Source organism: Rhinolophus ferrumequinum, chromosome 27 (genome assembly GCF_004115265.2).
Source record: "Rhinolophus ferrumequinum isolate MPI-CBG mRhiFer1 chromosome 27, mRhiFer1_v1.p, whole genome shotgun sequence".
NCBI classification, from domain to species: domain Eukaryota; kingdom Metazoa; phylum Chordata; class Mammalia; order Chiroptera; family Rhinolophidae; genus Rhinolophus; species Rhinolophus ferrumequinum.
In genome coordinates, this window is record NC_046310.1 from 2233942 (window position 1) to 2294889 (window position 60948).

Consider the following 60948-nt stretch of genomic DNA (forward strand, 5'->3'; position numbering starts at 1 on the left):
AACCAGGAACAATGAGACGGAGGGGGGGAAGCAAGGGAATTAAAAATAAGGGGGAGGGCTCTCTATAAACAGCTTTTATTGCTCCTTAATTTCATGACCACTGAACCAACCACCAAAAGAAATTCTGCCACTTTCTTTTTACAGTTACCATGCTTGTGTACGTTATAGCCTTTCAAAAATTCTCAAATTGACCACATTCCGTTTAGAATTGTTCTTCAAGTCTTACACCTTGTATCCCATCAGGTGACGTGGGGAGTAGGTTTCTGTGCTGGTTTAATGCCATCTGCCCCTTGGTGGTAAGCATCACGAGAGTGTATACCGTACACATCACATTATGATGACCTCACGCAGGATGGAAAGTGGAAGGGAGAAGGAAACGTCCTCTAATGTTATCGTACACCTATCCAGTTTATTCCAGTCACTTTTTAAAGCTCCGTCTCTTCCTTTTTCACCATATCTTGAAACAATTCATGTCAAAGAAGCATCTTGGCACAGCAAATGAGTACTTGTTGCTGTAGACCCTCCTGTAGGAGCTACAGACGTACCTCTGACCATATGCGATATCTAACAATCCTGGTTGTTCTGTGTAGAAACCATCCATGCATACCATTTCCCATCGAATAGGGTCCAGACTCCTTACCACGGTGGTGAAAATTCATCGTATTCTGAGCTCAGGATCTTAGCGTCTTCAAACATCCTCTCTGTCTCTGACCTTGACTTCCAGCCATGCCTGTCTAATACGTGTGTACTATTTCCCTAACACGTGGATGGTTATGTCCCATTACCTTCTCTTAAACACCCTGTCTCCTTGGAATGCCTCTGTCCATTTTTCTTCATAGATAATTTCTACTCATCTTTGTAACGCACAATAATTATTCAAAGCTTTCCAGAGTATTTTCAGCGACTTAGAAGTTAGAGAAAAGAGACAATTCAAATGAAAAAGAATGGAAGGATTATCTAGCCCAACGTTTTCATGTTTTGGTTAAGGAAACTGAGGCACAGAGAGAAGACATGGCCCAAGACCAATTACCCATCTCTTGCCAATCTCTCCAGTGGTGATCACTGCAATTCAGACAATTCTAGAATGAACCTTGGGAAATGTGTTAACCCTTCTGAGTCTAAATATAAAATTGGGAATAAATGTAGGTAATCCAGCAGAGTTCCTGTCTTTCTGTCTTTTCATAATCTTTTCTGATTTCTGGATCAGCCCTTTAGTCAACACGCCATTTGTTCTTACTTTCAGAGAGAACTGGAAGATTCTATAGCTGCAGAAGTTGTGCTTAGAACAGGGCTGTGGGCTTAGGTTTCCATCATTTCAGACCTTCTGTCCACCACTTCTGCTTACCTGGGTATTTTGGGCAGGTTACTTACCTGCTGTGCCTCAATTTCCTCATTTGGAAACTGAGAGTTGTTATTTGGTTCACTCAACCATGCTTAGTCAGAGCTTTCTCTTCTAGGCTGTGGGGATTTATCAGTGAACCAGATAAAATTCCTGCTCTAATGGAGGTTCCATTCCAGTGGAAGAGGGCAGATAACCAACTGATAAGTTACACCTGGCCTACCCATCCTCCAACCCATAGTGAGTACTCTTTCTTCTTTCTGGAATTTTCTTCCTATAGATGTCTAAAGGGATAGCCCCTTCCCGGCACTCAGCTTCTTATTTCAAAGTCACCTTCACTTGTTACCTACTTACTTTACGTTTCAATCCCATGCTTGTCACAGTTCATATTCCCTTTCCTGCTCTATTTTAAAAAATCTTTTGTCTTTATGACCGACTAACATACCATATTCTTTTACTTGTTTGTTTATGTTGCATCTTCCTCACTAAAATGTAATCTCCATGAAGGAAAGGACATTTGTCTATTTGTTCTCTACTCCATCTTACAACCCTAGAATATGCCTGTCATCTACCAGGTGTTCATTATGTATTTATTGAATGACTACATTAACGTCTAATATAATGTCCTATAGTAATACTTATTAAGCAAACTAAAATAGAGTAAGTGGTTAGAGAGTGTAACCAGGGTACCATTTTAGATAGCGTGGTGAGAAAGCCCTCTCTAAGAAGGTAACCTTTGACTAGAGATGAATGAAGTGAGGAAAATGAACCATGGAGCTCACGGAACATTCCAGACAGGAGACAGCATATGCAAAGGCCCTGAGGCTCATTCGTATTTGGCATGTTCTGTTATTGATGAGGAGGCACATATGGCTGGAGCAGTGAGAGAGGGGACTAGAAGTGAGAGACAAAGCGAGAGACAACATTCAGCCCATCTGTGTAAACCCTGGAGACGACAGTGGATTTGACAATGAGTGTCTACCAAATTGAGCTGCAGAGAGGTGCTGAGAGAATAAAAGCTCTTAGCAGAGGATTTGACGGCTACATGGTATTCAACTCAAGCTAGTTATCATCTACCATGGTCTGAATCACAGTTCTATGTCATAAATGAAGGCAGTGAAAAGAAACACAGAAATGAACGCTCAATTTTATTCCTAATCTATATTCTTTTTTTTCTTTTTTTTTTATTAGTTTCAGGTGCACAAGACAAAGTAATACTTAGACGTTTATCATTTATATCCCCCATCCCCCTATCCACTATCCCTCTGACATCGCACAGAGCCATTACATTTCCACTGTCTCTATTCCTAACGCTGTACTCCGTTTCTTGTAAGTATATACATACATATATATACATATACACATATATATACATATATATATAAAAATTATAGTTGGCATTCATTACTGTTCAGCTTCAGGTGTACAGTGCAGTGGTCAGGTATCTACATCTTCCCTGAGGTGGTCTCCCAAATGGGACACGTGTCCATTGGATACCCTACAAAATCTTTACAACATTATTGATTACGTTCCCCAGATTAATTTTCAAAACCCCGTGGCCATCTTGTGGTTACTGACTGTTTTCTAATCCCCTCACCTTCCCCCTTACCCCTACCCCCCCTGCCTGTCTAGCAACCCTCAGTTTTTCCTCTTTGTCTCCAAAACTGTTTCTGATTAGTTCATTCACTTATTCTTTTCTTTAGATTCCACATATAAGTGAGATCATATGGTATTTGTCTTTCTCTGTCTGACTTATTTCACTTAACATAATGATCTCTAGGTCCATCCATGTTGTTGCAAATGGTAAGATTTCTTTCTTCTTTATGGCTGCGTAATACTCCATTGTATAAATGTACCACAGTTTCTTAATCCAGTCATCTACCAATGGGCATTTTGGTTGTTTCCATGTCTTAGCTATTGTGTATAGTGCTGCAATAAACATAGGAGTGCATAAAGATTTTTGAATTAGAGTTCTGGATTTCTCCGGATAGATACCTAGGAGTGGAATTGCTGGATCATAAGGTAGTTCCATTTTCAGATTTTTGAGATACAGACATACTGTTTTCCATAGTGGCTGCACCAATCTGCAATCCCACCAACAGTGAACAAGGAATCCCTTTTCTCCACATCTGCGCCAGCACTTGTTGTTCGTTGATTTATTGATGATAGCCATTTTGACTGGGTTGAGGTGGTATCTCATTGTGGTTTTTATTTGCATTTCTCTGATGGTTAGTGAGGTTGAGCATTTCTTCATATGTCTGTTTGCCATCTGTATGTCCTTTTTAGAAAAATGTCTCTTCATGTCCTCTGCCCACTTTTTAATTGGGTTGTTTGTTTTTTCGGAGTTGAGTTGAGTGAGTTTTTTTTAAATTTGTGAGATTTTTATAAATTTATAACCCCTTGTCAGATATATCATTGGCAAATATCTTTTCCCATTCAGTAGGATCCCTTTTTTGTTTTATTGATGGTTTCCTTTGCTGTAAAAAAACTTTTTAGTTTGATGTAATCCCACATGTTTATTTTTTCTCTTACTTCCCTCACGTAAGGGGATATATCAGTAAAAATCTTACTCTGGGTGATGTCTGTGAAGTTTCTTCCTATATTTTCTTCTAGGAATTTTATGGTTTCAGATCTTACATTTAAGTCTTTAAGCCATTTTGAATTTATTTTTGTATATGGTGTAAGGAGGTGGTCCAGCTTCATTTTTTTGCATGTGTCTGTCCAGGTTTCCCAGCACCATTTATTGAATAGACTGTCTTTACCCCATCGTACACTCTTGCTTCCATTGTCGTAGATTAAATGGCCATATAGTCATGGATTTATTTTTGGACTCTCTATTCTGTTCCATTGATCTATCTGTCTGTTTTTATGTCAGTACCATGCTGTCTTGATTACTGTAGCATTGTAGTATAATTTGATGTCAGGTATTGTTGTACCTCCCACTTTGTTCTTATTTCTCAAGATTGCTGAGGCTATCCGGGATCTTTTATGGTCCCATATAAATTTTAGGATTATATGTTCTATTTCTGTGAAAAATGTCATTGGTAGTTTGATAGGAATTGCGTTGAATATGTATATTGCCTTAGGCAGTATGGACATTTTAACTATATTAATTCTTCCTATCCATAAACATGGTATGTGTTTCCATCTATTTGTATCTTCTTTCATTTCTTTCTTCAGTGTCTTATAATTTTCTGAGTACAGACATTTTACTTCTTTGGTTAAATTTATTCCCAGGTATTTTATAGTCTTTGGAGCAATTGTAAATGGGATTGTTTTTTTTTAATTTCTCCTTCTGATGTTTTATTATTGGTATATACAAACACAACTGCTAATCTATATTCTTTATCACAACAGCTGGCACACAGAAGGCAAGTTAGGGTAGGAAAGGATATGTGGAAAGTTACGCTTAAGAACATGTACGAAGACTGACAAAAAAAGAGGGGCTATGGCCTTATTTTTAAAAAGGCATATCCCATGGAGCAGTCACACCTGTAGAACCTGAAACATTTTAGTCCTACTGTGTGTTACGGAGTTTCCTGTACTGATAATATACAGCTGTACTTGATCAAATAATCAGTCAATGGAATGACAACAGTTTCCAGTCACAGGATATGTTTGTTCTGAACTACTATTTGATCTCACAAACACACCAGAATATAACCTGCCGGACTGTTTACATCTCTTTACAAGTTTCCCCTTTTGGAGGAAATCATTTTTTATTATTATTAATAACATCAATCCAAATCCTGTATAGGTGTATATTCATCCAAAGCAAGAGAGTACAGGGTGAACTTAAAAGACTGCCTTATTATCTAACCTATCGATCAAGATTTTCTATTAAGTATTTTCTACAGTCAGCACATGGTCCAGAATTTTAAATACATATGTTGGCATTTCTGAAGAGAAAACTTGCAAATCATTTAGTAATTCATTGTCAAAGTGGCACCATAGCTGCTCGTCCCACTTCTCCCGAGAAAGAGGACACTACTTTCTCGAAAGACTCAAATAGGAGTCTTGGGGGGACGAGGAGGGGGTTAAAACCGAGGGTCATGTTTATACTTTATAGTGGGGTCCAGTTCTTCGTATAACAGTGAGCACCTAATACTTTTAGCAAATCTTATTTGTCAAGTTCAGAAAGCACATACCCTATTTAGTTCCAAAAGGGTTCTAGGAATTGGTTGAGAAAATTCACTTAGAGTCGTAGACGGCAGGCTTTCAATTATTTTACTCGTCCAAAGGGCATGGCCATTGGGCAGACTGCCTACTATACGTGATAAATTCGTCCCATTTGTCCTGAAAACTCGTTCATGTTTCCAGTACTTTGAATTTTGGCTGCCCTAATTAATTGCTATTTTATAATTCCGACACTTCAACCTCTGCAGGATTGCATTTTTCCGGCCTGTGATCACACCCTCAGCAGACAGCCAAGTTGCAGAAAAGGGCACCAACCCGCTCCCTGCTGTCCCTCAGCTCCGTGGGGACAGTCTGTCTAATTCACGTGCTGGGTCCCCCTGGACAGGAATGCCTGGGGCGAGGACGCCCAGTCCTTAGTCAGGGGTGCTTGGTCCTTGGTTTTTGGTCCCTGGCCCTGTGAAAGCTGTCCCTTGATTCCTGGCAGAGAGCTAAGAGGCCCTTTAATTTCAAATATTGGCAAGTAAGTGAGCTGCGTTTGAAAAAGAAGAGGGAGAGGAGGGTTGGTAATGTACCCAGGGGTTTAAGAATGATATAAAAAGTTTTATTTATTACAAACCAGAAAACGTTTGACTCCTCATCCCAGGGGAAAATAATGCAGGAAAAACCCACGAAGCATCTTTGCCCTTCAGAACTAAAAACGAGTGGAGGCTTATGTGTTATGACATTTTGAGATCAAATGTATTTGCCTGTGGCTGTTGGGGAGATGGCGGGAAGGGCTGGCTGGAGCGGCTGGCCGTCGGTGTGGCACCAGTGTGGTGACAGTGGTCGGAAGGCACTGCCACGTTCTAGGATCTTAGATGCACTTTTTAAAAAGCAAAAAATAAAAGAGACAAACAATTCGAATAGGGAATAAATGATGTTGGAGTTAAGTATTATAAAACTCTACGTGTTACCTTTTAACTGAAACAAAACCAAAAAATAAACTCATAAGATGAAACAAAAATTGAATAAGGGCTGGAACAATGATGACGGTCCTGAAAGTTGGGAAGAGATGTTTAGCTTGACCACCAACTTCTCTGAGCCCCTAAGAGAAGAAGAGATGATTATGTCAAATGGCCCCCCAATCAGGAAATGACTTCTGGCTTTGTCCCTATATATTTATGGGCAATTAAGGCAACTCACTTACACTTTCCATTTTCTTCTTTTGTGAATAAAGTGATTTGGTTATCCGAGGTGAGTGAAAAAAATCTAAAGAATTGGAAATTTAAGTACTAGTCTATTTTGATAGGAAGTGTAATTTTAGTATATTCTTTATAGTAAAAGAAATAGATTGTGCTTGGATAATTTGTCAGAATTACTTTATCAAATCACTATTCATTTTAGAGTTACTTCTTAAGATTTCTTTTTATAAGAGTATATATTTATGCTTTTAACTAAATGGGAAATAATCCAAATTTATACTCTCTAGTACTCTATAATCAAAGAAGTAGTACATACCTGTTTACTTCTGGCATAATAATATGTGCTCTATTTGGTATCAACTCCTCATTTTGATATTCTCTGAAATGAAACCAAAGACTTTCATAACTTTAAATTTCATGAAGGAAAACAAAGAGAAAGCAATTTTAAAAGGTTTTTTGTTTGTTTGTTTTCCATTTTCTTAAGGTAAAACTGCTGTTAGGATGATATCAGACCCATTTAGAAATCTTTCTTTTTTCCTTCTTTCTTCCCTCCCTCCTTTTCTTTTATTACTAAGAAAAACATTTAAGTAAGCGTAGCTTTTGGTGGAAAAACACACTTTATTTGTTTGGATTTGGGGCTCTGATCTGCACTTGCTAAGTCAGTAGGCAAAGTGGAGGGTTGGTTTTCCGTTTGCTTGTAAACCTGGGAACAAATGGATCGTGTCTGTTTGGGACGTTGAACTTCAGGTTCCTGAAGACTCCTGACACTTCCAAGGTTTTGTAACTACCTGAGCACACCTAACTGGGAATTCCAAAGCAAACTATAAATGCGTCAAGTTAGAGCATTAACACAACGTCCAGATTCAGCCTGTTCTTGTTGAACGATATTGAAAACAGCTCTGGTGTATATTGTTAAGGACAAAACTCAGAAATCAAGGAAGGGGTGCTGAGCAAATAATATCTAGGACATGTACAAAAGCACGGAAATAAGCTTAATGCAAATTATCGATCTCCATTCACTCAAACATTTCATCAAAAAGAAACATTCTGTCACACTTTGAACAATTATAAAGATTCAGTCTTAAGCAGTTTCACGAAATGCAGAAATTGGAATAAAATATGTTCCCCATCTCCCACCCCCACCACCCCATGGACACACAAAAACTGTCCTAAAGAAGAAATGCCATGTTTTGGAAAAATATACTATTTACAAGCACATAAATATACTGAATTTTAGCAGACATCTGTTTTGTATTTCTCGGTATGCTTTGTATATTTTTATTCCATTATTTCTCTCAAAGTATTCCAAATTTGTGATAATGGATGTACATCTAATTTTAAAATTTTACTGTCCTTTCCAATAAGATATCTTTAGCAACCATAGAGGCTTGCAAAAATTGCACTGTCAATATAATATTAGTTTTAACTAAAGTAAAAAGTTATATTTAAAAGCAGTAGGAAAATCGAGCCTCTTACCATTCCTTCTGCCATATACATGCCTCAGGCTACCTCCTGTACGTAATAGAAAGGAAAGCTTCTTTGTTGATATCTTTTGTCTCCAATAGACATTTTTAACTTTTTAATACTATTTTTTTTAAATCCCAAAGAAATGATAATATTTATCTGGATTGCCCTCAAATAAATGTCTCCAGTAGACTGTGGGAAAATATGGCAGCTCAAGGGCTCATTGAAAGATGCGTCATGGAGCCAGCCTTGTTTATCAGCGTTGTAGCCTTGTACTTTGGGTCCAGAGAATTATGTGCTTTCACGGTCGCTTTTAAATCAGTACAGTCAGCAAAACTGTGTGTCACTCAGATGATCTGACAAACTTAGGCAGAGTGTAGAATTGAGAATGTGAAAGAATTCAAATGAACTTTTAGGTGAACATGAAGATTTAGGTCAAATTTAAATGACTATTGAGGTAAAAAAAAAAAACTCCACTTAGTAAACTATTTTTCATATCCTAAAACAACATAAGGAATCGAGGGGATTTTTTTGACAAGTTATTGGCAAAAATTTTTTTTTTTTCTTTTTTGGCCAGAAAATAAAAGCTGAAAATAGACCGAAGCATGATGTATTTTTATAGCTCTCCCTCCAGGATGACAGAATTTCTCTGTAAATCTCATTATGTAAACTCTGCCTTCTCTGTGGCAAGGATGAGGTGTGGAGAGAGACTGATTGGGTTGCTCGAGTCAGTCAGTATGCTGGAAACTATTTTGAAGATGCTCAGCCTTTTAGGTAAACTATGTAATTTGTTGTTTTCTGGTCAGACGTTCCTCTTTGGAGCAATAAGCACAATCTAACGTTGTAAGAAAGGCAGTGTTAGATACAAAATGATGAGTATCTTTAGACAGGCATTCAGAGAGAAAGCTGTAGATAAAAACTGAAAGATAAAATAAGAGTGCTAACATGACCGTGCAATGATTAGCAACTGTTTAGGCATTGATAGGAACTGAATTTAATTAAAGCAAAATAAGTGTTGGGAAAAGAGGACTCTAGAATATGTTATGATATTTCTAACAGTATATTTTTTTGGGGGGGAATATCTTCTAAGATTATTTTAATTAAACAACAACAAAAAAAAAATCCAAGAAAGCCACACTTTCCCGTAAGAACATTGTAAGTGACAGCATCTGAACTATTAGTAAAAATGCCTCTGTGCTTCTTTAGATTGGCTGTGGAACAAAATTTCCACTTGCTGAGATTTCTGTAAACATCAATATTTATGTTAAAGTGGCTGATTTTGGGATGACATCTCCGTGTGTCTACAGCTGACTCCATGGCCCCTCAGAATTAATCACTTTGGAAGAGAGCTCCATCAGCCAGGGCCTCTGCCTGCCACCCATCACGGCTTTTTTGGAATTGTCTTTAAATCCAACCCCACGCACTTTTTAACCCTACTTTTTAAAGATGCTGAAAGATGACAATGCCCCTTCTTTGAGGATGGTTCAATCTTTAAGAAATTGAAAAACGCTTAACGTTACCAAGTTTGGTGCAAAAAGCAGTTGATCAGATTGGTTCACAAAGACCAGAATTTAAAAAAAAAAAAATCTAAGACAATTTTCATCTGTGCTTAGTGAAATACTTCTGAAGGTCATTTCAGTGAACAGGATCAGATTAGCTGGATATCTGTTCTGAATACCCATCATGAGGGGATGCTAAAAAAATAATGAGATAGGAAAACAATTTCAAAACAAATCACCCTTTCTCTGCTGGCCCCCTCATACAGCCTTTCCCTATATAAGACTTAAAACAGTTAAAGAAATAATGTTTTGAATGGGTCCCAAATTATTGTATTTTCCATAGTACCCACATGTCCTGATCAATGGAAAGAATATAGAAATAGTTTCAAAACTGGAAATATTATGAGAAGTATACAGTCTTACAAACAGTATTTTCAGGGTTAGAAATATGTCCATGGCTGTGTTTTTAAAATGTGATATCTGTGCACATCGTTAGAAGAGCATAAACTTCTAACGTTTAAGCTCTGTCGCACAGAGCATAAACTTCCTAATTTAATGAGACACTGCATTAAAGAACGAGGAAGATTATTTGCCTGAAACCTGGCCTTTTGCATTGCTCTATACCCGTAATTCTGCTGGGTCCCTGAGCTCTGAAGAGCACGTGTGAACATTTCCGTGTCGCAGCCTTGAGGATCATAGACTGTTGATTCAGACCTTAGACTCTAGCACATCCGGACACGTGGGACCCCAACTTGGAAGTTTGCTGCTTTCCCACGCTTCTATATAAGGTCAGGTAAACGAGGGATGGAGGGGACGCAGAGGGTACCTGGTTGTATGCCAGAGATTCATGGGGAAGGCGACAAACTGAACACCTGCTGTGTTCAGGAAATACCTTAAGTGCTCGGTCTGTCCACGACCCAGAAAACAGTTCCTGACCTCAAGGTCTCACTGCTCAGCAGGATAAGTAACAAGGAGGAGCCCAGCACGTCCGTGAGTATCGGTGTATCTGGTTTTCATTTTTTTAAATGAATTGGTGTATCACATATTCATTTTTAAAGGACATTGCACATAGAAGGACATTTCACATTTCACAATAGTGAAGCTAGGCGTCCACGGCCTCTTGCTGTTCATGTCCCAAATCCACTTCACCCTCTGTTCTCCCCTCATGTGAAAACTCAACAGGAAATGTCAGGTGGGCTTCCCTCTCAGAGTACATCACGGGCCACCCTTTATGTTGTCTTTATATTGTGTGATTTTAATAATCTGTGAAGCTAATCATTTGATGACAAAAGGTAAAACAGAAGCTGATAAATTTCATCCACGGGATGATAAAAAGGCGCTGGGGTGGGGAAGAGCCATAGAGTTACCTCCGTCTGACGGCTTGGTCCCAATTATTCAGTGTGTTTTGAGTCTCTGTGTCAATTGAGTATGTCATTTAATACTTTTAGAGAATAAATATTGGTCTTCATCCTGTGGCTGTATGATACCTTTGTTTATTTGTACAATAATCACCATCTTTTCTACAAAGTGTTCAAGGTACTTCTGGGCATAGCTATAGTCTGATGTGTGAAATGCTTTCACATCATGATTTTTTCGAAATCTATGCATTTATAGACCCTTTTCTAGAGGAAATTTCACAGGGTGTGCGTTTGGGTGATTCACTCATCGCTGGAAAGCACAAGCTTCATGGTTGGCGTTTAGCAGCTGCTTAACAGCCCCCAGGTAACACTCAAACTGAGATTTAAGACAGGAAACTGGGAAGAGTAACGCACTTCCTGGGACCCTCAGAGGGGATATAAAGAAAAGCACCTAAATTGACTTTGTTCCAAGATTATCTGGGTAATACTCCCACTGACTAAAAATTATAACCTAGAAAGTCATTTGATAATGATAAACAACAAATTGTTCAAAGTTCTACAAATGTGTCATTGTGTCAGTTTCCCTCTAATGTAATCTCCACTAATCATGTATGACGAATACAGGAGAGAGGATGCTTGTAAATTAAGTCCACAAGGAATAATTCTGAAAAATGTAGTACAATTATATCATATCTTTGCTAGAAAGTAGGTGTGTTCTAGCTGGATGAATAGGGGCAGGCGTGTCCTTTCAGGGATGTAAATAATAAATTCATAAAGAGCACTTAAATCTAACCATAATTTTCTACGTTTACCTAATAATGTTAAAGATGGTTTATCTCCTTTTCTGGTAGACTCATTTTTCACTCCGTACGTTTTGAAAATTTAAGCCATTTGATTTTCTACAAATATGTAAATATGAAAGGACAGCAGCGCAAGAGTGAAGATCACATTTGGATGGAAGAAAACTTTCTTTTTTACTGTGAAGCCATTTTCTCATCTCTCTCTCTCTCTCTCTCTCTCTCTCTCTCTCTCTCTCTCTCTCTCTCTCTGTATTTTAACATATAATCATTTCTGTGTGACTTTTTTTTGGAAGAGAAATAGTTACAAAGAATAACTGAGTAGTTCAACATTGTTAAAGTATCTGGATTATTGTTACACATTTAGTAAGGAACATTCTTATGTTGGTACAAACATAATGTCTCAATGAAGTCTTTTGTCCTTTTTCTCCCCAGTTATGATTTCAGTGAATCAAGTTGCCACATGGTCCTATTGTTTGAGAAACAAGCTGATCTATTAATATTTCTTAAAAGAAAAAAGTACTGTGAATTGTTAACTAAATATGAGGTATTGGCCTGTTTGTTCGTTTAAAATGTAGAATGGAGGAAATATTAACTAAGCCCTATAGAATTATTCTTTTTGGTTAAAGAAAATAAAAATAGAATAAAAACTTAAAAAAAAAAATCTCAGAATCTCAGGTCTAGAAGAAGCCATTAATCAGAGCTCAAAATCAATGCATAAATCCTTTAGAAAATTAATCCACACGTATCGTATGGCATATGTTTGATGAGTAACTTATGCTAAGGTATTTCATTTTCATAAGATTTATTGAGCAATATGATATGTAACTGTAATGGACTCTCTTGGCTGGAATCCTTTCTCAGCCCACAAGCCACCCGTGGAGAGGATGCAGTGACCTGCTGGCTATATTAGGTAAGGTTCTTGCCTGGCCAAGTGTGCTCTAGATTGTTCGTTCCCAAAGGATAAATCCTTATCAAGGTGATTTGGACGGAGTAAACCAAAATCCATGTAATGAGGATCACAATTCGGTATCAAAAATTTCTATCAGCTTTCATATTCTCCAAATATAGTACTTTATATAATATTGAAGCCATAAGAAATAAGCTTTTTAGTAGAAATGCAGTTTTGTACCTAAAAATTGTTAAGTTCTGCTAATCTCATTAATTTTACATTTCTATGTAAAATAGAAACCTAGAAAGGTATCATAACTATATTTGTATCATAAATCCTTTTTTTTAATTCCCACAGACTGTACTTTGTAACACATTTTATTTACTATTTTTCATCCCCCTTCCACCATCCTAATCATTCAAACTTTTTTTTATTATTATTACAAAGCCAGTGTTTGCTCATGGGAAATAAAATTGTATTGTATACATTGTTTCACACAGGTTGATGCAAAAACCATTTGGTATCCTGTTGATTGAAAGAACAGATGCTTGTATAATTTATGAAGCCAGAAATGCATTCACAGTATCTTCCAAAAATAGTAAGGTATGCAAATAACATCGTTAGTAGGGAATGAAGTCAAAAAGCTTGGGAAACTAGGTTGTGGACTGAATTTTGAATGGAGCATAGAAAATTTGAAAGATGCTATCAATATTCTAAAAATATGATTGTAACACTCAGCTTATAATGGAACATGATATAATCATAAAGTAATATTTGATTGTTTTACGTGAAAAATAGAAAACCCTAGCAAGTGTTTTTTTTTGATTATGCATATCTGGTCTCTTACACTGACGAATTTTAAACAATCTGTATAAGCAAGAGGTCGGCCATCTTTACAAAAACTGATAGGCTTTTCCTAGAAAAATACTTATTTTCTATTATACACATGTTAGTCTTAATTTTCCAAGATTAATTTACATGATTAATAATAACAGTAGAATAAGACAAGTTGTGTTACTGACATGGTAATATTTCCTGGGGGGTAATTTTAAAATTATTTGAGTTTTAGTCAACATGTCTGTCTTTTCCAAACTGAGGGATTAATCAACCGTTCCTGAAAGTCTTAGATCAAAGGCAACGACATTTCTTTGCTAAAAATAAACAGTGCTGAGCATGTTATTGGCACTGTTTGTGGAAGTCACCGTGGTTGTGCTATTGAAGTAATGGTTCTTCATTATGAAAAGAAATCCTAGCTTCAAGTTTTATGTGAGTTTTTCATTGTATTTGGTTCACCCAACTTGACACTATCCTTGGGGCCTGTTCTATAAAAAAGAGGTTTTATTCTATTAAAAAAAGATATTTTCTTGTAAATTGGTTCTTTCAATGTTTAATTGTTCACAAAGGAAGGAAGAGTTTTGATAGTCCAATAGAATTTAACTTCAAAACAAGCTCCATGGGTTTTGGAGAAATGTAGTAATGTATATATTTTCGTTCTTTCCTTTTCTTCTTCAGGAAGAACTTTAAATAGCAGAGCAAAGAAACACTGGAATATTTTTCTAGTACATAAACCTTGAAACATAAAAGTATAAATATTTGATAAATGTTTAAAGTACAATAATATTTAAACACTAGTCTAATTCTGTGTAGAGCTAATGACAGATGTATTTGATTTAAAATACTGTGTGGCATAAGCTCAAGGACAAGAAACTATTTTGAAGGTGATCAGGAAAAGTCATCCTGAGAACACTCTAGTTCCTCACGCTGCATTGGTGCATTAGGTGAATCAAGGGTTCCTAAGTTGAGGCGAGTTTAAAATTAATTGTAACTTGTAAGGAGACATCAATCCTCTCTAGAACTGTCTGTCTTCCTGGAGGGCTCCCTGCCTGTCAGTCAGTACCACCTGCCAGGTAAGAAAGCTACACAGTTGAGTGCTGATCTTACCGGGGGTGTTATGCTGGTGAGAGTGAGAGAGAGACAGAGAGAGAAGGGGGAGGGAGAGAGAGATTTCCAGGCCATGCAGAAAAGAGTCTAACATTTCTCTCTATCTCTATCTCTATCATCTCTCTCCATCATCTATCTGTCATCTTAGAAGTGAGTAAACAGCTATGTTTGAAGGGAAAAGGCATTAGAATTTTAGGAGACCTAGATTTAAGCCCCTTGAATAATAGGAGTACCATGCTATCCTTTGTAGAATATCTATTACAAAGGATTATTTAGGGGAAAAAATGAACCAGCGTATGAGAGGACGATTTGGTTATCCAGCTGCTATCTGGGAAGTTAAGGCTCGGACAGGTTCCGTAAGCCAACCAGTGCGGGGCGCGTCCCCACCCCCTGACTCAGTGACTTGGCTGTTTGTTCAGTTCTTGTTTCACACAGCCCAGGAAAGCCCACCTTTAAAATCGCTGCAAGTTACCTGCATAGAAAACCTTTGTCCGTGTACACATAAGTATACATTCTCTACTAAAGAAAAGTCTTAATCTAGCTTGTGATAATAGTTAATATGAGGAAAGTAAGGTAAGCAAAAAATATGGACAATTCTAGGCTTTTATTAAAAGTGATGCTCATATTGGAACTATAGTACTTGTTCTTTTAAAAACGTTCTCTATTCGATTAAACTCTGTAAATATTTGAGGTAGTACAGTTTTTCAACAAACAACGCCCAAATGTTGATGGCAGTGAAGACTTCCAAAAACAAACAACATAAAGATGGCGGCAGCGGAGATTTCCAAATCTTTCCAGAAAATACAATTTTCTTATAAGGGCTCTACCGGTGCCAATTGGATGGCTTTGTCTGTGAAAAATACTTTTAAAGCACTCACAGTGTATTTTGGAACATGTGCACGGTATGGGTTTTTTTATGTAGAAATCTAGTTAATAGGTATATTAAAAATCCGTCCATGTCTTCTCGATTGCTAATAACTTGGCCAAATAGTACAAAGGTTGTGCAGAGAATGCTCTCCCTCTCCAGAGCCAATCCATGAGACATCGTACGATGTGAGTAGTGTGGAATTGTTTCCACGGTGTCCAAGGGGAGGGGGACCCAGACATCTCAGTCCTTTGGTATCAATAGCAGTGCGGTGATCAGTGCTTAAGAAGCCGTTGTGAGCAGAATTATGGGCCCCGCCACGGAGTCTGTCTCTCAGGAGTAGAGCAGGTGGAATCTGAGCCTGGCCTGGGTGTGACCTGGCTGCATCATTCTGCTTTCTCCGTGAAGAACGGTGTCCTCTCCTTCACCGGGGCGCTCTCTGCGGCTAGTCAATTTCTGCCCTGTGATGCTTTCGCTCTTTCCACTGTACTAACCACAAGTCCCAATAACCACCCAGAATGAGCATTTCTGTCATAGGCACTTTGTATAATTGGTAAGGTGAGCATTCTGGTGCTAGAACATGGCATGAGATTTCGTGTCCTGAAGAGAGGAAGAAATCCTCCGAGAAAATGGCAATGGACGTGGGAGAAAGGTCTTGGCAGCCCACAATGCCAGTGAAGCACACATCTCTGAAACCCACTTACTAACCGGTTTCAGAGATGGTGTGATTTCCTTTGAGGGTGGGAATTGCAGAGGGAGGACAGTGGCTGTCTTTCTAATGCAACATTTTCCACTTGTGACGTTTTCAACAGATTCATCTCTATGAACGGATTAATCTATAAATCTGTTTGCAGCTGTGTGCCACGCCGAAAATGTTCAGACTAGCTAGAAGTCAGAATGCAACTCACGTGGTAGCTGATCGTCATTCCCTTCCGTGTGTCCAGATTGATGCCCCTGACTTAGTTTAGGGCAAGGCGTCAGGCAGAGGAAAGGACTGGAGACTGACATTGAGATGCTCTATTTCACACGCTTGCCCTCTGGAAGGACTGGCAGAGGCAGTCACTTAAATTACACACAGGTCATCAGACAAGATATATAATCTATTCCTAACACTGACAGCTTCGGCCTCCCAAGTCCCTGTGGCCCTTCCTGAGTCACGCCACACTCCTTCTCCGTGGTCCTCTGTCAGTTCATGTTAGGGTTTGCCGTGTTTGGAAGTGGTACTTCATGTATTCTGTGATCCTCTTGCTCCCAGCACAGAAATTGCTTTGGATTATTTATGACCTACTAACCTTAAGCAAAACTGAAATGCTTAACGTTCTCACAAGCCAAGGGAGGAGCAATAAAAGCTAAAATAAATCTGGCCTTGATGCAACTTGGCTTTATCCTGCCCACACAACCCTCCAAAATTACGGGGAGGGGCCTATAGGAAGCTCTTTATCCATAGATGGCCTATTGCTTGTGAGTCTTCTCATGCACGGGAAACTATGCAAGAAGGAAAACGGCTGCCATCAACTTGGAATTCTCGAATTACAAACAGTGTGCTCTAAAAAAAAATGGTACGGCGCATTTTCTTACAGAAAATGTACAGTCTCGGTACTGTTGAATCTCAATGTTAAGCTAAATGTCTTCCAGGCAGGGAGTAAGTCATGAAAATAAAGATGTGGAAGGCATAGGATTGGAATATATACCTTGTGATCGAAAGTGCATATGCATTAGCAGAAAACTAAGTGGAACCAGTAAGGAGAATAATTTTTCCATATGGAACAAAAGTAATTTAGAATATAGGGCCCTAAAGTTTATTCTCTTTTCTGACACTAGGGACCTGCAAGCAGGAACGCGGAGGTCATATTTCCAGTCGTGGAAAATGTAAGCTGCTTGGATTGAAGCTGTACCTATGCGATGCATGCAGCCACTTTTGTCCAAGGAAGAAGGGCGTTCATGACTGTATGTACCCCTGCTAGTGCATGTGTACGCTGAGAAGACACTGAATCTAATTTCTTCTTGCTGTAAGTGGATCATTTTATATTTCAGAATTTTAAGTTGAGTGTATTCTGCAAACGACTTCTAGCAAAGTATTTTGGGAAGCAAGTAACAACATGGCGACGCACTGCAGTTAGTGAAAACCGCCCCAGGGCTCTGCTTATTCTTTGGCTAAATGAGTATTTTCTGTTAATCCACACTACACAGTTTAGGCCTTTGTGTGGGCAGATGCAGCAAGAGAGGAATAGGCGTGATGATGTGTCCTGACCTGACACTAACCCCGCAGCAGGCAGGCGTCAGGATGGAGGTGATACGCCTTCCGTTGCACTTGATCATGCAAACACATGAGTCCCCGGCCCCTGGCAATATTCTTCCCAGCAGTAACGCAGAAATGCCTACGAATGAGGCCCCTCCTAAGGAGTTTTATTCTCTCGGAAAAATTTGCTCATTTCAAAAGAATTAAATACTGCACAATTCAGATTAATTACTGGTTTATATTCTGTTTGTCACCTCAGTACGTACTTCCAGGAGATCACTAGCCCTTTTCCTCTAAAAAAATCAGTTTCCATGTAAACAACTTGTCTAGAAAGTATTAAACAATTAGTGTCTCTAAAATATTGTGAGTGAAATACTAGAGTGTATAAGAAGTTAGGGTACATGTTTTACTTCTCTGTGAGGGACTTGCCTTGGTTGTATAGACCATGGTCACCTCCAAATCCGAATCGCAAATTGCTGTGTGTTGTCTCACCCACAGGGAATTATAACCACATTGGATGCCAGTTATGTGGATGCAATAGCGACTTTCTGTCCCGGTTTGGCTACATCCAAACTAACTTTTTTAAGATCGATGATAGAAAACTATTAAAAAGAGCTCTAAAAATATATTCAATAGCGTTGGTGATAATTTAAAAAACAGGCATAAATCACAAAACACTCTTGGCGAAAGGGGATATGAAAAGAACCAAAAAAAAAAAAAAAAAAGAAAGAAAATGTTGGGATTTTCATATCCAAAATGGTTGGAAATGAATGGTTTTTCAGAATGTATAGATGGTATTTACCTTTCAGAGTATTAATGAAATCTTTGTGCCATAAGCTAAGAAAAATGTGTTGCGCCGGTTTCTTCATTTATTATTTGTTTAGTAGTTGCTAAATAAGAATTCTTGAAGGAAATTGTACTAATTTTATAACCCTATATTAGAAAAAATATTAAGTACTAAAGGGTAACACTGACTAACATTGATTTTAGGAAATCTAAGAAAATTCTGTTTAAATACATTATGTTTACCTACCCTAAGCATAGCAATATTTAAATTATAAGATAGTGTTTTGATTGGATACCTCCAGCTACTTGGAATAACAAATTCTCCCTGTCATTACCAGTGAGATTATTTCTTCTCTGGAACTAAGCCAACATAGGCATTTTTTCAGCTTAATGAAACAGATCCCTTTCTCTCACACAACGTGATGTGGAGGTTTGCCAGACTCTTGGTTGGAAGAATCACACTTCTTCATTCTTATTCTTCTGAAATGGCTTAAAAAGCACAAAATGTACGACTAAAGCTACTCTGTTATTTCTCCCAACCCCTTCTGACACTTACAGACACTGTCAAGTCAGCAGAATTCTGAGTTTCAGGTTGCTTCAGTGAACATTCAACGCTGTCGGTGAGTTTGGAATTAAAGTCAAAACCATCGACCGTTGATTGTACCCTATGGCTAACCGTCACCTACTCCACGCCCTACTCCAGAATTTGCTGGAAACCGGAAACCAAAGCCGGACACACCAGGACATCCTCTGCCCTGGGCGGACATTATTTTTTAAAAGGTCACAATCAACATTCATTGCTGTCGGTGGGTTGAACTGTGTGGACAAGCTCACTGAACAATGAATGCAACTGTGGCCCCGCTCTCTGCAGTCGCAACCCGGAGAGAGGCCATCTTTGAAAGATGCACTGAAAGTAGGAGAGTGGTTCTTTACCTTTCCCGTCCGCCCAGCCTTTAGGCTCATCTATTCAATTTATATCATGTGGGCAGGTTTCAATGAAAAAGGCAGCAGTTCACACAGCAGTAATACTTACGTGCATGTCCGTATGTTAGAAACAGAACTCTTGGGGCAAAAGGGTAACATTTTGTTCACGGATCTATAGCATAACCATCTGAGTTACCAGCTTCCTAGGGTCGAAGTGGGGGTGATGCAGACGTGAGGAAAATGCCAGTGCCTGTGTGATCGGCACCCGTGCCCTTCAAACGACAATGACCCTTAACAACATCCGTTCTCTGCATCATTGGTTAGATTTCCTGGTCAACTTAAGACAGAAACAGCAGGTAATGTTGACTTTCTCTTGCTGTGGGTGGGGACTGACGCAAATATTTCCTCCTGCTATGGAATTTGCTAAGGAGGGAAGAAAACGTACGTAAAGAACTATGGGACTGTTGGAACACTTAAGAGAGTCTTATAGTAGATTGATTTCTCAAATTAGATTCAAATTTAAGGTTAACTTGACCCAATTGGTTTGTGTTCCTCCTTCTAAGAACCTGGTCTGTGTCATTCGACTTACGAGCATGGCCTATTAATTATGTCACTATTTATCAAGAATTTTAAAATGTTTGTAAACTTTAAATCTGTCATTCTATGTCTAGGATTCTCTCTATGTATGTGTGAAGATATTCAAATCAATATTATTTTAAGGAATTTAATAATGAAAGCAAGCTACACGTGCAACAATGGAGAAATGGGGCAATGACTTTTGACAAGAATATCATAGGAAATAGTAATGACCCAACAGTGTTTTAATAGATGGAGAGTCTGCTAATAATTAAGTAAAACTCAGACTGATGATTAAATCTCAACTTACTCTAGTAGCCGCCATGAGGAAGCTCATTATCCTTCCTAAGCCCCAATTTTCTCAGCTATATAATTGTTATAATGCTCCCTACCTGACAGTGTTGTTTTGAGGATAAATGAAATAATTCATGTAATGACTTTTGTGTAATGCCTGACACTCACTGTTTAGTAGTAGCAGTAAACTCTAGCCTGTGTGTGATAGGATCCCATTATGGAAAAGTTACTATGTTTACTGAACTCTCAGTGCTGGGATTTGGGTCATTTTTTTTTTCTCCTATGTATTACAGCTTTCTTTTTCTTCTTTGGTTTCACAGTGATAACCTCTACCTCTTTACTGTCCTAGAAGACTCTGGGTCTTGGTTCAAAATAATCACACCACAAATTATGCTTCCCTTTTGGTCAATTGCAAAAAATGAAATAAAGTTACATAGGATTATTATTTACTTTATTTTTATTGAATTCACATAATGATATACTGTTTCCTTTAATCCTCACAAGAGCTAGGAAATACTATTTTAAAGACTGGGATAAAACAGCAATATGTCTGCTGTCTAGGAGAGGTATGGCTCTAACCACCAAGTTCCCATTCACATTTTGAGAACCTAAGTCTTTAATTAATCGCTATTTCTCAGAAAAGGAAGACTAGCATATTCCTTTCAAAACAATATCGCAGTCTGAATTAACTTTCACTGGGATTTAAGTCAAATACAAAGACATGGTCTGAGAACAAGACATGTATTCCCAGCTCTGTATTTAGAAGGATAACCTATAATTTAAGTGACCTGAGACCTGTTTGTTTTTTTGTTTTTGTTTTTTATCAGAGAAAATAATCTCTGTAAATTAGAGCTTTTATCTGTTTCATTTGCAGCTCCAACCCGGCACCAAGAGCAATGGCAAACACATGATAAGAGCTCAATAAATATTAGTGGAATGACTGACTCATGAACACATCTACTCAGCAAGCAGAACCTTCAATGACTGACTCATATGATACGATGCTTAAGGCCAGAAGCTATGAGTCAAAGTTGAGTCTTCCTTGAAATGTATTTTTTTCCCAGAAAACTACATACACAACAGTGGCCTTTATTTCTACCCTCTAGAGTGGAGTCCTGACATTTACTTATATATTTTCCATATATGAATTTAGCTACTGTGTTTCTTCCAATCTCATAGGAAATTAATGGTAAGACAAACCACCATTGTGTGAAGTAGTGAGAAAAAAACGGAAGAACCCTGGCCATTGTAATTTTAAAATGTCACCAATCATAAGACACATCTCAATTTCAGAGATGTTAAAAGGTAAAGAAGATGCATCTCCGTCAGTGAAATACAGTATTTGTCTTCAGAAGTCCACCATTGATGGTTTACGCTCCTTGTATCATACAACAGACATAATTAATCCTGAAAAGGTAATGTAAGTAAGAAAACAATGGTGGAGATGTTTGGGGAATGATTTTAATTTTTTCCCCCACAAATAAACTGCATGGTTTGAACTTTATAAGTGCTTAAGCGATTTTCAAGGGTTGTTTTAACTATACACGATTTTTATCCTAGACGCTGACTTTAAAATCGAAGTTTCCCTTTGAACTCAAAGGTAAGAAAAACTCCTCGTTATAAGCAGATTTTTGTTACTTTCTAAGATTATAAATTATAGCTAGTAAGAAGAATTACCATTTATTTAGCAGCCAAATTTATATTTTTAACCCTTTCTTTTACTTTCCACAATGCCATCGCCACCCAATATAATTTTAATGGATCTCAATCGTATTTTCCAAGTCTTTAGACAAATCCACTCACTCTTCCTGCTGCCTCTGGGAAAGCAGATTGGGAATATTTTCAGACTCCTTTAAACCACCCTTCCCTGCAAAGTCTCCTGAAAAATCAACACCAAGTAATAAGAAAATATTCCACTGTAGTCATTGCCTGAGTGTCTCTCAGCCCTGGACAGACAGCTCGGACCCGTGTGCAGAAAGCCTGAGCTGGTGGCACCAATTCACACAAAGCCATTTTTAAGATGCCTGGTCTGTGCCATCCATCCTCTTACCTCAGGCAACCCGTCGTGCTGCTTAAGTGCTAACACATGCTTTACAACTGCAGGAAGGGGTATGGTTTACAGATTAAAATTAGATGCAGAATTCAATTGCTTGAGCACAGCAGAAAAAAAGGGGGTAGTGGAAAGGGTGGAGACACTTCGGGCATGCCAATACTCACACACACTCAATTCCAAGATGTGGATTTCCATGAATTTCCATTAGCATTCTTGGGTTCAGGTCCCGCTTTCATCACTGAGAGTCCCTTTCAGAGCAATAACACATAGAATCTATCAAAGACCCATGCAGCCCCATGAAAACGCATGTTCAAAATGCGGAATTTATGGCCGTGAGAGATCTCTGAGTCAAATACCAGAGCTCTTTTTAGAAAGCCAAGTAGAGTCATTTAATGACTACTAATGACATTTGTAACTTTTCAGTCTACCATAATAAGAGTAATCAGATCTCGGGCTTCAGGGTGTAATGTGATCACCTGTGCTTTTCAGAAAGGAATTTCCGTGCACATGGACAGCTCGGCACAGCTGGCCAAGCACACTATTGGTAATGTCAGACGAAGGGGAGGACACATCACCTTCTCCAAATCACTAAATGCCTCTTGCAGCTGGTAATCACCAGCTAACACAGCCGTTAAGATAGATGCATCTTTGTGAAATTAAAAGTGCCAGTCATTGCCGAAACCACTGGAAAAGGAAATGAGTAAGTCCATCGTGTGTACTTGGTTGCTTTAGACTCTAAGGTCATAAAATGAAAAGTTGTGCACTCCTCCCGTCAATAAACATGTGTTGGGAGCCTAGTTACTTACTTACTTACTGGCATTTTGTTAAGTGCGGGGAGATACCACCTCCTGTGAACTTGAAGTCTGGTGGCAGAGAGAGAGTTTCATCACGCAGTTGCATAAATAGAGAGCTGTAAAGTAAAGAGCTAGAGAATAACAGGGAGACCACCAGAACATTTAAAAAGAGAAAAACTGTCAAAGCTGAGTCTTATTAACTTGCAAAGCAAGGGAACACACGAGTGAAGACACTCACTAACTCCATCACCTGACAGGCGTATTTTTGGTGATGTGCTAAGAAAGGAGTGAAAACGCGCTCTGCAAAGATGACAGATGAATGCAAGGTGTATGCAGGGCTGGGCAAAACACGTCTCACAGTGTATTGGTCAGTAGAGAGTCTGGTTAGCTCCAGGAAGAGTTTGGTACACCGAGGTCATTCAAAGTTCGTGGGCTTTTATGAGCCTCAGCTGGTGAGAGCTAGCTGTGAAAAAATTTAGTTTTGATATCTTCCAGGCAAGTGCTGCTCTAGTGGAAATGTTTGCATTTACAGATGCAAAAGATAACTGGTGAAGGAGCTGGGGCTGTGGGGTCAGGGGCAGGAGATAGAGCACCCCAGGACAGGAGAATTACAGGTACAGGCAGCAAAAGGGGGTTAAGCACGGCCGTTCAAGGAGAGGATAGAGACCAGTATGGCGTGGCTGGAGCTCCAGGCTGAGAAGGTGGGCTGCGGCCAGACCATGAAAGAATGTGTGTGCCATGTTTAACATGTCTGCCTACTGTCCCGGCAACAATAGAAATCCCCTGAAGGATTTTAAAACAAAGGGTAGGAGTAGGGGTTGGAGTATAGTGGACGGTCTGGTTTGTGTTTCAAAAACATCACGTTGGTTACAGTGTGACAGATAAACGGAAGGGTTTGCTAGTAGGAAGCAATTATCATTGTTAAGAAGAAAGACAGAATTAAAAACAATGAGTCTGGATGGTTTCAACATGGAGAGAGTGATAGCGTGAGGGGAGACAATAATTAGGGCACCCAAATGGCACACCGCCCCAGAGTTCATAAATAGCACACCTATCCCTCCATCCTGGGTTTTCTCTGTCTTGGAGACTGTGGTTGGCAGCCTCTAAAATGGCCTCCACAATCCCCATCAGGTGACATGTGCCGTCACCTCCTCTGGAGCGTGGCCTGGACCTAGTGACTTAATTCTAACCAACTGAAAGTGCTAGAGGTGACAGTGTCGCTCCCAAGACTAGGTTACCAAAAAACGTGGTTTCTGTCTCGATGATTGTGTCTCTTGCTTTCTCCTGGACACGCTCTGTGGGGACACCATCTGCCGTGTCCTACACACACTGGTCTTGTGGCAAGGCTGTCACGGAGAGGGGCTTATGCCTGCCAACAGCCCCTGGAGCGGGCTTGCAAGTGCATCCTCCTGCAGTGAAACCTTGAGAGGGCAGAAGCTGACGCATCGCGGTGGCTGCAGCCTCAAAACAGCCCCCGAGCCAAGAGCAGCCCCGCCGAGCCCCGTGGGGTTCCTGACCCACACCAACTGTGAGACCGTAAGTCTTTATTCGAAGTGCTAACGTTTGGGGCGATTTGTCACACAGCCAGAGGTGGCTTCCGCAGGGAGATCGCTGCTTTCGCTGGTCGCCCTCGTTGTGTCACATTCGCTTTTTAAAACATCTCCATTGAACTCTTCACGCGGCTTCACTACTTTATTCCTTTTCACTTCCCTACTAAACCTTTTCTTAAAACGTTGCTTTTTTGCCGAAATTCTTGTACAGATAGACATAATAGAAAACTTCATTGTTTTGTGTTGTCGTGGTTTCAAGATTGATAAAAGAGAAGAGAATAGGGAGGTGAAGTATGTATAAACAGATCTGTGCTACGGCTCGGGGGTATTCTGCTTCGGTAAATTCAACACTTTCATAGAACAGACAAGCTCAAATACCAGAAAGGACATTTATCTTCTCTGTTTTGTTCATTGTTACTCATCTTAATAAAAACCCTGGTTGTCCTTATTAAATGCAGAAAACTGCCTTTGGGTTTTTGCTGTAATTATGTCATGACAAGAGAAAGGCTTTTAAGTCTCACTCGTGATACGTGGCCACCACCAAACGAGAATGAGCTTTGGGCGTATGTAAAATAGGAAATGAGCTTGTTGCCATGAAAATCTTGTCCGCTGGCTGCTGCGGGGCGGTATCTGCAGTAGCTCCCTCTCCATCTCTCCACACCCACCCCACCCCCACCGTGAGGTCCTCCTCAGAGGTCCCAGCAGATCCCAAGCCAGGGCAGACTGAGTGCTCCGGCCGCCCTCCCCCGCCTCCTTGCTGTACAACCAGAGCCAGCTGCCTTAGTGTGGCTATTCTTCTGGTGGGGAGAGTCCCACCCAGCGGGCACAGCACCCCTGCCCACAGGGACCCCACGGCTGACAGATAGCAAAGGCTGCCGAGCACTCCTTCACACTCCACTCCAGGACTTCATGATGTTATCCGGGGCATCTGAGATATTTCACACGATTCCCGTAACAGTGTGTCCTCTCTGACCCCTGCTGTCAATATCAGCAATGGCGTTTCTGCTGTCATTTCCCATGTGCTATTGCCAAAGCTACAAATAACTTGACTCTGACTTGACAAATTGGTGCTAAACAGAAGCCATATGGTTCTCGGGAGCATATGGGTGGTTGCCCCTCTCCCACCTCTCACACTCATAACTCAAGGTCTCAGGGTAAAAACAAAGAGCCTTCAGCTCCGCCTGCAGCTTTTCTCCCCATAAAGCCCAAGGAGGTGTCTTCGGGGACCCTCCTGGGCAGGCCTGGATCTGGCGCCCTATATCCTGCTTCCTCCTTACAGGACGAAGCTGGCCTCAGGCGTTTGAAAGCTGCCAGAATCCACCAGTACCCTCATTTCAGATTCTCTTTTCTGATCGGCATTATTTTTGCAGACACGTGAGTTCTCTACACGACAAGTATATGACCTTAAAACTACTCAAACACACTCGTTTTGCAAACAGAATGAGACTAAGAGTGACTCATAATGTACCTAAATTCCAAAATCTTAGGACAGGATTCTTGTTGAACTCAGGCAACCTCGGCCAATCAACAGTCACAACCTGATGGGTGAGGAGACAGAGTCACGTAAATCCATGACGGCTGATTCGCTAAGGAGGCAGAGTCCCATCAATTCACGGCTGCTCCAATCGAAATGCTACAATTAAGAGCGTTGGATGGATCGTTTTCCAGGAGAATAGTGGGAGGGGTGGCGGTCGTTCTCTGCACACAAGAAGGCATCTAGGTACAGGAAGCATCCCGGCTGCCACGGGATGGAACGAACTCTTAGGTGATCTAAGTTGAGTGGTTTATAAATTGAGTGCTTTTAGGATGTGGCCTTCTTCCTAGAGAGCAGAGATGTTTGTTCAGATGTTGTCATTTAGATGAGCAAAGGCAGAGCTATGTTCATTCTCAGTCTTGGTATGGAGCCTAAACTTCCCACAGCTATTTAGTGTTTGGTATAGGTAAAGCCTCTTTCAAATGTCAGAAAGGGTGAGTACATAGGGGGATTCTAAGTTACCCCATTATAAACTCTTAATAACGTCCCTCATGTTAGTTTCTTAGATTAGCTATATAGTCAGAGAAATGCTTGGATGGAATGAGTTAGACAGCAAGAGAGCTTGGATGCCTGTTTCCATGATGCAGTGCCTAGGGAAAAAGCCAAATAAAGCATAAAGTCCTGTGAAGACTAAATCCGTTCTCCTTAGAAAGACTATCCCAGCCAACTGGAGGCGAGTGATCAGGCTCGAGAGACACAGGCCTGCTTTTGTCCCACACGCCCCTGGTCCAATGCCAGGCTTTAGAGTTCACGTGTCAGGTGATGTGAGTTGGGGCCAGTTACGCCACACTCTGCTTCAGCTTCCTCACTTCTGCGCTGCAAGTGGTTTTCAGCACTAACCTCAGGAGGTTGTGATGAATTTAAGTGAAGGATGTGCATATAACAGAGTGGTGCCTAGCGTATAATAGGACTGGACAAATGTTAGTGCTTGCTGTTAGCAGGAATCTTAAGCACTCAGAAGCAGCAAGTCTCTAGAAGCCATGGAGAAGCTAAACGGGAGGGGAGGGCGCCCATGAGTCTGAGTGGCACCAGCGGAAAAGTTGGTGCTCAGTGTTCCATTGCTCCTGTGAGTCCTAGTGAGTGTAACACTGGTCCAGCCCTCTCTCTCGTGCCCAGGACTCCACATACAGGCTCAGAGCTGGAATTCTGAGGTCTGTGTCAAGCTGTTGGGGGATGCCTTATTAGACAGTGTAATGCAGAAGTCAGTTTCAGGTAAATGGGAAACTTTCTCCCTTGAGTTTACTCTGGAGCTACTTTTAACTAAAATTGAAGCATGGCTGTTACTTAGCCAGTCAGTGAGAGTTTTATATGCATCTTTTATAAGGAAAAAAAGTATAGGATTTCCCCAGTTCTTCATTAGGGGATATGAATACGGTGTAAAGAAGCACACACACACCCGCACACTCACATGCTGGGTTTGGGGTTGTAAGGTTAACATCTGAATTTCAGCTCCACCATAATAACAGCCATGATATTGCACCAGTCACAGACCTTTTGGGTCCTCCGTTTTCTTATCAGTAAAATAGCACATTGGGTTAGTGTCGCTGGTTTGTGAGACCCGTTATAAAAGGAAATCTTCCCAGGAAGCCCTGTGTGTAGAACAGACATGAGTGATGCTTGTTTGAATAGACTGGGGAGGAGATTAGAGATCGTGGAGTCTCGAAAAGTGAGGTCTCGGCCCCTTGGTTCCTGAGCAGCCCCTGGCCTGGGGCACAGGTCCACTCTGCTGGACAAGAGCAGGTCAGAGGCCTGTTCTGTTTTCACCTGAGTATTTCAGCCAGAGGTCCCACCTCTCCGAGCTCTATGAACACACCTTAGATGTTCTTTGCTACACCTGCAGCCTCCTGTTGTCTTGTGTATATTTTGTCCCTCCCCTACTTTTAAAGCTTCTTAACATACATTCTTAAAAGTGTGTGTCTTAATTGATTTTAAATAGAATAATCAGCAAACCACTCTCAAGAAACCCCTTCCAAGTCTGATGAAAGTAAGAATGTGTGCATATTAAGCAATCACCAGAGGGTCAGTCTCAAAACTCAGGGGATCACTCTCACTTTGGGGTGTGAAGTTGCTCTAAATTGCCTGTTGCAGATAAGAAAGTATTTTTCACTTGGAACTCATGTTTTATTACAATTAGCGACTATAGCTTATAGTCTGAGTTGGCAGTGTTTGGAGGAAACAAGCTGGGTTTGAAGTCAAAGAACTGGTTTTAAATCCAATTTCTACTAGTTACTAACTCCATGAAGTTTAATCCGATTATTCAACTCTTTGAGCCACGTGCATAGATAAAATGTTCCTCACGGCCTCCATTTGACCTTCAGAACAACATATATCCTTAAACACCTTCATGTTTACCTCCTAGCTCCTTTGTCGCTCCCTCCAGCCCTCTTGGATGGTCCCTCTTCTTCCTCACCCCTCATTTTACCACCCCCTGGGGCCCACGTCTTGGTCATCTTTCTTTGTAGAATACTCTTGATGATCTCAACCAGTCCGAAGGCTATAAATAACATCTATATCCAGTGATTCCCAAAGCTAATCTATAGCCCAGCCCTCGTTCCGCTCTCCAGACTTATATACCCAACTGCATCTGGGACATTGCCACTGCAATGTCCCAGAGATGTCATACTTCTAACATGTCCACAACCAAAGTCCTTGATTTCTACCCCCGAAATCTGTTCCATGAGCAAACTTTCCCATCTCTGAAATTCAAACAACTGCATCATAATAGTGGTTTAAGTCAAAACATTAGAGTCCATCGTGATTCTACTCTTCCTGCCCGGAAATCAAGTCAGTCACGGAACGCTATTGGCCGTTCCTCACAAAGGCCACCCCTCTGGGCAGGGCCACCCTCATTTCTGTGTGAATCGTTGCAATGGCCTCTTACCTCGCCTCCCTGCCCCACCCCACCCATTCTCCTCAGCTTCCTTCGGCCACCTGCCTACAGTCTCTTCTTCACAAGGCAGAGAGAGGACATGTCTTGAAAAGTAAATCTGGTTATGCCGCTCCTCTCCTCGAAAGCCAGCCACAGTGTCCACTTTATCCAGAGAGGAAGACCCCATCATGGTCTATAGGACCCTACACGGGTTCTAACTTCATCTCCTTTTGCTCCTCCCCTGTGTCCTTCCCTGCAGCCGCACTGGCCACCGTACTGTGATTCTAACAGGCCAGTCATGCTTTGGATTTATGAACTTTGGTGAGCCGTGCCCTGGAGCTGGACCCTCTCCTCATAGACAACGTCACAGCCAACTTCCTGTCCCTCTCAGGTCTGACCGGGCAGTGCCTTCTCACTGAGCCTGCACTGGCCACGCTGGTTATGAAGTGCACGTGCCGCATTCTAGCCTCCAAGCCCCTCACTTGTATCTCTTTTTCTTTATCCCATTCCTTTTAGCTCCTTCAAGTAGATCCCATGATGTACGTGTTCACTGTGCATTCTTATTGCATAATTTTCTCTTCTGCCGTGGAAACGTAAGCTCTATGAGGGCAGAGATGCCTGCTCTCTGCACTGATGCCCAGCTGGTGCCTAGCAGGAGGCCACACAGTTCTGATTGGCTGAATGAATGAATGAATGAATGAATGAATATGTATTTGGAAGTGATTTAGTGAGGCTTCGATCAAATGATTTATCTCGCACAGTACCTGGCACAGAGAAAAACTAACCAAATACTTTTGTTCTTAAGCAATTTGCTCAGAGTAAATTCTGGGGTTATTGGTTCACTGAAACTATTGTTTTCATCCCATGGGAGACGTTCCCTTATATACAGTTTTGTAGGAGTCTTGAAAATGATTGGGTTGCAATAAGGAAACGTAATTTGTGGGATTTTTGTTTATTGAATCTCACGCTTGTTTGCATGATGATAAAATTTTTCTTGTAAAAAAATTTTCCACGAGCATTTTCTCAAAGCAAGATTGGCTGTGCTGCAGTTTTTCTGTCTGCGGTGAACGGCCCATCACTGTTGTCTTGCAGGCTGTCTTTCCCTGAACTTCTGTAGAAGACACTGTCTCCCCAATAATTAGCAGACTTCATTTTGAAGGTTTTTAAGAAGTAACTGACACACTTCCTTCTTTCTCTGGCATATGCAAGACTTTGAAGAGTGAATCCCATTCCCACGTTCGTTCTAGGTATTAACAGAGTGTGGACAGGGCAGACGAAGGGTGTAAAATCTTTGCAGCTGCGACAAAAAGAAAGAGGCAACTGAATGAAGGCTTTTCTATTGTTAGAGAGATGTTGAGCTGATAGCACAGATGGTATCAGCACATGGAAAACAAGATTCTGATCTAAAACACCTTATAAAAAAAGAAGACCATTTATCATCCGTTTAAAGGGTAGTGAGTTAACAAGGCTCCAGTGTGAACGCTCTTGCCGCGGGTGGAAGTTTTATGGCAGTGTCACTTCCAGCTGCCAGCAGGTGTTGTGCTGGGTGTCAGTCTAAAGCCCCAATTCATTAACGTGTGCCGCCCCAGCACTGTACTCTTTATGACAAGAAAAACAAGAAGGAACAGTGAGTCTCTTATATGTAGCCCATAAAACTTCGCACTCTGACCTCAACTATATAAACCAGAAGTGAAAGAGGCAATTGCAAATCTGACCAATAAAACTGGTAAATCTCCTACATGCTGGGATTAGAAGACTGTGTGTCTAGGTTCATGGGGAAAAGAACAATTTGCAAATTCCTCTACGTAGGGGATCCCAGAACTGGTGTCGTCCGTATTCTTTGCAGCATTTCAGGCATGTTTGTGGATGACTGGCCGGCTGCCAGGTGCCTCCCGCCCGCACCCCCACCCCCCCTCAGCTGGGTTCCCTGAGGAACTGGGGACACCTCCTGGGTAGAAAGACAACATTAGGGAACGGCCACTCTGTTGTGGGGCACGGGTCTAATCTCATGGCGGTCAGTTTCCTTCTCCCCATCAGGCCTGGAGGACCCATATGTGTTCTAGAATGAGAGAGGCCCCCGGTAGAGATGAGAGAACTTCTTTATACTAAAATACAAACACTTTGGGACACACACTAGTGCACAAGGTTGTAGAAAGGAATCTTCCAGGCTTCTCTCAAGCAGGAAGCTTTGATTAACTATGACCTCACCGTGCATTGCTCTGCTTGGCCCCGGTGGGGCTGGTGGTGAGTTTCCTTACAGAGAAGAAAACAGAAAACCCTACCACCCCTAGTGTTTTGTTGTATACAGGGCTAGAATAAATCTTTTGAAAAGTTCCTTTTTATATTCTACTGGATAGAGGTGAGGGTAAGGAAGGAGACTCTTGCTCAGAATGAGGACCTGGCCAATGCCTCTTTTGCTTAAGAAAACTCCAGAAGGTGTGTTTGGGTAGCTTTGGGTAGTTAGGGTAGGTCGTTGACGTTGTCTTCTAGAAGTCACAGGTAGAGCATAGGAGAAGGAGGAAAAGGTCTTTTAGACGGACAACTGACCCTGAGAAGATGGTCATGAACCAAGTACGGAGACTTGACCAGGAAGAAAGTTTAGTCTTTACTCATATTTGTTTCATTTTTTTGGTATTTATTATATCCTGATATAATCTACAAATACTCCAACTGGTAGTAAAGTGCACTGCACACAATAGTTTTTATTTGCAATTCCATTGATGACTTGTGGAAAAAGTGTTGTGTTCAGTATGGGATGAAGCAGGGTGAGGAAAGGGGTAGTGGGAACTAGGGACTTGGGAGAAGACAGCAGTGAGGCTGGGTAAGCCTCCTCCAAATTTAGGCAGCATTTTAAAATGACTCCCTGTGGCTCTAATGCAATCTCAGTACCGTGACTACATTGTAGTCCATGGCAAAGTAATTTTGCAGCTGAGCATAAGGTTATTAACGAGTTGACCTTAAGATAAGGAGATTCTCCAGGTTGGTCTAATCTAATTGCAGTGAGCCTTTTAGAAGCAGAGCCTTCTCCAGCTGGCGGTAGGAGAAGTCAGAGAGATTTGAGCTTTAAGAGAGATTTCACCTGAGGTAGGTTTATTGCGCTGCTGCAGGACACAGGTAGAAGGACCTGAGAGCAGATTTTTTAGGAGCTGAAATGGACCCAGGGCCGACAGCCAGACAGAAGAGTGGAACCTCAGTCCTACGACCGTAAGGAACTAAATTCTGCCAACAACTTGAAAGGGCGTGGAAGTAAGTTCTCCCCCAGAGCTTCCGCAGAAGAGCTTAATCTGGCCAATGTGTTGGTGTCAGCGCAGTGGAGCCCCCCTAGGCTTCCGACCCACTTCACTGTGAGGTAATAGATGAGTGTTGCTTTAAGCTGCTGAAGTTGTGGTAATTCGGGAAGCAGCAGGAGGAACCCGAATTTTACATGGAGACTTTCAGACCAATTGTCAGCCCTGATGTAATATTTACTGCTCCTGTTGTTCTCTCTCAAAATTTGGGCCGGCCCAGTGGCTCAGGCGTTTGGAGCTCCATGCTCCTAACTCCGAAGGCTGCCGGTTCGATTCCCACATGGGCCAGTGGGCTCTCAACCACAAGGTTGCCGGCTCGACTCCCACAAGGGATGGTGGGCTGCGCCCCCTGCAACTAGAAAACGGCAACTGGACCTGGAGCTGAGCTGCGCCCTCCACAACAAAGACTGAAAGGACAACAACTTGAAGCTGAACGGCATCCTCCACAACTAAGATTGAAAGGACAACAACTTGACTTGGAAAAAAGGCCTGGAAGTACACACTGTTCCCCAATTAAGTCCTGTTCCCTTTCCCCAATTAATAAAAAATAAATAAATAAATTTGTCCCCACCGAGGCAAGGAAGAGCGCTGGCTTCGTCACTGGGGCTGCGCGTTTGCCCCATCTCTGCCATTTGCCCTCGGGTTACGTCTGGAGTTCCGGGTTGCCTTTACTTTGAAAAGGAAGAGAGGTAAATCCACATGAGAACGTGTGGCCTATCGCAAACATGGAATGAAGGGTCACGAGTCCCACATGTTTCAGATAATGCTACTTTTTCCGGTGCCATTCAGCCAGGTCTTGAGCACACTCTTACTTCATGGCAATGGAGTCAATTTGGGTGGCCAGGAAGGTGGTGGCCAGCCAGGAAAAACCTCCTGCCCGCCTTTTTTCCTACTTCCATTCTGAGATTAGGGTAATCTTTACACCATAAACATGGTTCTAGGCGACCTTTCATTTGGTTTCCATGTAGAACTAAAAGATTTGGGGCCAATTTGAAGTGAGGGGTTCGTCTCTCAAGAAATAATGGTAGATTTTCCTCCCAGTTTGTTTCAGTTCTTCACAAGCTGTCACACAGACTAACACTGCTGCTGTGAGTCCCAGTTTGCCTACTGGGCCAGGCGTGAGACACACGTGACTGAGGAATCCCTCGTGGTCTCTCTGGGCTTCCGAAATCTCCCCGGAGTCATTTAGCTGCCAGTGGACTGTGGTTTGTAAAAGAGTGACTAACTGATCATTTATTGCATTTCTTTGATATCTCAGACCCCCTGAGAAGAAAACGTGAACCACATTTTTTTTTCTTGATCAAGTCACTTTATATTTTTCATTTAATTTTTAAATTAAAGCACAGTTGACATACACAATCCTGTGAGTTTCAGGTGTAGATATTTATCCCTTACGGGGTAACCGCCATAGGAAGTCTAGTAACCATGTACACTGTACAGATTTATTACAATATTATTCAACTATATTCCTACGCTATACGCTACATCCCTGTGACTAATTTATAACTGGAAGTTTGTAGCTCTTGTTCCCCTTCACCATTTTTTTTTGTCCATCCCTGCAGCCCCCTCCCCTCTGGCAACCATCAGTTCCTTCTCTGTCTAGGAATCTGTTTCTGTTTTGTTTTGCTTCTTTTGGTATACTTGCATCTAAACTTACTTTCTGAGAGCTGCCGTTGTAGTTTGCATGTATGAGACCTGCCATTCGGACTCTTTCAAGGCTTGTAACTGAAAGGTCCCTGGCAGAGAAAACTCAGTACTCTACCTATGAGGATAGCTGTACCTTAGTGTCATTTGGTGACCGTGTTTTTGGTGAACGCTGCAAGTCCTTTCTCCTCTTGGCTTGATCCACTCAGTCGGTACCCAAAATTGATCATACGATATATCCTCCAGTGTTTCGAACAGCTCCTTACATCTAAGCAGATATGGAGAAGGTTGCGAGTGGCAACTTGGTCTTCTTCCTCGGATTGGGAATTCCTTTCTGAATCACGTCGTAAGCGTTCACGTACGAGGCAGGCCGGACGAGGATTTGATTAAGTTACTTTGTGCCACGTGTTCTGGGAAAGTGTAGATGACTGAGCTATATTAGCTATGTTGAGAGGTATTTTGAAAATGGAATTTAATTTTATAGGCATCCCCTCTTTTGCATGAGTGGTTCTTTTTTAAAACATATAAATTAGATGATAAAGATTTTCCAAGGGTTTTTATTGTATTTCAAAATATGTGATTGGAACTGAGGTATAAATATGCAACGCACTACATTTCCCCTGCAATTTGCATTGCCTGGGAGATGGAATGGGTCCCTCACTTTCTGTTTCTAACAATAAAACATTTATGGGGAAGTTAATATAGAGTACTCTTCTTATCTCCAAGAAGCATTTTATAAACTCTTCAAAGTCAATAATTTTCTATAATTTATAGAGCACTTTGAAATTTCTTGGCATGTTTTTACTTACCTTACCTTATATTTACAATAACCCTGGGATGTGGGAAGCTAAATATTACCATATTTACAAAAATAGAGACTGAGTTTGAAAGTGAACTTTCAGCAGAAAGAAGAATAGATACTCTATCTTATAATTCTTAGTCCCATGCATCTTCCTCTAGACCAGTCTGAGGGAGAGAAAAAAATAATAAAGTTTTGTTTATCAGTAAACTGGAGTATCCTGTCTTAACCTGTTCCAGTGAAACACTTCCCCTAATGACGAAAACAGCATAGGAAGAAAAAACGGAATCAGCCTTGAAAGTACTGAAATTTTTCTCTGCTGTGTTAAAGCCTTCTCGAAGCTTCTCAAGCAAACATAGAATCAATTATAAAAGTGAGAGCCAAATTAATTTACTATCAATGAGTTCTTTTTTCCTTAAAATCATCCTGCATAATTCCTTCTCTTACTGTCTAAACATTGTAGGAGAAACCAAGACTACCAGAGAATCCTGTGATAAACCTTCACAAGCAGGTCATTCCAGAGTTATCCTGATTTGCGTATTTTATCTTTGCATCATGATTCATTGTCAAAATAAAAAGTTAAAATGCTTTCGAGTAACACAGTTTTGGCAGTTGGAGAGATTGCTATACTGTCCTGTCATGTCGAGCCTACATGCTGTGGGGCTGTGGGGTTAGCGGAACAAAAATGCACAAAAATGTAAACAAACAAAACCGGAAAAAAAAAAAAAAAAGTACAAACTCACAAGTGTCTTGCTTCCCTGGAAGCCAAAGGAAACCATTGCATTGTCACCACTGAGAAATAGCGGAAGAATCTGGATGGGGTCTACCAAGACTCCTTTTAAAAGAGAACCAACTCGCATCCTTTGCTTTGTCTTTCTGTCTGTCTGAAATGCTGACAGGACAGAAATGGATGGATGAGTTCTATTTGCCCAATTAAGTCACATGGCTAGCTCAGATTCAAGCGAAATCAACTCCAAACCCACCGCGAAGGGCATACCGACAAGGGTACATAGTACAGAATGCGGAGCACGTGAATCTTGGGAGTTTCTATCTCCCAATGCAGTATAGACACATAACCTCTAATAACGATGTGAAATCACAAAGTGAAAACGTGGGAATCTTGCCAAAACATGGTGGGAATTCAATCATCTGGTCTAGATGGGGGGCTCCACGGAATAGTCTGGGTCCCGCAGTGCTGACCACCCAGGAAGGAGCGCTGTGACAAGCCGGATGGCTTTGCTTGTGGATATGGAGACCCCCAGAGAGCTGTCAGGCATTTTGTGCCTGATGAGCTGTTGAACCGCGTGCGCTCCTCTGTGTTTTTCCAGCCAGGGCTGTGGGGAAATAACAGACACACAGACCCCTAGAAGCTTAGGTAGTGGCCTGGGATGCTGAGCTTCTTTCTAGGCTGTTTTGGGGGGTGTTGCTCAGATTCCTTAGAGAAAGCTGGAGCCACATTTTAAATCAGTCCACTCTGTTTGGCAGAGGATTTCTCTTGCTCTGTAGGTCCCTCTTCCCTCCTCTACTCTTTGAGTCAACATCCGTTTTTTTGTTTTGTTTTGTTTTTATTTGGTTTTTTTTGTTTGTTTGTTTGTTTGTTTGCGTTTTCTCCTGTCTCTTTAAGTGTTACTTGTCACAAGTACACGTCCCGCTAACTTGGTTGGCCTCCTCTCTGTCCTGAGCGTTACAAATCCCCTGCCCTCGGTGCTTCCTTCCCACCCGCCTCAGCTAATCGTGCTCTTTATTGCAATGGCTTCCTGAAAAGGAATACGTACAACAAAATCCAAGGAAGATGAGGACAATTTTAGAACACCATTACACCCCAAATATGCTCCTAAGTAGCTGTTTCATCCTAGGCATTTTGCTAGCTCCCAGAGACACATGCAAAGATAGGCTATTAAACAAATACTTATGTATCTGTAATAAACGCTATGAAGAAGTGTAAGATTCCATTGCGTGAAGCGTTTGGCCAGAGATACTTAGAGGAAACGGAGACCTAAAGGACACATAGGGGAGGTAGATGGAGGAGACGTGCCAGCCAGAGAAGGCCTGGAGGGAGAGAGAACGCCGCCAGTCTGAGATCTGAGAGGAAACTAGTATGGCCGGAACTTAGAGGAGAGAAGAAGAAGAAGCTGTGCAGCAGGGAGGCGTTACATGAAGTAGTACTTGGAGACCACTTGTAAGAGGACCCCCGGGTCTAAGGGGAGATTGATGGGTTCTCCAGAAGGCAGACATGATCCGAGTTTCGTTTTCCAAAGATGAGGCTATGGTTTGGGGGTGAGCTGGGAGGGGGGCAAAGCTGGGTGTAGTTAGGAGGTTATTTCAGAGGCCTGGAGGAGAAATCGCAGTGCCGCGTGTGTCGTGCGAGTGAGTATGAAGAAAAAGGATTCCATTCTTTAGCTACTCAGACATAGACACTGCAAATACGGGGCTTCTGGGAGGAGAAGGTGTGCGTCATGGGAGAGCAGAAGAGCAGCTGTGTCTGAGAAAGCAGGGGCACAGAACATTAGGTACTTCCTGCTGTGGAGATTCCAGAATGCCGGGAGGAGCGAGCGGTGCTCGTTCTGATAGCAGATGGGGTCACTAGCAGATCGGGGGCGTGAGGCGGCATGCCTGGAGGAATACTTTACGACGGGCACATGCATACTTTATAGCATTCCTCAATATTAAAGTCTGCTGAGCTGAAGCTTTCGCTGACTTGGAAATATTTTTGTCTGCCTTACCTCATCTTCCATTGGACTTCAATAAAATGGATCTTTCATGTAGGTCATGAAATTCAGTCTGTGTTACTTGTAAAATTCAAGACGTATCCTCACAAGACGGAGGAAGGAGACAGCCTGAGCCAGGCTCCTCGGAGAGCGTCAGGAGGTTGGTGACTGAGGCAGCCTCTGAAAAATACATTAACTTCTATTTTTACCTCCAACTGGACCTTGGAAGAGAAGACAAGGGGACCAGCGGTGGGCCAGAGCAGAGCTGTGTCACTGCCAGGGCTTGGAAGGTCTGGCCACAGGCTCTTAATAAAACTGTCGTTGTGATTCTCATGATTTTTATGGTTGGTTTTTTGTGTTTTCTTTTTGTTTGGTTTTCTTTTTTTAACTCCAGCCCAAACCTCTTCTCTGAGTTCCAGTCTCATTTATGCAACTCCCTGCTTGTCCCACTCGGATGTCTAATGGAGATCTGAACTTGCGGAAATCTGTGCCCTGGATTTCCTCCCTCAAACGCCCAAGCATCTCTGCTGGCAGTCACCGTATCTTTCCACGAGAGGCGCCACTCTTCACCCAGTTTCTCAAGCCAGAATCGTGGGAGGTATAAGTGGGGTTGCCTCACCTACCACAGGTAATTTTCCTGTTTTCTTCTTTTCTAAACACACCACCCATTTTTCCCACCCCTACTTCCCACCTCTTGCAACCACCAATCTGTTCTCTGTATCTATGAGCTTGATTTTTTGGGGTTTTTTTTTTTTTTTAGATTCCACATAGAAGAGATCATACGGTATTTTTCTTTCTTTGTCTGACTTACTTCACTTAACATAATGTCACAAATGACGAGATTTCATTCACGTTTATGACTGAATAATATTCCATTGCATATATATTCCACAACTTCTTTATCTGTTCTCCATCGATGGACATGTAAGTTTCCATATCTTAGCCCTTGTCAATAATGCTGCGATGAATTGAGGGGTGCAGACATCTCTTTGAATTAGAGATAGTTATATATATATATATATATATATATATATATATATATATATATATATATATCCGAATATCCAGAAGTGGGATTGCCAGGTCATTAGGTAGTTCTAGTTTTAATTTTTGAAGTACCGCCGCACTGTTTTTCCTAGTGGCTGCACCAATTTGCATTCCCACCAGCAGTGCAGGAGGGTCTCCTTTCCCCACAACCTCTCCAACACTTGCTATTTCTAGTCTTTTTGATAACAGCCATTCTATCAGGTGTGAGGTGGGGTTGGGGGAGAGGGAGAACTGTGTGACACACAACACCAGACTCTCAGGTTAGTTACCAGACTCTTTAGTCATCAGGTTCCTTCATTTCCCAGAGAAATGTGCTTCATCCAGGTAGCTGGGGGCACAGGTGGACAAACATTTGGTAAAACTAGGACTACCCTGTTTCCCCCAAAATAAGACCTAGCCAGACCATCAGCTTTAATGCATCTTTTGGAGCAAAAATTAATATAAGACCTGGTATTATATTATATTATAAAGACCGGGTCTTATATCAATTTTTGCTCCAAAAGACGCATTAGAGCTGATGGTCTGGCTAGGTCTTATTTTCAGGTAAACACGGTAGCATAAGTGTCTCTATATATTTCCCTTTAAAACTAAGAAGCATAATGGGATTCAAGATAAAGAAATGAAGGTCAAAATTTTAAAATGTAGGAGGGAAAATAAGAAAAACTGTAAAGTGAAAGAAGGGAAGTAAGGGAAGAAGAGAGAAAGGAAAGAAAAAAACAGCTAGAAGAGCAATTTATCCTGTCTGAAGAGTATTCCCTTTGTTTTTTAAAGGGTAACCCCATGCAATACGTAAAAGAAGGTTGTGAGATATCAGTAATCTAATGATTAGGAGGAAGGGAACTTTGGTCAAGACATTTTCAGTCTTCCTCTGTGATTAACTGAAAACCTCACTTGTGACTTTAGAATCCCATGTAAATCTTTTTTTTTTTCCATTTTGCACAGATCTTAAACAGCCTGAGAGAACTAATGAAAAAATATTTAAATCTTATATATAGCAAACTAGCAACCAACAAACCCGCACAGAACGAATTCGTGGGGTTGTATGCACTGCGCTGGAAGTGGCTGCATTTGTGTCGGCCGGCAGCCTGTCACAGCCCCACACCTGTGCAGGCCCAATGGCCCCACGGGCGCAGCCCTGCCCAGTGTCATACCCACTGCATTTGTCCAGGAACCAACAGCAGCCAGCTCCCCGGTGGTGCCTCCCTGTCTAACTGAACTACTTACACCCTGTAAATTTGCAGTCTGTTTGACTCCCAGAAAACAAAGCCGTCAGGCTTGCCTGCTTTCATCAGTTTCATCTTAGAATATCTAAGCTACTCAACAACCCATGTATCTTTATGTTAAAAAAAAAAAAATTTGGCAGAGCCAGAGCTGTTATTAGAGACATGTGTTCCAGGCTGTGATCAGAAATTGTTAGTCTTTCTGGATGAACATGAGACTACGAATATTATATATTAAAAACGAATGTGGCTAATGAATTAGTCTGTGTGCTGAAATTACACAGCCATGTGTAGTGTGACGTCATTGGGTCCTGCATACCAGGAAGACATCCAAGGAAAATGGTTAGTCGAGAGTCCTGAATCTGTCAGATACCCCAAGAGACTTGAGTGTGTGTAAGTGCTTCTGACGTGTTAATTATCCTGACACCTGACCATGTCTTAGCTGCCCTCCTGTAAGTCTGAGAAGTCAGGAAATAGTATCTAACCAACAGGGCCTGATCCCACAGATACTTGTGGACAAAACTGTATCTTTTCATGATCTGCATCCTTAGCGACCTGCACCGTCTTGGTTCCAGGTGGGGGGATGTTGGCGTCATGTGATGTTGAAGAAGGCGGAACGCTATAAAGAGGAAGAGCCATTCATTAGAAAGAAGAAAAGCTTACCAGCAGGTAGGTCTGCTTCCCGGCACCCCTTGGGCAGTAGGTCACAAAACCCTTCCCAGGGTTGTGCTTGGTACAGAGAAAGAAGAAGAACGTCTTGCTTGTACCCAACACTCGCTCTGTTGCAATCACTGCTGGTCATTATGAAATCTAACCCGTGTAACCACTCCGTGGGTTGAGTAACATCACCACTCCCATTGAACGGGAGGTGGAAACCTGCTGGAGGTGGCTCCCTCAGTGCGGGTGGACCTTGGACTTGCATTTCACACCGGGGTATCTTGATTAATCCCCAGGCTGTATAGCAATTTGGGCCATGGACTTCTCTGGTGAATGAGAACCTTGGCTGAAATATGAATTTGAAATGTCCTGCTGTCCCACTTCCCATGCATAGTAACCGGTGTGTGAAGGGGTCTGACTAAGAAAAGTCGAGGTGTCTTTTATAGCAGAAAAATCAGTAAGTCATGCTCCACGTGGGGACTTTCTCTGTGAACACTCCATCACCTTTCAGACATCCGGGCTGTGCCTCTCCCTACCTATGGGGGCATTGAGCAGTTTTTAATATTTCTCTAATATTAGTAAATCAGTTTCTTCACGATTTACTGAGCATAACAGTTGTATTTATCTCCTACATTTGAAGACGTAGTAAGACTTTCCCATTTCATCCTCTCAAAAATAGTCCAAGTAGTATTAAGAGGCACGCACTGTTAAGTCCATGTGACAGGTGAGAAAATTAGGAAGTGACAAACTTTAAATTAAACTCAATGGTTTTTGAACTCCAAATCCATGCTTTTCCTCCTAAATCGTGTATGCCTACCATAAAGCATGTTTTCTAAATTTCTAAAAACGTCAGCAAATTGTTAGGTGATAAGTTCATGGTGGGTGGAGAAGTTTATATATAGGCTGGAGACCATCTGGCAAGGAAGTAGCATTTAGTTTAAGTAAGAGGTGTGCCAGTCTCTTCTGAACTTGAGGTTGCTTAGCTTCATGGCCATCCAGGATCAGGCCAACCATGGTTCTGACTTTTTGGAAAGTTCCTGATTCTACCATCAGAGTTCTTTCATGTAAGCAGAAACCAGTTGTTAGACTGTCTCACTGTAGCTAATTAACTTAGCTGGTTATTTCATGCTTCTAATTACAGGGAATTATTGAGTTCAGGAGAATACATTTATTACCCCCTGAGCCAGTAAACTTTGTGTCCCACGACTCTACGTTCAATCCTGAAACTCATCAATAGTCTTTGAAATACTAGTATGGATGAGCTAACTCCATTCCGTTTCAAATTCTGGGAACTAGATGAAGATTTACTACTTCCTCTGTAGATCTAGTTCTTTTTCATAGTATAATATCTGCTCTACTAAGGGCAACTTGGTAGCCTTATCTTATCTCCTTATCCAAAGGATATTATTAATCCTTGAGTAGAAACAACTTGTTGTCAAAACAGCTACATTTTATGAAGGGTCATTTCAGGTTTATCTGTCCTAATGTGAGATCTGCTTTCCTAAAATAGGAAATATTTCTTTTCTGAAATAGACCTGCACGTTTCTGAATTTATACTTAAGCTACACCTGCCATGCCAAGTTGGGTTTATTTTTAAACTGAACATGTGACTAGATAAATATAATACCCATACTGGAACACATCTTTTAATGTAATTTACCATTCTAAGACCATCTGTTGTCTTTTGCAGGCATTATGGACATGTCACACTGAAGATTCATTCAAGGAGAAACCAGAATTCTCTTTGAACTATCGTATTGCAACTGTCCATTCTGCTTCCCTTGTAGCATTTACGTAACTTTGTTTTTGAAGAGTCAAGCCTCTCATGAGAGGTTTATTTTCTTTAATTTGCATTTATTTTTATGCCTTGTCCTTGCTCTTTTTATGCTCAAAGGCTACTCTCAGTTATCATTTCAAATAAACAAGATCAGCTTGCATGAATTAGAATAAAGAAGAGCTGTACACATACACAGCATGTAGACCTTTGCCAAGATATGGTGGCATCAACTTTGCTCTAATTTTTAAAAGAGATGAGAATAAGATTCTTATCAAAAAAGGGGGGCAGATTCTTCAGATAAATTCTCATGAGCTTTTCAAGTAAATGGGAATGGTAGTGGCCCATCATCTCAGACACGATATCCAACAACCTGTGTATTTCAGCTTTCATGTCCAGCACATTAGGGCACCACTGCTGGTTGACTTAACCACCTGGTCACTCCTTGACACAGAAAATAACCTTACAACTGACTAGAATATGGCAGTCGGCACGTTAATCTGGACAACAGCAAGCAGACGGCTGTGGTCCTTGAGAGAAGGAAACACACAAAATGAACTCCCAGCCTGCAGTGCGGGGAGTAGAGCCCAAGTGGGGGACACTTGCTGGTGGTCCATGCTGGTGCGAGAGCTGAGATGGGAGGCTGGGCCTCGGTGCGATGAGGCCGCTGGGATGTATGGGCCAAGCTCTCAGGAGGAGGGAAGGACCCAGAGGGAGACGTCCCTGACGTCTTCATGAATAACCCCGCTGGTTCTTGACCGAGAGCTGGTTGGCACACACCAGGCGACACTCCGCAGGCTTAGCTAGCGTGGCTCCTGGAGGCTAAACAGAGACACCAGTTGTGCTGGGAGATGGCATTTCTGGTCCAGCCACAGGGAACAAGCCTTGCTGAGCTCCCCGGCATTCAGCTCGGACTCTGGAAAGACATACCTTCACAGGAAAGCCTGCTATCCCGGGTAAGCGCTGAAACCCAAAAGCACAGTCCAAACCAAGATTCTGAGTCTTAGCAGAACCCATCGCTTATATGTCTATTGTTCTCGTCATGTTGCATACACGCTTTTCACTTGTGATGCATTGATAAATAATTCAGTAAGTATTTACTAAGTTCTTATTGTGTGCGTCAGGGCACCATGGTAAGCGTGACGGTGCTTTTAAACATATCAAGTGTATGAATATATAAAACATATATAACGTATATAAATATATAGCTCTATATAATATTTATATTATATACTTAATACTCCTAGATAATGAACATATAATATAACAATATGTATTAGGTATAAAATACCTAAAGTATCTTCCTGGAATCTGCCTTCTTCTCGTCCACTTATTCACCGAACGGCCCACAAATACCCAAAGCAATTTCTCGGAGCCACCTTTCTATGTCCCAACTTGAAAATGATTCGTCCGAGAGCATGGTTCCCAAGCTGAAAAAAGCGCAGACATCAGAGAGCCAAGAGGGGTGCTCTGTAGCTGTGACCCACAGGGAAGCAGCCACCGATCGTGAGCGAGTGTGTCAAGGGTGGTCTGTTACACAATAATCACCACACCTGAGCTCACGACTACTGTTCCAGATCATCAGAAAGGCACCCCTTTTCTACCCAGTCTGAAACATGAACATGAGAACCACAAACCTCGATCTTAACCTATGCCATCTTTGTAGCAACATAAGCATGTTGGCATTTTGAAGTGATGACACTTCTTAGCATCCTCGGGGCATTTAGTAAGCAGAGAAGTTCTGTACAGTGATTTGGTGGATTCTCTCACGTCCATGAAACTCATTTTGAAGCTGAGGACGACGGTAACGCTGTGAGTAGGGGCGTGAAACCGATGCCAGGGACACACAGCAAATGCTGGCGAGGAGAGCAAGACACACGGATTTCCCCTCACGTGCTGGTGTGATGTGATTTCATCCACTTGTTTATGACTTCGGTGAAGTTGCTTGAACCCACGTGTTTATAACAAAGACCAAAAAAAGTTGCTTTGATACAAGTAGGAAGCGGGTTGTGCGGCTGTCATCCTGCCGTCTGTTGTTGTTGAGGAGCAGCCAGCAGCCCGGCTCCTCGGGGCTCTGCTGGGGGCTTGGGGATCAGAACTCGGGAAGAAGCACCTGGGCCAGGGGCCATTTAGACTAACTACTGAGACTAGTCAAGGGTTTCAGCTCAGGCAGGAGACTCTCCACTAACCTGAGACCTCTCGGAAGCCCCCTGGGGCGTCCGCTCCTGTCTGGACCAGGGGACTCCTCGCAGACAGTGATGAGAAACCAGGAAGAGGCCCCATGAAAGAGATCAGCCCGCCCCCTAACACCCGGTCTTCGTTCCCTAGCAACACGCCCTAGCAACAGGGGACTTTTACTTTTGTCCCAACAGCTGGAAATCAGCTCTAGGTTGGTCACTGTCTCTCCCAAGTGCCTCCTCCTCTGAAAAGGTTAAATCTGGACTTTATTCCCCTCGTCTCCCCTTGCCAGGAACAACAGTGTGACTAATCTGTCATTTATTTGGGGTGTGTTATTTCTTTATTTGGCTTAAGAGATATTATCCTGTATGCGATTGGCTGGTGACATTATGATAATTCCCACGGTGAACCTGTGTTAAAGTGCTGGCAAAGACAAAATCAGCCTCTGAGTGTAACTTTTGCTGCCTCCCACAAAACAAAAGCCAAACAGCCCCCCTGAGCTAAATTCGTACAGCCTTGCTTTTTCTTTGTGAAGTTAATCGTTAAGGAAGGAGCTAAAGTGAAAACTTGCTTTCCAATAATATATTCCGATATTCACGGCAAACTTAAGTTATTCCGTCACTTTGATAAATTACTGTTTCACTCTGTGTATGAAGTGGGAGTAATATTGTGGCTTTCCGCAGATAATTCAAGGGTGAAAGTTTCTACATAAATGCATAGTATTTAGCACAAGACTGGGCCTTCTAACTTGCGTGGTGATTTCATTTGGGCTTAACTAATGGCTTTTCCATTCTTGCCGGGTAACCAGTAGAAGGGGGCAGGCTCCTATGGGACCCCCAGACTGGAATAATCTAAAGGTTCCAAGCGGCTTGGGAGACATGCTGTTGCAGAAGCCTGGGCGGGACCTGTGGTCTGTGTAAATACCTTTCACTCCTCAGCCTTTACATTTAATACCACGTGTTTTAAATATCAAGTTACTTCTTTCTGAAGTAACTTCCACAGCCTTTTGCAGCTCTGAAATGCTGTGATTCTCTGTAAGTAATATTACTTCTCTTTTGCACAGCAGTTTCTTTCTTCCTTGTAGTAGATCCTGCCAGACGAATCACTTCCTGAGGTATCATCAGAATGATGGTAGAAATCATCCTGTTGTGACAAATTCAGGGACAAGAATTCAGGATAGAATCCACAGAATTGGAGGGAACATGGAAGGAATATATGGAAGCCACTGAAACACAATGGTTTCCAATGCTCAAAGACAGTGCAGTGTAATGCAGTTATGTCTTTTAAAAATTTCTCTAATGTGGCGGTTAATTTGTGAAAGAACACATTAAGAAAACCACAACATTGAAAACTGGAGTTATTTAGAAATACAGTCTCTAGTTAACATATATTTGTTCTGGGGCAATTTTTAGCCATCTAGAAACTCTCCAGCGGGAGGAGTACATGGTTACTGAATTTCACTATATCTATGTTCTTAGACAGAACCTAAAGATGTTTTCATGATTTTGTCACCAAGCTATCATCCAAAAGACCCTAACATTTTTCAACACCTAAACTATGTCACAACCTACGCTTGCTTGCAGGAACTTTCCAACCACCACAAAGACCAAGGTGCCGAGAGCAGAAACCAAGATGACCTTGGGGCATCGTGTGCAAAAAGGACCGTGTGCAAAACGGTCCAATGCAACAGAAAAGTAAATAGCTTGCCTAACACAATGGGATCACCCCACGCCACGGCCTATAGACTCAAAGGCTCTTCCCAGCCGGAGAGAAGGTGCCCTTAGCTGAGCTCACCTTTGTCATTCTCTGAGCTAAGAACAAAGGTTCTGCTCTGCCTCACCGAACTCAATCTCGTTCTGTTGCTGAGCAACAGGAATGGGTTTGGGGCCCTGACCTGGGACGCTTGGTAACATTTTTGTCAAAAAGAATTTACAAAACTCTTCACCATCAAAGACGAATTTTATCCTGTGTTTGTTTTGGAAGATGAAAGGTACTGCATATATTTCTCTTGCTTTATTAAAATTATTTCTGCTCCACAATAAAAAGAAAAAAAAAAACAGGACAAGACAAGAAAAGAAGAAAAAAACAGGTGGAAAATGGGAAAAAAAACCATTCAAGAATATTCACAGACAAGAGAGAAATCGGAAGGGGTCTGCTTTTAATGCTCAACATCTGTCTTTAAAAACATATCAATAACATGATCACTAACAGCTGTTGCATTAGACTTAATCAGCCATGATTTTCAAAAGGGAGAAAGAACGCCGTTGGATCGGTTGATGGAAAGTTATTACTCTGAGTGCACCCGCTTGGTACTGGCGACCGATTCAAAATTAAGAAGACAAAAACTTTACGGAGCCCCATAAACACTCCTCGTGTGTTAAATGCTGTGCCATGAGCAGCATAAACGGTCCCACATGTTTGGAAGCCTGAAAGAAGCCAAGCCGGTCAGGCCATGTATTCAAGCTGATACATTTAATGTGATATGAAGGGTATTTTAAAAGTCTCTGCATTCATAGCAAGGAAGGCAAGCGCAAAAGTGTGGCCCATTTTAAAAGCGGAGCAGAATGGGTCCTCCAAGCTCGGGAGCCTGTCCCTCCCTGGGTACGTGTCACTTGCACTCACGCTATTGGAAATTAATCATCCACACGGAAATGAGAGCATCAGGGCCTGAGGCAGTTTACGTATATTGGGGAAGAGGTTATTCCTGTTTTGTGTTAACTTTTAGTTTGCTTGGAGACAACCTGTCAGACCTGTGCCACTCACCTTTTCCCACTAAGATGTAATGGCAACACACCAGGTTCTTGCATGGAAGTAGGGTGTGTTGTTCCAAGCATAGAGAGAATTCCAGCACAGAGTATTTCTTAGTTCATCTACCATTTGCTGCTAGAGCTGGTCACAGAGGCATCCCTGGTGTCCGGTAAGACGGAAAGAGAATTAAATGCGCTTGTAACTCTCTCTAGCAAAATAACACCTGGAAATATGTAGAACTGGCGTGTTTCCTCCAGGGTCAGATCCATGGAGACTGTGGTGGTGATAATGTTTCACTTGTGATGGTTACAATACATTGTAACTGAATTCCCTTTGAAAACATCGATTTCCAGCCAGAAAGAAGTCCCCTTAAAGGACCAAAACACCAGATTTATCTTTCTCCTTATTTATTATAAATAAAGGCATAGAATAATTGTCAACAGGACTCTTATTAATACAACACTACTTCATTTTTTCTTGTAAGAGGAAATTATTTTTTGTCATGATTCTAAACGATGTCCTACAAGATTTAGGAGGACAGTCGTGAGTGCGAACCACCCCATATCCTCCTCTAGCGCACAGAACGGTTATCACAAGCATGTGTACCCACATCCTACATTCAAAAATGGTGACACGCAAAGGGGTAAGGGGATGGGCTTTTTTTCCTGGTATTCAGTCACAGAACAAACACAGAGCCATTGCAGCTGGCATGTGAATGGAAATTGAGAGAAAATAATGACTTCTGTCTTGAGTAGTGGGGAAGTAGGGAGTGTGAGTCTGAAAGCTTTACTGGTCACGGGAGAGCTGTGCCAGGCTCAGCGGCATGTGCACGAGAGCGTCCTAAGGAAAGGAAAGAGCACACCCGTGGTAAGGTAGGGGATGGTGAGTGCCCAGGGTGGCTCCAGCGTGGCCCTCATGCCCAGGGAAGGAAGGGGAAAGTCTGGACAGAAAACTGAACCCCTAAACTGAAGCTGGGTGATGAACAGGCATTAAAGCCATGCTCTCATAGCTGTAACTTTTTAAAATAAGCACCCGACTCCATCTGAATAATCATTTTCAAAGTCCTCTCCGAGAAGCCGTAGGATTTATCAGGAGATTCATCAGAGATTGCCGTCGGGAAGAGACGAGAAGGGGAATGAGTTCAGCCAGAGATGAGCCTTATTCACCCACAAAATGTTATGGAAGAAAGGGAGAATAAATATAAGAAGGAAGGAGTCTTAAAAACCGCTCTTAAATATTTTGAAGCATGACAAGCACAGATGCACAAAGGTTCTATTGATTGGTTGGTTGGTTGGTTGGGTGGTTGGTTGGGTAGGTGGTTGGCTGGTTGGTTTTTAAAACCATCTGACCACTGTGTGAAGAATGGGCTTGAGAAAGATAGACCATTTGTGAAGTCAGTGCACCAATTCATGTGGGAGATCATAGATGCTGAAAATAGGCCAAGGGAAAACGGAAAGAGGAGGACAGATGTTAGAGACGCATCAGAGGTGGCCTGCTGAGCAGACGGTGGCAAAACTGGCAGGTGAGATGCTTTGAAGGTGGCGGTGAACAGCAGGGCCACTCACAGTGGGCTCCGGGGACGGCGGCATTCACATCACCCTGGTCTCAGCCCTGACCCACGCCAACTACATCAGAATCACCAGGGTCAGGGAGGGCTGGGGGGAGCCCGCAAATCGTGCTTATAGCAAAGCCACCAGCTGATTCGCATGCCTGCCAAAGTTGTGGAAACGCTGCTGTGGCAGGTGAGCCAAAACGCCGAGGCTGGTGAGTAGAGTGGGGAGCGAGTGAAAATGAGTGAGTTACGTTTAGAAACCAAGACCATTGTTTCAGTTTTGGATATGTTGTACTGGCCATCGTAAAGAACAGCCAAGTAGCTATTTAGAAACATGGGTCTGGAGCTCAAGACAGGAGTCGGGGTGGATTATCAATTACCATAGCGCCTGCTGTTTTAAGGGATAAACTCCTCCATCTTCGTGTCTTAACCTGTGGCATTTATTTTTCACTCATGTAAAGTCTCAGCCAGGGATGCTTGAATCAGTCGGTCGTTAAAGGCTTCTCTGGCTGGTGGCCTCACCAGTGTGGAAATGGGCTCAACAGCCTCAGGCTGCAGGAGAAGGAAGGCTTGGTAGCCAGCCTGCAAGGTATGCATGTCACCTGTGCTGCTGCTCACATGGGAGAATGCAGTTCTTTGGTCTACGTATTCTGGGAGGGAACTACGTATTCTGGGAGGGACTCCCGGAGAAGGACAGAGGTTTGATGAGACATTGGCTGGCCTCTGCCACTCTGGAAGACAGCAGTTTGGGAATCAGAAGTACAGGAAGTGCTCTCTGACACCACGGAAAAGGACAGGATGGCCCGTATATCATGTATTTTGTCAACAAGTGACACACATCACACAATAAGATGTATTGATTTGCTAGTCAGCCAATGAGATATAATGAGTAATTGTGCAAAAGAAGTTCGCGACACTTCCAGAAGCAACGTAGACAGTTAGGGAAACAAAGGAAGGGCAGTAATATGCAGGTAACAGATTTGTTTTCGTCTTCTTTAGGAAGACAGCTTATTTAGCTAGAGGTTTGTTAGCTTGTTGAGATTGAAGGAAGTACATCAACTCTCTAATATATTCTATTCTTATCCTAAAAGTGATTATTATAAAGAAAGTAGCACAGACTGCTTTCTTGAATAGATACTATTTATGTGTGTTAATTTTTCTTGGTAGTTTTTATGTTTTGATTCTCCTAGAAGTGCTCAAAGAGTTTTTCTCTTACATTATCTCAATCTTTTTTTTTTTTTTTTTTTAAGTCATATACCTGGTAGCGAGGGTGCTGGGTGATTTGAGAGGTGATAGAAAAAGGGCTCTTGCCGAAAAAGGTTTTTATCCAAGATGCTAAGTGTGAGTGAGTGCTCTTCACATAGAAGGGACTGAGCGTTCCAGCACTGATCTAATTCGATAGCTGGAAGCCGTGACCCATCGGGCACTATGCTTTCTTCTTCAGGAAGCATCCACTTGCTGGTGAGCCGGGGCTGACGAGGGTGACGTGCCTCCTTTATGTGGTGTGCACAGCATTTCCCCATTTAATCTCCAGCCGCCTGTGCAGACTTGCTCACGTTCCTGAGTGCCGGCTCAGCAGTTTCTCATTGGCACGCTCCCGCCCCCTCCCCCGCCCCCAGCACATCTAGAGCAGGGGCTGCAAGGAACTCCAGGGCCTCGCCCCGCACATGTGAAAACAATGGAGCAGGAGACAAAAACAAGCAGAGCCCCACAGGCCAGACGCGGGAAGTATGTTTGAAATGTTCGCTCCATAACGTCTCCTGGTAAGTGGCATGTCCAAAGTCGTTCGCTCCGTTTGCATATTGACTATTTCTATTTGACTATATTATCTTTGTATTTGCATATCCCTTCATTTGAAGCCCTCTCCCCTACACAGGATCATCACAGTATATTCAGCAGTGTGTGGTAAGGCACAAAAGAGAGAACAGCTAACAGACTCACAACACGAACTCAGGAAAGACCAACAGTTACTTTGATTTTGTGACCTTCTGTCTCCCGTGCCGACCCGAGATGAATTCCCCCACCAGAAGGAGCCCAGGGTGACTGGAGGTTCTTCCTGCCCTCTCCAGGAGACAGGCGCCACGGTTGACGGTGGGATGAGGGATGCTAAGATGGGGGATCTTAGAGGGCCGCTGACCTGGCAGGGAATTGTCACAGCGGCTGCAAGGTGGAGGGGCCCTTAACCCTTATACACTTTTCTAAAAGCGGCTCCCTTTGCGGTGAGCTTGCGATGTTACGCTGCTTCCTTTCGTGCTGCCAGTGTATGTCCAATGCATGTCCTGAGGTCAACAATGTCCCCAGACCATCTGAGCTGGACTGGTGTGCGCCTCAGCGCATCGCGCAGGGGACCAGAGGGAGGCCGAGAGCGGTAGGGACATCCTACAGCCCCTCTGTCTGGAACATGCTTCCCTCTCTTCCTGAGAAAATTCTAATCATGCTTCAAACGTCCCTTCCTTCCTAACATTCACCCTACTTTTACCCCCGTGCCAGCTCAGAAAAAGTCCTTCCCACCACGGAGTGTTTCTCCAAATTACAAACAGGAACACCTACTGCGCTCCCCAGGAGAGGGGTTGCTTATCAGTGTGCAAATTCAGTGTCATCACATCCTGTGTTTCTAACTCAACTGAGCATCTGCGCTTCCTGGGAAAGCCAGGACAGCTAACAAACCATTTCAAGTGAAGTTCAGGTTGTAGGGGCGTCAGGGGTGCCAGGTACAAAGCAGAGACCCAGACCACAGAAATGGAAAGGCCGTTCCAGTGCTGAGAATTAGCCACTGGCCGGGCGGTCAAAGATTTACTGGAAGAAGGTAACGCGGTTACATACAGAAAGGAAATAAACTGAAAGGACAATTTTCTGCCAGTAACCACAAGGGTCCTAAAATCAGAAACCAGATTGATATCCATCCAGAGAAGGTTGGGTCTTCGTGTCAAAGAAAAAAACCTTGATTGGCCCAGAAAACGAACAATATCTTTAACCGTGAGGACGTGGCTTTTATTTTCCTGTTTGTTTTAGTTGTGTTATCGTTGTGTTTCTTTGTCACTGTCTGCTAAGGCAAGTGGCTAACATTTGTAGGAAGCGTACGCTCTGCCGGAAGCTGTGCTGGGGTCTGTGCAGATGTGTAAGTTCCGGGAACACAGAAAGCAGCTGGTAGGTGGGCAGGCAGCAGTGAGCGGGCCAGGGAGTCTCCAGTCAGCAAGGAAGAGTGACCTTAGTGACCGTTCCTTGTGAGCCATTGGAGAACCAGAACAAGATCCCATTCTGCTCAGAGATGTGATACACAAAAGGTCCTGGACAGCAGTGTATTGGGCAAACCAGAGGTGAGAGCAACTGCGGTCCGGGAGTCCGTGAGGTCGTATTAAAATACTCTAGTCCAAAGGCAGTAGCGCTTCCATAGGCCTGTGGCAGCAGGCATCCAAAATGGAAAGCTTCCCACGTCTTTGCAAAAGGAGATCAACCAGTCCTGGCGATCCTGGGCACCGAGAAAGAGGCCTAGTTCAAAGCCTTGACCCTGGGGCCTGGGGAGAATGTCTGTCCCGTCCACCAGGACGAGAGGGCAGTGCCCGGCCGGGAACTGCCAATGTGAGATCGTTCCCTCCGAGGAGTGGTCGGTACCCGACATTGTGGTTTAGAGGCTGTGCATGTAAATAAGATGCAAATAGCACCATCCATAAAGAGGGAAATAGGGTTACACTTCATTCCATTAAAAATAAGGACTTTTGTTTGTTAAAATATGCCGCGTTAAGAGTGACATTTCATTGTAGAGGAGACTAAGGAAGAATTCACCTCATCGTTGAACATGGTCAAAATTCGGGTCATCGCCCTACAGTTAGGAACAGGCCAGCAGGACCTGTCGTCCTGGCGAAATCCGTGTCCTTCTTCCAGGTTCCAGGCTCAATGCCAGGTCAAGGACAGGGAGCACCTGACGTCTCTATCCAGGTTAGTGGCCAATCGGGACGGGGGACCAGTGTGTCTAGTGTCATCTCCTACAGAAGGAAGCATGGGACCAAGGGAATCACTCAATTTAAAAGTCCAGATGTTATCACTAAATAGGACAGACTACTTTCAGAGCAGGTCTGGGGATAGACATTAGGTTTCAAAGGCTGGAACAGTGAGTAAGGAGTAAGGACACGTGAACGGCTGAAGGACACTCCTGTTTGAGAACCTGGCGGTGACAAGGAGAAGCTAGGTTGGGATGAGTTGGGGGAACGGCAAAATAGAGCATTGTTTTTAGAGTGGGGGGAAAACAAGTCTGTAGTTCAGAAAAGTCAAGAGAAGAAACAAACTTGAAGTGGAGGCTAATGAAGCCATGCATGGGTGTGACGCCACAGAACCAAGAACACAGGGAGACGGGCCTTGGTGACAAAGGAGAGAGGACCACACCTCACACCCCAGGCTGTAGGAAGCCTGAGGGGTGGAGCACAGAGGAGGCTTCCTGAGGAGACACAGGGCATCAGCTAGCCCTCCAGGAAGCAGGAGGAAGAGTCCATGCTTGGGCTGGTCGGGGGCTGTGTGCACTTGACCCCGGGGAGTCGGAAAGGCTTTTGCTGAGGGGGACAGAGTTTAATCACCGATCCGCACACAATGCACAGGACACACCGACGTCTGTTGTTGCCGTTGTTGTCATGTTTTTGCGTCATTTCAGATTCACTTTCCTAATAATATTAGCACTTGAAGAGCCGAGGGAGAGACTGTAGTTTTCTGCCTCCCTGCTTATAAAATACGTTAATAGGCAAAAATAGAAATCAAAGCCATGTCCTTTTTTATGTGAAATTACAGAGTACACATTTAAAACACAAGTTTCCCTTTAACTCGAGAGGCAGACCTAAATCTTGAGGGCAAAAAAAAAAAAAAAAAAAAAGGTTTCACAAGGGAAGCTGGATTTTTAGGCTAATGAATGCAACTCTATTTTTGATAGCAGGCTGTGTGTTTATATAAAATGGAGGAGCATTTTAGGCCAATTAGTGGCTTGCAAACCCTATACTTTTTCCAGCAAGGGCTAAGCTTGACGAACTTGAGATGTTAACACAGAAAAGTGTTGGCAGGAATCGTGTGGTTGGCGTGACTCAAGGCAACAAAGCTTTAGCATAAATTCGTTTTTATTCGTTAAAAGAAAAAACAAATTCTGTTTGTTTTTGTAATACAGTTTGTTGGTTCTTTTAATTTGGGGGAAAATTGGGGGAACACCAGTCCTCACAGACGCGAGAGGCCCCGGACTTTCTGAGCCAGGCCCTGGCGGCACCCACCCACCTTGGTCGGAGGCGGCGGGGCGGGCCTGTGATGCCTGGACCTCAGCTGACCCAGCAGTGCCAGCCAGGCGGTGGCTGCTGTGTAAGCCACACGGGATTATTCAGACCACGAAAAGGGAGTCTGGCAAATCCCCCACCAGCCCTTCACCTTGACTCAGATGTGGCCACGGACACTGAGACGTATGGACTGCTATTGCTCCGATGGAATGTAAAGGTCGTCAAGTCCTTCTCCTTCGTTTTGCACGTAGGAGAAGTGAGGAGGCCTCGTTTAGTGCAGTCAAAGCTGATTGGTCAGAGCAGTATCTGACCCACCCAACTCCCAGTCCAGGGCTCTCTGACACAAACTGTGCAGTCAGCAGCTCCTTTGGCTTTCAGGACACGAGAGGCTTTTTTTAGCCCCAGGCTGGAAGAGATGGCATCCATGAAAATCAAATGGCTGGCAGCACAGCTACTGGTAAAATCAAAATTGCGTATTTCTGCGATCACTTTGCACGTCCCTCAGCAGCATGGACCCAAATGTCAACCGCAATTCCCAGTTGCAACGAAGCTCGGGGCTCCTGTGGGAACATGATGTGACTGGTGCTGTTGCTTACGTATGTTTTCAAGCTGGTAACATTTCAAGATTTGGCGTGCAAGCGTTTCTTTAGAAGAAGCCTGCACCAAGCACACGTGGGTCCTGTTGCCGAGGGCTCCCACAGCTCTTTCCCATGTGCCCGGGTGCCCTGGGTGCCCTGACGACACTGCGGCGTTCTGGGGCCGACACTTCTGGGTGTCTCCCCTCTATTGTCTTCTTGAATAGCCATAGAATTCCTGCCCTAGTCAGGGTTCTGCAGAGAAACAGAACCAATGGGATAGATGATAGATAGATGATAGACGATGATAGATGATAGATAGATAGATAGATAGATAGATAGATAGAGATATTTCTTACAGGAACTGGTTCACGAGTTTATGGACCCCCAGAAGTCTCCTATCTGAGTGTGCAAGCTGGAGAGCCAGGAGTTCTGACGTCAGAGGGCAGGAAAAGATGGACGTTCCACGTCAAGGAGAGGGAAGGAGCCATTCCTTTACCTTTTGTTCATTTGGGTCTCAATGGACTGGATGACGTTCACCCGAACTGGTGCTGGTGGAGCTCTTCACCGAGTCTACTGAATCAAATGCTGATCTCTCCTGGAAACACCCTCCCGGACAACCCTAGAAATAGTGTTTTACCAGCTATGGGGCATCCCTTAGCCTGTCAAGCTGACACATAAAACTAACCATCACAATCCCTGACATGTACATGGGCACAAAATGAAGGCCACCTATGGCAGCCTCCCTTGCAGCGTGGAGGGGCCATATGGCTGCGTTCTGGCCAATGGGATGAGGGTGGGGACACAGTGGTGCCATTAAAAGGCAGGGCACACGCTCCTCCCTTTCCACTTCCCACCTGAATGGTGCGGAGGCTGAGAAACCTTGACCTAGATGATTTGGAGGTAGCCTGAATGAGAACTGCAGAAGATCGTTACTTATAAATGTCAGTGGTTGTGTGAGCTGGGACCCCTCTAAGGGTGTCTCCTCATTGCAGACACTGGTAGTTACCACGTGGGCTCTAATGGGGATGAGAGGGGATAGTACCAAGTGGTATCGGTCATTGCTGCGGTCATGCAAGCCCAGCCTGCAGAGTGGGAAGGCAGACGGCCACTGCGGGGGCCAGTGGGGCGAGGGGGGCAGCCTCAGGAGGCTTTCCCCTCCACTGCGGGGGTTTCCTCCGGGAAGAAGCCGGGACTCTGGTTACTGCCGGGGCTCTTTGTCCTGAATTCACGGTAACAGGAAGAATGACTCAACGCCCAGACTCCAGGGCTGCGGGGGCTGAGTCTGGTTTGGAACTTCCTCCGTCGAGTCAGAATTGGCCTGGGAACTAGATGAGTGAGGCTGATTGTCAGGATGATTCCCAGAGATCGGGGCCCCGCCGAAGGCAGGGCGGGTGGGAGATGAAGCAAAGGCGATGCAGCGTTCTGGCAACAGGGATGTTATTAGCCTGGTGGTTTGAGCTCAGTTTTAACAGCCAGTGGACCTGCGCTTGCCTCCCAGATCTACTACTTTGTGACTGTGGTGGCACCAGTCTCCGCATCTTTAGAGTGGGGGCGATAGCTACCTTTTGAGGGCCGTTTATAATCACTGTCATCTGCTGAGCTCCTAGGACCTGTCAATTCCTCCTGTAAACGTTTGTGCACTTGATCTCGGGAACTGTCACGACAAGCCTGGGAGGTGGGAACTCTCAGGATGTCCAGGTTACAGGAGAGTGACCTGGGGCTCAGGAGTCCAGACAGAGTGCCCTGACCCAACTCCACTGCCTGGTGGCTTTGCCATGTCAGCAGACGTGAGAAAACATGCAGTGCTGAACACAGCACTGGCTTGGGTCACGGCCTTGAGTAAATGGTCACCTTTCAATATTTATCCCCATTTTAGAGGTGAAAGCATTGAAGCTAAAAACAGCTAAGTAGCCTCCCGCAAATCGTATGACTGAGGTGGCAGGACAACACAAACTTCCAGCTCTGGGGACCTAGCCCCACGTTCTGCTTCACAGCAAAAGGATGCAAGCCGTTTGCAAGCAGCCACCCCACCCAGCACCATGCAGCTGTGTTCAGCCAGCTCCCAGAGGTCAAGTGGAGCGCCGAGCTCTTAAGGACAAAGCCTCGTCCGCCTCAGAGAGGATGTTTTTGTTGTTTGATGCCTCTTCAATGCAGCAGCCAAGAGCCGTCTCCACCTCACTGCCTGCCTGCCCCTCCTTTGGGCAGGTCCCAGCTGCCAGAAGGGCTCGAGTCACATGACCTCTGCTCACTTCTGTTCAGGGAGTTTCTCGGCCAAGAGGAAAACCATTAGGTGTCAAGTTGCAAGTAGAAAGCATCCAAGAAGCTGCCTGTTCCAGCACCAGTTCCTGCCAAAGAACCTTAAATAAACTTGGTGGAGGGCAGATGTCTAAACCCATTGTGGACACAGTACATTTACTTGGTTAGATTAATGCATAGAACTCTGTGTCATCTAATTAATTAGTTTGGTTTCTAGAAGCAGACAATGGACTTTGCTCCCCTTCTGATTCTCGGTTTCTTGTAGGTAAAAAGCGAGTCAATACACTACTTAGAAAAACAAAGAAAAATCTATGTAAAGAGTTAAGTAACTATTTCTTTATATTTTTAGTCAAAGGTGAGAGGTGAGGTCAGGTAGTTTCTGGGAGAATTGATGGCTGCATACAGCAGTCGCACAGAGAGAAAAGACTTGGACACCTACGAGGGCAGATTCAGTACAGCCAAAACTGTAAGTAAACACTCAAGATGCTTTGCCTCCATTTTGTAAAAAACTTTAAAAAAATTTCTACACAATGCTTTCTCAAGGAAACAGAAGGAACAGTTTTATTCTCCTTTAAAAAATATCTATCTATCTAATCAGGTAGCATCGCCTTATGTTTTACATGACTTGGTGACTTGCATGCCACCTGATTTCTCCACCACAAGGTACTTAATTTAAATGCCCCTCACCAAGCCCGGAAGCTGGAGGCTGAGCTCCCCATTAGAGAGAAGAGGTTGAGAGGAATCAGGAAGGTTCGGCTCCTAACGCTTGAAATAGGGGAGACATGGCTGGGGCGTTGAACACAACAGGACTCACCATTTCACCTTTAAGCAAAATGTATTTTCTCAGAAGAAAATCCACATGGGAGAGAGAGCAGATCTCTGTATTCATTTACTGAGATGCTCCAGGAATAACTTGGAGGAACCTGGGTAGAGTTCAAAGCAGAGGCTGAGGCTTTCTGGAAACCCAGGAAAATCATTCAGTAAGGAAGGGTCAGATGGGCCAAAAGGAGACGCTCCAGGAAGGCAAAGCAGGCGTCACAACTGAGAGGAAGAAGGAGGAAGTTGGGCATCTAAACTTCATCCTTCTTCCCCAGAGGGTCGTCAGAAGTAAAGCAGTGGGAAATTACCTGAGTAGAGAACAGGTCAGAAGGGCAAATAAAACCATAAAGTAAAGGGCAGAAAAGTTACAAACACAAAAGGAGCGAAAGGCCCCAAATCCAAGTTGTGAAATCAGTTGGCTCAAAGCGGCCATCACGAGTCACGCATCAAGGAAAACTTAAAGTACTTACAGTTGATAAAAGAATTCCCTTCTCTGAGGATGGCAGCAGCATGAAAAAGAGAAAGTGCACTTATATAAAAGCAAGGTCATTGGTGCCTCTTGGCATGACGCTGTGGAAAAGGGAGAATGCTTGTAAAGAAGAAAAGAAAAAGCCCTTAGAGAAAATGGTCTCCGGCTCTGGGGCACGTTCTTGCAGGCGGCAATCTCATCCTGTTGGCCCGAGCACAGTGTAAATAGTCCTTCTCAGACAGAGTCCAGAGGCCGTGCGCTCTGACTGGCACACAGCGTCTGCATCATTGGCGTCCATACATCAGAGGCCACAGGTAGGCGACAGTGAGTCCAGAGTCAATGCAGGTCATGAGGACAGATCGATAGATCCTATGGAGATGATCTGCAGGCCACACACCCTGGACCCAAGTGATACGTGACCACATGGCTGAGGAGTCACGTTCTCTCGCAAGCTACTGCTTCCCACACGTGCCCACTTCATGGACACAGATAAAGGAAAGTAGCTAAAAAGCCACACTGGACTAGACAGCATACTGAAGATGTTGCCGAACTCAAAGGGTTCACCACTTGGGGTGTTCTGTTCAAGAACAAGGTAATTTTATTTACTTGCAATGAGTAAAGGAGATAGGGGATTCATATCCAAAGTTCTGTCCCCTGGAAGGGAGGCTGAGCTGTTGCTTTTATATACTATTTGGTTAATTACATGTTGATTTCTTCTTTGCAGTTGGCTACACTTATCCCATTGCATTATGGTTCCATTGGTTGCAGTTGCGTCTGCAAAATACTGTGCTACATTGCAGCACTTAGCAAGAACAGCATGTACTGAGAAACGCCCAGACCTGGAAACCTTTGCCCTACCTAACAAAGAAGTTGTAGTTCTTACATGAGGCCTCTTACTACTGTGGAGGACCCGCCTGAAGGTGCTTGAGGCTTGAGGCCATGCAAGGACGGACCGTGGGAATCAGTGTCAAGGGGTGCGAGGAGTCCAGCTCACCTGGTCGGGATGCTTCACCTTCAGGAGGGTTGGAGCTCTCCTGACGTCATTACCTGTAGAGGCAGAGAGCCACCCAGTAAAACAGATTCATGTAAACAAACTTCGAAGGTAAATAGAAAGCCCTGGAAACAAGTGTACAGAGAACCTGCGCCCCACACAGATGAAGGCAAAGATTCAAGTGCAAAATATACTGCAGCCAAAGAGGTCATTGTTTCTTGGAGTGGAAAGGGGACACGCCCCTTCTCCCCGTTTTCTGCAGCGTGTGGAGCTTCCAGTGGACGAATGCAAATAACTAGAGACAGATGAAGAGAAGGAAAATCAACAGCCGCAGTTTCATACTATGGGAACAGACTGGGAAAGGGCTGTGCACACACGGAAGTGTCCAGGCTGCTGGTGTGTTTGTCAGGCCTGAGCTGCCGCGTCTCTGCACAAGTGTATCTGAGTACTTATCTGTCGCGGGTGCATTTTCCAGGTTTTTGAGACTGCTGCCACTTACTATTTTATCAGCCTTTTTCATTCATTTCTTGCTGTTTTCCTAACCTCTGAAGATGTTTGTGTTTGCAGACTCCAGCTCTTGAGCAGTTCTGGAAAGACCCGGAAGCCAACATTTTCAGAAGCATAACCTCTACAGATGGTCAGCCTAGCAGAGGGAAGCTTGGAGCCCAAGGAAAGACATGCCCAAAATCAGGACCCCAACTAGTGACAACAGAAATGGTTTCTGGTGAGAAAGTGCTGCTCTAAGAGCTATCATAGTGGTTTCAAAATGTTTGTAATTAAAACACAGAGATTTATGCATACGTGTTTTTCTAAAACTTATACTTCCTCAGGTATTATTACCAAACAGTGTCTAGTTTACCGTCATATATCATTGTTTAGTTCTCCTCAATTGCTTTGTTTCAGAAACTATGCAAAGAGGAGCTGAAGGAAAAGACTTAAGCTTACATGATCTCAGCCCACCATCTGAGAAATACCAAATTACATTGGTAGAAAAGACCTTTGACTGGCTTTCACGTAGCCCAGAAGACACCACACACAGGGGCCTCAGTGGACGTCCATTTGTATCTGATGGATGCATAAAGCACTTGTCGCATTGTCTGATTTGGGGCAAAGAGAACTGTGACTCCACTTAGAGCTCCTTACATGCTTTTTGACGTGAAAGGAGCTAGTGTCGGGGGACGGATGAAGCACATGCTTGTAGATTCCAGGTGTGAGCTCCACGTGTGGAAGTGAGGATCTCCCAGAGGGCCCTGCCACCAGAGCTGTGAGATAGGAGCGGGTATCTGCCATGGGTAAGTGGACATACCAGGCTGGTCCTATTTGGGATGATGGGATGGAATAGGGTCTAGAGAAAATCATTTTGCACAGAAAGAATATGATTGACTTGTCCTATTGGTACCATTGCAAATAACGTGAGTAAGCATGAGTAAGCGTGAAGATACAAAATATCAGCATGCCCGTGCAAACCTACAGTGCAACCGTGTGGTTTATTGACACGTAAGCTGTTGCATTTAGAAGCACACCCCCATCTGTATAAAACCATTGCAAAGGTTTGAGCACAGCCTGGTGGACATCCTACAAGAAGGTGCTGAAAAGCATTCCAGCACATCTGTGCAAAAATACTTGAGTATGACAGAATTACTCAAGAAAATGCAAACTGTCCCCGTGAAAGCTACCATTCTGTGTCACTCGATAATACAATATAAGCACAAATCAGAAACTAAAACACATATTTCCTCAAATTTGTTTTTATTCACCACTCATTCCGAAAGGAAATATACATTTTGAATGAAAAAGTGTCCTGGGCTGAAAACTTTATCTTCACAGACTTTTTTTTTCCCCTTTGTTCAGAGAGTTAGTTTTTCCCATAGAATTAACTTTTTAAA

General features: G+C 43.0%; 2 long non-coding RNA genes across 2 annotated transcripts; one reads left to right on the forward strand and one right to left on the reverse strand.

Moving 5' to 3' along the window:
• Positions 1–30037: 30037 nt before the first annotated feature.
• On the reverse strand, positions 30038–40601 carry LOC117018685 (uncharacterized). The gene is made up of 3 exons (XR_004422282.1): positions 40461–40601; positions 37546–37710; positions 30038–30389 (listed from the first exon to the last, which is right to left on the reverse strand). It is a non-coding gene; the product is annotated as an uncharacterized LOC117018685 (long non-coding RNA).
• Positions 40602–52409: 11808 nt separating this feature from the next.
• Positions 52410–60335, forward strand: LOC117018612 (uncharacterized). The gene is made up of 3 exons (XR_004422264.1): positions 52410–52642; positions 59630–59786; positions 59966–60335. It is a non-coding gene; the product is annotated as an uncharacterized LOC117018612 (long non-coding RNA).
• The last annotated feature ends 613 nt before the right edge of the window (positions 60336–60948 follow it).